Source organism: Hydra vulgaris, chromosome 11, assembly GCF_038396675.1.
Source record: "Hydra vulgaris chromosome 11, alternate assembly HydraT2T_AEP".
Classification (NCBI taxonomy): domain Eukaryota; kingdom Metazoa; phylum Cnidaria; class Hydrozoa; order Anthoathecata; family Hydridae; genus Hydra; species Hydra vulgaris.
This window is the reverse complement of record NC_088930.1, coordinates 16686515-16758603: the sequence shown is the minus strand read 5'-3', so window position 1 is coordinate 16758603 and position 72089 is coordinate 16686515. Positions and strand designations below refer to the sequence as shown.

The 72089-nt window shown below is 26.5% G+C and overlaps 1 protein-coding gene and 1 long non-coding RNA gene across 12 annotated transcripts in view; both read right to left on the bottom strand.

Moving 5' to 3' along the window:
* Window positions 1-14957: 14957 nt before the first annotated feature.
* On the bottom strand, window positions 14958-63856 carry LOC100205910 (R3H domain-containing protein 1). Of its 10 annotated transcripts, none has more exons than XM_065810284.1 (18): window positions 63677-63809; window positions 62854-62937; window positions 60619-60711; window positions 51877-52074; window positions 45630-45695; window positions 45354-45543; window positions 38533-38611; window positions 38083-38283; window positions 32761-32860; window positions 32498-32541; window positions 32306-32397; window positions 26292-26372; window positions 22732-22800; window positions 22584-22649; window positions 18638-18858; window positions 16731-17389; window positions 16497-16648; window positions 14958-16122 (listed from the first exon to the last, which is right to left on the bottom strand). In XM_065810284.1, the coding sequence occupies exons 4-18, from the start codon at window positions 52048-52050 to the stop codon at window positions 15794-15796; spliced, it is 2523 nt and encodes an 840-aa protein (XP_065666356.1). In that variant the 5' UTR covers window positions 52051-52074; window positions 60619-60711; window positions 62854-62937; window positions 63677-63809; the 3' UTR covers window positions 14958-15793. The 10 variants fall into 10 exon arrangements, with proteins under 10 accessions (XP_065666356.1, XP_065666360.1, XP_065666358.1 ...); XM_065810288.1 differs by having other exon boundaries at window positions 22614-22649; window positions 63677-63807; XM_065810286.1 differs by lacking the exon at window positions 60619-60711 and having other exon boundaries at window positions 63677-63815.
* Window positions 63857-71614: 7758 nt separating this feature from the next.
* Window positions 71615-72089, bottom strand: part of LOC136087471 (uncharacterized) — a 5743-nt gene continuing 5268 nt past the window's right edge. For both annotated transcript variants that reach the window (XR_010641812.1, XR_010641813.1), the window contains one exon: window positions 71615-72089. This exon is cut by the window's right edge and continues 87 nt beyond it. This is a non-coding gene — a long non-coding RNA (uncharacterized LOC136087471).

Below are 72089 nucleotides of genomic sequence, written 5' to 3'. Positions count from 1 at the left end.
AAATAAATACCTCCAGGAATACCAAGCATTTTAAAAACATACCTTAAGGAAGTAAATCCATCATTATAATTTAAAATAGAAGAATAAACAGCTATTTCAAGAATTTTTCTTGCAGTAAAAGTAGCTTTAGGGCATCGCTGCCATATGAAACCATTAAATGACTCATTGCAGTTTTGTATCATTCCATGTAAACACTTTCTTAGCATTTCAAGGTTTGACAATTCTAGAAAAATAGGTTTAATTTCCTCCATAATTGCAACTGGTAAGTTAATTTTTTGTTTATAACTTGTTTTACCTGTAACTTTATCTGATTGCCATTTGCACCAGCTGTTTTTCCCTTTTAAACAAAATTGATGACGAGTAACTTCATATGGAAAATTTGTACAATGGTAAAGTACAGCTATTACAGAATTTCTCATACACAGTAGGTAATTTTTGTTTTGTCTTATAGCCATTCCAACAAAGTTCTACATTGTGTTAATAGATTTATTGGTTAATCTTCTTTTTCCAGATATTTTTAAGCCGTCACTTAACAACCTAACTTTAAAATCTTTAACTTTTTGACGTAAACGAGAGCCTACTCTTTTCTGATAATGGCCAATACATTCTAGCGTTTCGATAATACAATCACCATATGGTTTACTTTTAACAACATTAGAAAATGAACTTGAGTTACCATCTCCAAGTTACTTAGTATATCTTAAATTCTATTTTTGTATTGACGAATTAAATATTTCTTGAGCTCCAGCAGCTTCCATTGACCCTGTTGAGCCAAAATGATTAACCTGGCAATTGTGGGTAGCTTTCCAAGATTCAAAATCAATAGGATTGTTTATTCTTATATGTACTTCACACTGCATGCAAAACTTAAATAAAGAAAAAACATCAATCACCTTTTTATTTTTATGTGAAAGACCAGCAACAACACCATTTAGGGAGGAGTATCCACGACATTGCCATGTTCCGTCTATTGATATGCCACAGTCAATAATTTCATCATCAGAAGCATTAGCATTTATTATTTCTCTTAATTCTGATACAGCAGCTTTCATACTCTGAGAACTAATTTCCTTATAAACTTTATGTAATTTACTGTTTGTAAGATCATTACTGTGATTTGTAAGAGGTGGAGGCATATTCATTATAGCAGTAAAAGTAGACATAACTTCGTTACCACGTCCAATTTCACAAAATGCCATAACAGCACGTAAATTTATTTTGTATGGGTTTGAACCAGGTTTTGAACTTTGATTTTTAGATGGAGATGAATAAAATATACTTTCAAAGTCACAGTTTGAACGTTGTATAATAATTCCAATAGAAATTCCCATATGTACAGATTTATTAGGCAAAACAGTTAGCTTGCTATTACACTCACTGCATGTAGAATACTGTTCAAATATATTTTAATAATTCTAAAGTTACATATAAAGAAAAAATTGTCGACTTCAGAATCACAATTCGTTTCAGCACTAAAGTTTTTTCTTATGCTTTGATACACTTGTTGTTTCTGATTTCCTGCAACAACCAATTGCTTCCTTTGCTTTCCTTGAATATCTATTTTCTTAATATTTTCTTTTTAAATTTCTAACTTTATTTCTTTTGTTTTCCATATTCAGATAGATAGTTTTTAGTTAAATTCAGACAGAAAGTTTTTACTTAAAATACATTATAATAATGAAACAGAGCACATTTTTAAATAATGATATATTTTGTAGAACAGTAGAAAATCATAATAGATCTAAGATAAGCATAATAGATCTAACACTAAGAAATACTTCAAAATTTCTAGTGGAAATCTTCAAGAAGTAATTAATGAAATAGTTGTTTACACCGTTGCTATGGCGTTGCTAAGGAGTTGGAAAGTGCATTGATCACAATAATTGTATATTTTGTTACTTTTAACGCACATAATAGTAAAAATTGATTATGGATTTTGTACTTTAATATTTAAAATAGCATAATTCAAACTAAAAAAATATAATTTTTGATTTTTAATAGGGGTGAGCCACCTTAAACAACCAAAATTTCAAACAAACTTTGGTAAATTTTGCATTTCTTTTCGCGGAGCTTTTTTATGGAACCAAATAATTTTAAAAAATTGAAGCGTAAAAAAAAAGTCGAAATTTCACCAGAATCAATCCTCTAAGTCGATATTCTTGCTTTGCTCCAAATCATATGATATCTTTAATTGTGTAAATAATGCTGTCTTTTACAGTGAGGTGTTCTTTAAGGTGGTAATAGGTGAGGTAGCCGATAGCATCACCCAAGGTCGTCCCAAAGAGATCTCAAAGGAAAGGGGGTAACATCTCTGTTTTTTGCCGGGTAAGGCCTACAAATTTTTTTTTCCGACTAAGATCCGAAAAAAAAACTAAAAATTATGTAGGAACACTAAACAGTGTGATTTCTGCCAAAATGTCGTAAAATTAGGTGCTTGCACAAAATGTTAAAATCCTATTGACCCATTTATAACGCATTTATAATAAGACTAAAAACACATAAACGCAATAAAACGCATTTATAATGAGACTAATATTAAATGATTTAAAGACCAACTATCATTACTGCATTGGAAAAACATAAACTTTGATAATAAAGCAAATAATATTCATGAAACTTTTCATCAAAACATTTTTTTCTATTTATGAAGTTAATTTCCCAATAGTAGAAAAAACAATAACAACTTAGAATATCAATACACTCTGGATTACTAAAGGTTTTAAAAAATCATCCAGAATAAAACAAAAGTTATATATTTTATAAATTTAAAAAAAACAAAAACAGCTCCAGGCGAAAATATTTATAAGAGTTACAAAAACCTATTTGAAAAAATTCGCAAAAACCTGAAGAAAAATTATTACTCCCAATTATTCAATACATTTAAAAACGACACAAAGTGCACGTGGCAAATAATGAAAGAAATTATTGGCAAAAAAAATCATGCTCCGGTTTCCTGCCACAAATGGTTAGAGTCGATAACAAAAGTTTGTATAAGCCAAAAAAATATTTCACTTATATAGGATCAACACTGTTTGAAAAAATCCCTTCGACCAAGTCTTTGTTTACTGATTATCTAGAACCCCTGGATAATTGCATTTGTTCAGATGAGCTATCTTCCGAATTAATATTTGATGAGTTTGAAAGAGCCTTCAAATCTGTTAACAAAAATAAAGCAATTGGAGTAGATCAAATTAATGGAAACGTGGTTATAGATTTGAACAACTTAAAGTTGTTCTTTTTAAAATCTTTAGGGCTTTGTCCATCAAGGAGTATTCCCTCAATAATTAAAAGTTGCAAAAATTATTCCTATTTTTAAAGAAGGGGACAAATCTGGAATCAGTAATTATCGTCCTATCTCTGTTCTCTCCACATTTTTGAAAATTCTAGAAAAAATTATGTTCAACAGAATATACAAATATTTTCATAATAATAATCTACTGTACATCAATCAATTTGGTTTCAAGAAAAATAACTCAACTGAACATGAACTTATCCAATTTGTACGTGAAATCTCAAAATCATTCGAAAAATCACAATATCACTAGGAATTTTTATTGACCTATGAAAGGCTTTTGGTCGATCACCATATTTTGATTTATAAACTCAAATACTACGGAATAACAAATAAAATTTTAAAATGGTTTAAAAGTTATCTATCTAACCGAAAACAATTTGTACTATTTAACAATGATTATCAATCCATTTTTTTAGTATAACCTGTAAAGTCTCACAAGGTTTACTTCTTGGACCTCACCTTTTTTTAATTTATATAATTGACTTAAATAAAAACTTAAATAAAGCTTTAAAACTAACGAGTATTAAGTATGCAGATGATTCAAACTTATTCCTTTCTAACTATGATATCGCTGAACTTTTTAAAACAGTAAACGAAGAACTCAGACATATATCTAATTGGTTCAAGTGTAATAAGTTAACCTTGAATACTAATAAAACAAAATCGGTTTTATTTCATTCAATTACAAAAAAGTGATTTCTCCAATCAAAATTACCTCAAATCTTTATCGATCAAAAGGAAATAAAAAGAGATTTTGTTACAAAATTTTAAGGTGTTTATCTTGATGAAAACATTACTTGGAATCACCATATTGATAATAAGTACAAAAATTTCTAAAAACACTGGGATCCTATATAAATTACGAATCTATCTCAATAAGGAAGTCTTAATCCAACTTTATTACTCATTTATACATAGTTATTTAATTATGCCAATATTGCTTGGGGAAGTACAAAAAAAATAAGTTGCAACGTCTTTATCTGCGTCAGATATGCGCAATCCGTATAATCAATTTTGCAAATCGCTTCTCTCATTCGAAGCATTATTTTATTCAAATGAGAGTTCTGAATATATACAAGTTAAATGTATTTAATATTTTATGTTTGTATATATATGGATAAATAACTTATCCCTAGCTAAAGATCTTTTCTCTTTTAAACCAATCAGTAAATATATTTTGAGAAATAATAACTTTTTAAATGAATCTTTTTGTCAAACAAACTTTAATTAATTTTGTATTACCTATCGAGCGCCACACCTTTGGAATATAATTGTTTTGTCGAATTTTAATTTTGAAGTACCTATTACTTTTTGCCTTTTTTTAAAAAAAACTGAAAAACCTCATTCTTTAATTAGATAATATATTGAGTTATTGTTAGTAGTAAAAGTTAAAAATATATTTTGGTCTACTTTTTTATTGTTTATATACATATTTATTGTTCTTATACTTTTTACTTTCTAATTTATATGTTGGTTTACTCTAGTAAAAAATTCTGATGAGAAGATTCTCTTGATCTTTCTTCAGACACAGATTATTTATGCAATTTCGTAAAAGTTTATTATTTATCTTGCGATCTTTTTTCAGATACCTTGTTTATGTTTGTTATATTTTCTATCATTGTAAGTTTATATTATTATTTTTATTATTGTTTATATAAAGCTGTACAACGATTATTTTGATCTGATCTGAAGTTCACGGCTCCTTTCTTCTTGAGACGCGAAAATATTTCCAGAGCTCGTTTCGAACCGGGATCTCCTGCTTATACAGCAAGTGCTCTAACCACTGCGCCACGGCCGTATTTATCGAATTTTAATTCGATAAATACGCAGCCGTATTTATCGAATTAAAATTCGATAAATACGGCTGCGTATAAGCTTTTTTGAAAAAAAAAAATTTGTTTTTATTTCAATATATATTATTCGATATTTTGCTGATCTATTATGATCAGCGTCATCAGGTATAATAAAAACAAAGAAACTCGTTATAATAAAAACAAACCGTTAAAAAGAATATAAAAAAGATATGATAAATTACAAACTAATTCTAATATAAAAAATACTCCTAGAATAAATGCTCCGAATCAAGTTGTTAAGCCTGCTATACTTAATTTAACTAATGTTATTTTGGATAAAGCAACAACTGGATTACTCAATCTAGGTCCAAAGTTTGTGCCATTACAGAGGAAAATCTCTTATATGGACATTATAACAAATATTGAAAAGTGCACTTTTGCGACTTGAAAAACAGGATAAATCAACACAGGCAGAATCTCTAAGACAAAACTGTTCTAAAATTTTGACAAATCTGTTAAAACTAAGATTAAAAGATAATTTAACTAAACAACAACGTATATCTATAAGAAAATTAAAGATGACTTCGGATATTAGAATTTATTTCTTTGATAAAGGCACAGGTTTTGCATTACTATACGAAAGGGATGCATGTCATTTGAAGAACAAGTTAAAAATAGCAGAAATATTGATCATGACCCAACACCCACACTTACTACTAAATTTCAAAAATAGTTGTGTAAATTAAGAAAAGAGGGTAAGTTAGACACAACTACGTATTTTAAAATGTATCCATCAGATTGCGTACCACCTAGAATATATGGAATGATTAAAGCGCACAAGCCCGAAAAAGATTACCCAATGCGTCCTGTTGTATCAACAATCAACACACCACCATATGGAACCTCCAAATACCTCGTTAATATCATTCAACCAACACTAAACAAAAACAAAAATAGACTTATTAATTCAAATAATTTTGTTAACGAAGCCAGACATTGGAAAAGAGATCCTTATGAAGTTCAAGTTTCCTTTGATATAGTTAATTTATATCCGTACATACCAATTAACGAAGCTATTCCAGTTATTATTGATATATTAAATAATGACATTGACGACTTAAAGACTCGAACAAAACTTTCGCTAGTAGATATACACAATTAATAGAACTTTCGTTGAGTGTTTACTATTTTTTATATAAAAACAAAATCCGAATAATACCTAATTCAGGTCCTATAGGTTTGCCCTTAATGGTTGTTATTGCGGAAGCGTTTCTACAAAATATAGAAAGAAAAGCACTTAATATAGCTACTTTTCAAACATGTAAACCAAAATCTTTCATGAGATATGTAGACGATTGCCACGCTCGCTTTAACTCAATAAAACAACAACAAATGTTTCTAAATATCCTAAACGAACAAAATCCTGCCTTACAATACACTGTTGAACTCGAAAACCACCAAAAACAACTTAATTTTCTAGATATTAATATTACGAACACTATGCATGGAGCTTATAAATTTCAAATACATCGAAAAGCAGCAATAACTAATAATCAACTTAAACCAAATTTAAATATTAACCCTAATATTATCAGTGGCGTATTTAAAGGTTTTTAAGCCGTGCAAAAAGAATATGTTTTCAAAAATACCTCCAACAGGAAATTGATTTTTTAATAAAAATATTTGTTGAAAACGGACATGACAAGAACAATTTAACTAATATCGCCAGAGACTATATTAAAATAGATTTAAAAAAATACCAATTATCAACTGACAACCAACAATTTATAAAGCTACCATGGATACCAATTGTTGGTCCCAAACTTAGAAAAGAATTTAAAAAACAAAGCATAAAAGTTATATTTACATCTCTCCAAATTTAAACAATATATTCTGTAACAATAAAACAAAACTTCCTCCAAATACAAACCCAGGCGTCTACCAAATAAAATGTTCATGCAACTCTATATACATTGGTGAAACCAAAAAGAAAGTTATATCAAGATGTATTGAGAAAAATGTTCTTAATAGGGATGATGGTGATAACGTCACAACAAAAGCTTGGGGGCCATTTTTTATTACATTATCTGACGTCAACATTTAATCCTATTTTGTATTTTCTCCAGCTCTTTTTAATGTTATCTTTTTAACGGTTTGTTTTTATTATATCGATTTTCTTTGTAGCGATTTTTATTATACCTGATGACGCCGATCACAATAGATCAGCGAAATATCGAATAATATATATTATACCTGATGACGCCGATCACAATAGATCAGCGAAGTATCGAATAATATATATTATACCTGATGACGCCGATCACAATAGATCAGCGAAATATCGAATAATATATATTAAAATAAAAACAAATATATTTTTTTCAAAAAAGTTTATACGCAGCCGCATTTATTGAATTTTAATAAGATTGTATTGTATAACAATAAAATGACTTTCAAAGATTATATATATATATATATATATATATATATATATATATATATATATATATATATATATATATATATATATATATATATATATATATATATATATATATATATATATATATATATATATATATATATATAAGAAAAATCAATGAGATTTAGCTTGTTTTTTTACGCTGTAAAGCTCTCTAAACGTTGACTATTTTTATGTTTTGAATTGGATTCATATCGGATGAACTTCTAAGTCATGAAAGATGGATGTATAAAAAAAAATCTTTTTATATAAAATATGTAAAACTATATATAAATTGATCATATAGGCAACTCATAGGCAACTCTGCGAACTCCATAATGTTCTAGCATAGTCACAAAAAATTTCTTGTGACTATGGTTCTGGCTTAGAAATTAATATGGTATGCAAAAATGTATCTTGCGCTTTTCTGATTTTTTTAAAATTATATTTATTAAAGTGCATTTAGTAGAATGCTTTGATCGAAATCCAAACTAAAAGACATTTAAACATTTGAAGGGACTTAAAAAACAGTATAATCTAGAATGCATTAGTTTTCAAGGAGCTTATTAATATTAGATAAAATAGAAATTTTTGTATAACAAGTGCATATTAGTATATAGTGTATATTAGTTAAGAACCAATTTTATAAATGAACACATTAAATTTCAAAATGTCACTAAATATTCCATTTAGAAAGGAGATATCAAATACTTTGAGAGAATTTAAAATTTAAAAAATTAAGAATAAACTTGGAAAACTAAACAAACTTGGAATGCTATTAAAGAAATAATTGGACAAAACAAATATAAAAATAATGTTCTGCCAAAAAAACTTTTAATTGACGGTGAAACAATATACGATAAAGCACTCATAGCTGAAGAACTAAACAGTTTCTTCATAAATGTTAGTTCTAATTTAGCGCAAAGTATACCTTTAACTTCTTCAACATTTGATTCTTATCTAACAAATTCTAATAAAAAAATGAATGAGTCAAAGCTAGATATACGCGAGTTGCGGACTGCATTACTAAGCTTAAAAAGTAACAAAAGTGCAGGATCGGATAAAGTTAGCGTTAATATATTAAAATTAGTCTATGATATAATTGAACCATCTTTGTTTCATATATTCAATCAGTCACTTAAATCAGGTAAAGTTCCGGATAAATTAAAAATTGCTAGAGTAACTCCAGTATTTAAGTCTGGAGATGAGTCAGAACCCTCTAATTACAGGCCTATATCTGTTTTATCTTGTTTCTCGAAATTGCTTGAACGTATAGTGTACAATAGGTTGTATAATCATTTAACTGAAAACAACATGTTATATAGTAAGCAATTTGGTTTCAAAAAGCAACACTCAACAGATCATGCAATAGTAGAGTTAGTTAATCACTTATCTAATGCTTTTAAAGAAGACTATTATACGTTAGGAGTTTTCATTGATCTGTCGAAAGCTTTTGATATGGTGAATCACTCCATTCTAATAAAAAAACTGGAATATTACGGAATAAAGGAGACAAAGTTACTCTGGTTTGAAAGTTACCATTCAAACAGAAAACAATATGTACAATTTGAAAATTTAGAAACGACCAAAAAAACTGTAAATTGCGGAGTCCCACAGGGTTCTATACTTGGACCCTTACTTTTTTTACTATACATAAATGATTTGTCTTCAACATCAAACCTATTAAATTTTATTTTATTCGCAGATGACTCAAATCTTTTTTATTCTCACAAAAATATTGAAACACTTTTTACAGTAGTAAATGAAGAATTAAAAATAGTAAATGAATGGTTTATATGCAACAAATTGTCTTTGAATGTTCAAAAAACTAAATTTTCTCTTTTCCACAAACCAAGCAAAACAAAGGAAATACCATTTATTCTTCCCAATCTTTTGATAAATAAAACTAACATCAAAAGGCAAATATCTGTAAATTTTTTAGGTGTGAACTTTGATGAAAAGCTATCTTGGAAAGTGCATATAAATTCTATAGAAAAAAAAATTTCAAAAAGCATTGGCATGATCTATAGAGTTAAGCCACTTTTAAATTTTAAGTCCTTAAAAAGTTTATATTTTTCCTTTATACATAGTTACTTAACTTACGGCAACATCATGTGGGCAAGTACTAATTACACTAAGCTAAAAAAACTTTATAACAAGCAAAAACATGCTGTTAGAATCATATTTGGATCTGGTAGAGCGGTTCCTTGTGAACCTCTTTTACGTGTAATTGGTGCCGTGAATATTTTCAAACTTAATATCCATCTTGTTCTACTGTTCATGTATAAAACAAAATATGGACTGTCCCGCAAAATATTTGAAACTTATTTTAAAGTAATACACCATAAATATGCTACAAGATTTTCCGCTAACAACTTTGTTATACCAAAATCTTATTCTAAACAAGTTTCTTATTCAATTCAGAATCGCGGACCACTTTTGTGGAAAAGATTTCCAAACATTGTTTCCGGAAAAAAAAAATCTCTTCATCAGTTTAAAACTGATTCAAAACAGTTTTTTTTAAACGCAGATTTTGACTTATATTATTATAAGTCTTTTTTTAAAAAATAGATCAGATATATATTTTAAAAACTGAAAAACAAGTTAATTATTCGTATTTTCGTAATTATTCGAAAGAAAAAAAAAAAAAAAAAAATCATTATCAAAAATCACATTTTCTCACTTTTTATTTTATTTTTTGTGCGTATTTATATATATAAAGTTATTATATATTCACTTTTACTTTTACCTAATCTAGTTATGATATTTTACTTTATCTTTTATATATTTTACTTATAATATATATAAAGTTTTATGTATTAACTCTTACCTTTACTCAATCTATTTATGATATTATGTATTAAACGATATTTTTCTTTATTTATTATATATCTTTTGTAAACATTCATTTAATTTTTCTTTTATGTTATATATTCTTGAAGCAACTTTGTAAAAATTATAAATTGTAACACGGTGCTTGGCGATAAGGCAAATTATGCCTTCTTCTTGCTCCGGCCATTAACTTAATTGTAAATTTATGGAAACTGTCAAATTTGTTAAACGGCAAAATAAAATAGAATAAAATAAAAAAAAAAGAATTAAAACCAATAAGAATGTTTGTTGGGATACTGTCTAGGCCTATTGTTTTTCTAGGTTTTACTTCAGATATAAAAAATGAAACTTCAAAATGGTTTGTTTGAGATAAAAGTAAACTTGATGATTTCATAGCTAATGTACGATGAGTTTAATTTTATGGGTTTAAGTTGAACAACATTTTTTAATAAGGTATTATATTATTTTGAGATGAGAATTGGTTCAGTTGTATAAATATATATATATATATATTTTTTTTTGTTGCTTAAACTGCTTGCTATTTAAATATTCTTTAAATAAAGTAGTTTTTTTTTTGGAAAATATTTTATAAACTAGTTGTCAGTTGTTAATATAAAATAGTAATAAAGGTTATATTTATCTGTATTGGGTTAAAACCTGCGAGTAAAACAACCATATTTTTTAATTTGAAAGAATTACTTGACTAACTTTATTCCTGAGTAACATATAAAGAAACAATAATATTTTAAAAACCACTTAATAAAAATACTTTTATTATTTAAATTGTCGGATCGTTATATATATATATATATATATATATATATATATATATATATATATATATATATATATATATATATATATATATATATATATATAAAATATAACTAAACATTTGAGATTTATACTGAGGGACTATTTGGAAAGCATACCGGGGTTATTTAGAAATTCTATCATTTTTCATTTTTAAAATTATTTTCTGATGGCAAGATAACTGCTGTTTACAAATTGCACAAAGAACTAGAACAATTATTTGTATGGTGTCCCAGAATAGCTGCTCAGAACAAAAAAACTAAAAATTATGTATAAAAACTAAACAGTGTGATCTCTGCTAAAATGTCGTAAAGTTAAGTACTTGCACGAAATGTATAAATCTTATTGACCCCTAAAATTGCTCAAATTGTCAGAGAATACAAAAGAAGCAATTGATGTGTCAGGAATGGCAAGGTATTTGCTGCAAAAGGCAGTTTATCTAGTGCAAAGCAAAGCACTTACTCATTCTGAAGCTTCAAAGAAATATAAAATTCCAGATCCCACTCTGAGTAGATATAGAATGATAAAAGGTCATAAAACAGCAGATAGTCCTAAGATGTTTTGTGTTGAGAAGGAACATAGTTTTGTTTACAAGTTAAAAATTTTCAGTGAGTGGGATTACCAGTGAGTGGGGATTTCCATTTGATTTATTAGATTTTAGAATTATGGTTCAAAGGTATTTGAATAGGACAAGTACATTTATCAAAAGATAGGCTTCCAGGAAAAGCTTGGGCGACAAGTTTTTAAAACGTAACAAACATATTTTTGTAAAATTTTTTATTTTTTTTTTATTTTAGGTGGCCTAAGAAGTCCTAACAGTCTTGTCACAGAGCACCGCGGAAGTGCATTTAACCGGGAAGTTTACGCCTCCTTCCTTACCGTGACGCGAAAATATGTCCAGAGATCGTTTCGAACCTGGATCTCTTGCTTATATAGCAAGCGCTCTAACCACTGCGCCACGGCCGCACTAAAATAGATATGCAACCATTATTGCCACAGATAGTAAAAAAAACTTCATCTAGTATAACTGATAACTTTTAAAATAATCTCGAAAAAAGTGTGACACATTTGTCATCTAACTGCGTCATCAACTATCAGACAAACTTGAGCAATGATTCTGGAGCCAAAAAATATATTTTTGAACAAGGCATCTATCTCGAAAGAATTTTAAACACTTCTAAAACATCAACAAGTTTAATCTTTACTGGCACTGCTAACAGCACTATTTTACCCATTCACGTTGTTTATAAATCAGAACAGTTGTGGGATACTTGGGTGGAAGGTTGACCTAATAAAGCTGTTTATAACAGAAGTAAAAGTGGATGGTTTAGTTAATACTTTGAAGATTAGTTTTTCAAAATAGTTATCCTTTTACCAAAATAGTCATCAATTTATCATCACAATTCTCTGTTAAAGTGCTAAATGCGTGTGAAGAGTATATCACATTTATTAGTCTTCCAACTAAAATTACTCATCTACTACAACCATTAGGTGTTGCTTTTTTTGCTCCATTAAAGCATTATTAGAGGTTGATACATACTGAGTTGAAAAAACATGATAGAAGGAAACAAGGAAACTTTACCATTTTAATTTTAACTAAACCTTTAATTGTCATATTTTTTCGGTTGTTTTAAATATACGTTGTTTCCATTAGATTTTTGTTTTTATTATATTAGCTGGAATTACATGAGTATAATATGAAAAATATTTGTAAAAAGAACTTCATGACAAAATTTAATATCATTCTTTATTAACTTCTTTAAAAATATTGATACTTTGATGAAAAACAACTCATATAGTTTTGCGTTTCCAAATTGCCCCGTGTCGGGGTTATTTGGAAAAGCGACGATAAATGACTTCACTCATTAATTATAAAGTATAATTTGTTAAACCTTAAACAACTGTAGCTCAAAATTAGTTCTATCCAAAATCACTGATTTTTGCTATTGTAATTTACCACAGGAAAAAAAAGTCGATTTTTGGAGCAAAAATCAAACTTTTATTTTAAATGCTAATTGATGCAAAATTTAATGCTCTTTTAAATGTTATATCGGTTTCTGGAGTTTTTATAAGCTAAAATAGTGTTTGGAGATTTTTTGATTGGCTAGTATGGTAATTTTGTCCATAGCAACACCTTTGCAACAGGTATTACTCCCTTTACCTTGCTTTCTATTCCTTAAAATAGGTAGGAAATTAATTGAAGTAGATGTCAGATATATCTACTTTGTTTTTCAGGTCTAGAAACCACCATCCAAAACATTAAACTTGTGTTATACGTTTAAAGTGGTTTGTTACTGTGGTTACTGTGTGTATTCAGCAAAGTGTGTTTTACTGATTGTTACTCTATATTATTGCTTTTTAGCATTGTTGTGCTACAAGCCTAAACTAATAATATAGGATATTATAATAATAATGGAATTTATGCTGCTGTGTTGCAATTCAATGATGTTAGTATTAGAATTGTTTTCAAAGTCCTCGGTATTCTTGGAAAGTGTACCCGAGAAAAATCGTTTTTTATAAGATATTAGTTTTGTTTTTTGTTAGAATGTCGTGAAAGAGTTTTGTAAAATTGAAAAACTGACGAAAAAGGCCTTTTCGGCAAGGATGAAAAAGAAAATTTTTATATACTCGCTGAATTTACATAAAAATTGTTAAGTGTTTTTTCTTTTTAAAAGTTTAGTTTTGACTTAGCCTTCAATTTCTAGAATTGTGGTTTTTGCGGAAAAGCAAAATTTCAGAAAATGATATCTCATCTAAAAATAAAGTTTAAAAATAGAAAAAAAATAGTCGAAATTTTCTCTTTTGACTAAATGATTCATTACACATTAAAGAATCATTTAGTCCATAAGTTTTTTTATGATTTTTAATTTTTCCTATTGACTTTTTTAAACAGCACCTTAGCCAAATTTATTCGTTAAAATTTAAAGATTTTCATTCAAATCTGAAGAAACACTTTAAAGTGATAATTAAACGGTTAAATGGAGCAAATCTATCAGCAGAACAAGTGTGCAAAGTTTCAAATTCATTTGAAAATTGTAACTTGAGAAATTTGGTTTCAAATTTTCTAGCTTTGCTTCTTATTTTTGGGTTTTGTTTCTGCCATTATAAATAAGTGATATTTTATTTTGATTTTCATTGGAAAAAACATAACTATCATCTACATCGTAACAAAAACCGAATTTTTTAAGAGAATCGTTACTTTAGATTTTTTCCTGTGGTACTCCCTTAAAACAAGTTATGTTGACTTATATTTCTTTCCAAATTTACGATTTGCCTCGATTTACGGTACTGTTAATTTTTAAAATCAAGCCGAATGTTGGTTATATTTTATTTGGTGCTAATATATTTTTTGATTAAAATTTTAACTATGATAATTTACAACATACGATGTTACCTTGAGTTAACATTGACAGTTGAGCCCAAACAATAAAATTTGTTATCTAACAATAACATACCTATCTATCGATAATATTAGATTAACAATGACAGTTAAAAAATTAAATTTTTCATCTATCAATAATATTAGATAACTAAATTAGATTTTCTTTTTAAATCAGTTTATAAATGCAATAAGATTAGTTAACACATAAAATGTTTTAATATTGATAAAAAAATTGGCGAAATGTTTCCTTAAAATTGATTCTAATACACTACCTAATAATATTTTATCGAAATATATTTGTAATAAAAATCAGGAACTCAAAACACAACTTCTTGATAGCTATACTATTTTTGAATTATGACAAAACAGTGACGAAAAAGGTGAAAATATAAATATCTATTTCTGAAAAACAAAAATAACCTCTTTTCACTTTGATTTCCATTTAGAAAGATGACAAATCGAGGTAAAAAAACATCAAATAAAAATAATAGAAAGTTACATTTCACATGACAGTTCTTCGAGCTCCATGTACAGTCAATATAAATAAAAAATTTAAAAAAAGTCTTATATTAAGAATGCAAGCGTACGTTAAAAAGATTTTTTTAAAAGCTTCGGTAAATAATTTTAAAAAGCATTAATAAATAGACCATTGTTTATGTTTTTCACTTTTCTGTACACCCTTTATATATATATATATATATTTGTATATACCGACCCATAGCATATTGAAAGCCTTAAAAGTCTTCTCAAGTTCACGCAAAGATTTCAAAAGTACTCTTATGTTTAAAAATTATTCCACTAAAAGAAACACCGATATATTTTTTATGAAGTTTATTTTGAGTGACAAAAAACAAATAACTTTTCGCAAAATAAAATGCAAAAGTTAGCTATAGGTCGGTTTATTTCTCCACCACGGAGAAATGGAAATTAGAAAACCTGACGTCACAACTAATTGAACGATGCATTACACTTCATAAGCTCAAAATTCATTTATAGAAGTGACGTCAAACAACTTTTTCTTTAAATTTATATAGTAATTATATTATGATATTTTAACAAGGTAGTTTATAGAAAAGCAGAGAGAGAAATAGACAATCCTTAAAGAGCCACTTTTGAAAAAAATTCACCTCAAGACTTTCTTTTTTTGTTTGTTTTACGACATCCAATTTTTTATAAAAGTATTAAAATAAAATTGTTGAAAAAAAATATTGACATTTTTATTTATTACTCACAGGGGACGGACTCCTATAATAATCCGTGACATTACCAGAAAAATGCGTTGGAGATTTTTGCGAAACTCGAAGCTTATAATATGGACTAGTGACAGTTTCTAGAGCTAGTTGCGCTTCAGCAGCCGATTTAAAAATCGCTAATATTGTCGGTCGTTGAGCAGACGATTGCTGCGAATTCGAGTTAGATTGCTGAGAGCTACTGCTCTTTATCTTTAGTATGCGAGCACCTGCATTTTTAATCTCGTCGAAAATAGCGTCGGCGTCTGAAGAAACTGTGTCAGGAAAATCAAAAATTTCCAAGATGTGATTGACAGCTATAAATAAAAATGATTAAAAAATTACGTTGAACAATCTTTTCAAATTTTTTTCATAATTAGAATCTTAATTAAATATCAAACATGGCAAAATTCCATAAAATATAAAGTGGTGACAGAATATTTTAAAATATTATTTGTCTGTTTATAAAAAAATCAATAATAACAAAATAACAATTTATCAACTTAATTTATAACAATATTAACATAATAATACTTTAATAACTTTACAATAAATTTTAAAATCAAGATGAAAATAAGAAAAATATAAAAAATAAATAAAAAGCACAAATTGTTTATTGCAGGTTATTTAAACACCACTTATTTTCATTTAAGTTTATATGAGTAAGCTGACAAAATTTGTAGATTCTTACTTTTTTGATCAACTTCACTACTATTTGAGTTGGGTCGACTTATACGAATCTGTTGACTATTATGGTTTTGAAATCTAGAAGAACGCACTTTTTTAGTATGAAGGCCAGCAGGTCGAATTTGATTGTAGGCAGGAGAGTGTAGAACAGGAAAACTAAATTAAAAACCAATGCTAATTAATAAACTATAAACTTTTATTTCAATAAAAATAATTTTTTTTTAAACTTAAAACGTACTGTTGACATTGTTGCATATATGTATATTTATTCGTGTTTTCCTCCTTTCGATAATAGTCTGGTTTTTTAAATGTTTGCCCTCTATGACTGCATGTTGTCTGGCCAATATGAACATTGTTGTATGATAAAGGAGTAAAAACTTGATTTCCAGGTAATGAAAGGTAAACAGGTTGCTTTCCTACCACCCCAGGTACAACTCTTGCAGGTTGATATACAGTTTGCCTATACGACTGTGGTAGAGGTTTTCCTAATGGTGATTGTGTAGTATTATATGTTTGCTGTTGAATTGGATGAACTGGAGGGGAAGGTGATTGAGAGGTTGCTTGGTTAAAGATTTCAGGAGTTTCTACAATTTGACCATATTGATTGACATAACCAGCATAAGCAGTTGGTTGCGTTGTGGGAAAATATTGTATTGTTGCTAGGTTACTAGGTTGCTGGTAAACTCCATTGGGATTAGTTTGGACTAAATAAAGTTGCCTGCCACCTACTGTAAATTGATGCGATGCACTTGATGGGTCAGGACTAGGTGGCGAAGAAACTTGCTGTGAAGGGTGTTTACCAGTTTCATCGTTTTCAATTGACATATTTGATAACTGATTAGCACAACTTTGATAAGAAACTTGTGAAAGTAAAGCACTTGGTGAATCTAGAAGTGGCTAAAAATGGCAAAAAACTATTAAAAAAACAGAATTTAAAATTATTTAAATAATATTTTTACTTTGAATGAAAAATAATGCTTTAATAATAATAGCATATGTAAGTTTGAAACAAACTCAACAATTTTGATGGGTCCTAGAGGAATGTAAGTGAAAACTACTTTTTTTAAAACTATGTTAAAACTGGGACTCAAAAGATGTATAACTATAAGCTAATTTTTGAAAATTGATTTTTATTCAAAACAAAAGTTATAAAAAATATATAACAATTTTTTTTTATCAAAAAACTGTTTAGTTAAAACTTTTCAACAAAATTTCCAATAAAACAACATTTTTTGGTATATCTTTATTCAACAAAAAAAAATTTTATTAAAAAAAAATTGCTTCGTTGAAAATTTTGTTGAAAAGATTTCTTTAATAAAAAGTTTTAATTGAACAGTTTTTTAATGAAAAAGTATATATTTTAAGTTATAAGTAAATATTTTAAGTTAGATTATAATTTTAAATAAAAGTCACTATTATTTAATAAAATTTCAAAACAAGCATTTTATTTAGCTTCTTTTAAGTTCCAGGTTGACATAATTTTTACTTTTACTAAGACCCATCCAATGTTGGACTTTAAAACCAACTCAAATATGAGTGTTGTCATATTTGACCTTTCATATACTCTCTTTTAGAAAAAAATTTTTGTCTAAAAGAAAAAGAACTCAATTGGAAGAACCAGCTAAAATATGACAACAGTATACCATACAAGGACAAATAAGAGATAATAACATAATAAAACGAAGTAGAGAATGAAATTAGGGGTGAAAAAATTTCAAGCATGATAAAAAAAGACAACCTAGTTTTAGTTTTAAGCAGGTTGTATATAATGCCCTTATCCTCCGGATCTATGAATACTTTTTTTACTTACCTAAATGAATACTTTTGTGCCAAAATAAAATTTTATCATAGTTCTACAAAAACATTCTGTTAAAACCTTCTATAAATTATAACATTCTAGAGACAAAGTGTAAACCAAAAAATTTCTTGGTTAACACTTTTTTTTTAAAACTAATTTTAAGAGATTCTAAAATTAGTTTTAAAAATAAAGTTTTTAATTAAAATAAAAAAACATTTAAAATTCAAAACTCAAATAGACCTAATCGTTCCAAATCAAATAATTAATTTACTGAACAAATTTATCTTATTCTCAAATCTCCTATTCTATTTAAACCATCAATTTAAGAGTAAATTTAAAAACTTTACTTGTGTTGGGGTGTAAACATATTGCGGAGTTGGCTGAGGGACAACATAGTAATGCTGAAGTCCATTCTGACTATTTGTTACATAAACTGGTACATAAGGGGGCTGAATAGAATGCTGCATGTAGACATTTGCTCCAGTATATGTGCTACTTGATGCTTGTTGTGGATACGCTCCTGTCTGGAATACTGCAGCTGACCCATCTCCATTAATCAACGGTTGAACTGAAAAAATATCTTTAATATATATTTCAAAAATAAACAAGTATAACTTTGATTTTTTTAAAATGCATATAATTGTGTTTATCAATGCATATTCTATTAACCTTATTTTTACAACAACTTTTAAATATCATATGTGTATGTATCTATATATATATTTTAATTACTTTTGACTTTCGTCCAACATTTGCGTGTTAGACGAAAGTCAAAACCATTAATTTAATTACAAATTGATCGTTTTTTAAAAAAACCACAAAAACACAAATTTAATTGACCAGAATGTTTTTAAAACATTCTGAATGTTTTTAATAATATAAACAATGTTTATATATATATATATATATATATATATATATATATATATATATATATATATATATATATATATCAGGGTGTTAACTAGGTATAAATTTGATACAGTGTTTTGACGAAATTAGGAACTTGTCAAAAAATTTCCCAAATATACCACCCTCTCCCCTGAGATTAAAATGTGTACCGGGAATGCGTGGGGTTTTTTCTTATATTCTTTTTTCTTCTACGCCACTTTATCACTGCATACATTAATTGGACAGCGCCAAACATAAAACAAAATACCGTCTGTAATATTTATTCAGATGAATATAAAATCAACACAAAATTAAATGTGATCTCACAATGACAAGGCAAATTAAGCTCCGATTTCCAAAGATATTTAGAACTATATATTTTTATATTATAAAATAATCAGTGTGTATTAATTATTAATTTTTAAAAATAATATACTTGATTTACTTTTAATGTTACTATACCGTTGCCGCTTTCACATTAAGAGTATTCTTTTGAATATATATTTTTTTCACTGGTGGGCATTAAAGGGCGATTTTAAAGTAATATAGTGATTTTTAAAGTAATATAGTGATTTTCTACTTCTAAATATTATCTAAATTCTGTTTGATGTCCTTTATGGAAAAACCCTTACACCATCATGTAATAAATTGTATCATTGAAAGAAATGTTTGAAAAATAGAAAAATAAAATGTTTTGAAAACAGTAAACACAAGCCTGTAAATTTCATATTTCACATTTATTGTGAGTTCAACTTTATAATTAATATTAACTTCCTTTATACATAAATTGCATATCGAAATCAAGTTACAATTACAAAGCCTCAGCAAAACAACAACAAATGTTGTTAAATTACAAAAGAATTACAAAAGATCGCAAGCGATTGCACACTATTGTGGCAATAAAAAATACATACTTTTACATGCATAGTCATAAAATGTTAGTATGATTATGGTTTCTTGAAATATTTAAATTTACTTTTAAGTTATAAATTCAAGCAAGCAGTGAATTTAATTTTCTTGTTTTTTAAATTTCTAGTAGCAGTTTGTTGTAATAAATATTTTTTTGTCATTAAAGGTATTTAATTTACACTTTAATATACGCAGGAGAAGATTGCATAAGATGAGCAGGTTCCTAAGATGGTATAACCACTTTTATGGGTAGACTAATGATTTTTTCGCAAACTTTTTTGGTTAATAATATTCATACAAGTTTGACAGTGTTATTTATTTTAATTTCTTGGTTGTATAGTTAATATTCTTTGATTGTTCTACTGTTAAAAAAATTTACCATGTATATATATATATATGTATATATATGTATATATATATATATATATATATATATATATATATATATATATATATATATATTTAATACTTATATTTTTACACTTTTAATGTTTGGGATCAACAAAAAAATGTTGATGTATATATATATATATATATATATATATATATATATATATATATATATATATATATATATATATATATATATATATATACATATATATATATATATATACACATATATATACACACACACACACATATATATACACATACATACACATTGCTGATGTGTATATATATCAGCAATTTTTTATTGACCTTAAACATTAAAAGTGTGTGAGGTCGACAAAAATTTACTGACCTCATTACATACATATATATATATATATATATATATATATATATATATATATATATATATATATATACATATACAGTATTGTGAAAAAGTTAAGAACCACTAAATAAAAAAAAATATTTTTATCAAATAAAGTTAATTAATTTTTGTTCTCAAGATAATAAAATGGTTTTTTTTTTCAAACATATTCAATGGAACTTGAGAAAAAAGAAGATTTTTTTTTTTTTGAAAATTAACTAATAGAACCTATAAAAATAAGGATTAAATATTATGTGTTAATCTTTTTTAATATTTTTCGTGTGAAAAAGTTAAGAACCACAAAGAATTTTTTGTGCTAAATACGGCAGAAACATCTTTTTTAAATTTATTTTTTACCTTTTTTGTTTAAATATTCTATTAATGACCTTACCAAAAAACCAATAAAAATATTAAAAAAGAATTTAATTTCAAACAAAAAAAAATTATTTATTTTGAAAAAATGAGCAGAAAAGCTATTACCTATGAAGATCGTGTAAAAGTGGTGCATTTTCACCAGGAAGGTAAAACTGCTTGTGAAATTGGAAAAATAATTAAGCGATCACATAGTTCAGTGGTGACAATCATCAAGAGATTCAAAGAGACGAAATCTTACGTTGATCGCCATCGTTCTGGAAGACCACGTTTGACAACACCCAATAATGATCGCCTTTTAATCAGGTTGGCAAAAAAAAATCGAACCACGCTGTCGCATGAATTAAAAAGGGAATGGAAGCTTTCAAATGGACATCAAGCATTGGCATCACTTATTCGTAGGAGACTAATAGCTAACAATATGCGACTTACCAAACAACATTTAAAAAAGCGAAAAGAATTTTGCCAAAGAATGGTCTAAAAAAAAATGGAGGATAGTAATGTTCAGTCATGAGATGAATATCAAGGTTGATAACCAAAATAACCAAATTATGATTCGCAGGCAGCCTTCAGAATAATATAATCTCGATTGTATTGTTCAAAGAACAAAACAAGGTAGCGGGTTGGTTGGAATACGGTGCTGCATGACATATTATGGTCTCGATATGTTTAAATTATTTGATGGTCGACTCAACTCTATTTATTAAGTCGATATTTTAAATAATAACTTGTTACCATCAATTGATGCACTTGAGCAAAGCGTTCCATTCATTTTTCAGCAAGACAATGCACCATGTCACAGGGCTAAAGTTGTCTCTCAATGGTTTGAAAGCAAAAATATTGAGTGTCTAACTTGGCCACCAAATAACCCAGATCTAAACTGCATTGAAAATCTTTGGAGTTGGCTTGATAAAGAGATTGCCAGGAAAGCACCAAGGAGCCTTGAGGAGTTGCGCAATATTTAATTAAAATTTATTCTTTTTTTACCAGAAAAATATATTCGATAAAATAAAAATTTAAAAATAAACTATGATTTGTTTTTTGGTGGTTCTTAGATTTTTCACAATACTGTATGTATGTATATATATATATATATATATATATATATATATATATATATATATATATATATATATATATATATATATATATATATATATATATAAATATATATATATATATATATATATATATGCTTCAGGTTTTTTAATACACATATTTTTAACACTATTTTTAATCAAAAATGTTGCTATATTATTATATACTAAAAACATAAGTACATATAAACACACACACATATATTAATATATATATATATACATTAATATATATTAATATACACACACACACATATATATAACCTGTTTGAGGATTAATAGCAATGGCTCCACCTGGTAAAGTTATGTTAGGTGCATTGTAGGATTCTCCTTAAAAAAAATAAAGAAGCTTTAAACTGTTTAATTTTAAATGCAATAACAATTTTTGTTGATCATATAATACAGCACTCACCGTTATGCATGTAGGCAGGACTAGCATAACTGAAGTGATCTGCTAGTGTACCATTTGAATTTTGATAACCTACAATAAATTTATAAAATAAAAAAAAATTTAACAGAATAACGAGTACTCAAAATAAGTAATATATTTTCTGCCATAATCCATCACTTGTTTCATTATATATTCTTATTGTACTTTATCCTGTTCAACAACATGGCAATGCAGAGAGGGGACAACAAGAAGCAATGATCAGCCATATAACTGATTTTTGATTGTTCACTTCAGCAAATTGTCATACAAACCACAAAGGATTGATTTTCAGTACTTATTTATAGCCTTAAATTTATTACAAGCAGATTTAGCAGTATTCAAAAAATTAAACAATTAAATAATACAAAATACTGCATAACCGTCATAGATTATCAAGATATTAATGATTCAACAAAATATAATACTTTATATTGCAACAATTAGGTGATACTGATAAAAAAGACAAGTATTTTTTACAGTTAAACTATTACAGCTAGAGAATTAAGTGTTATTAGTTGCTTTTTATGTTGTCAACATTTAACTTTTACATTATTTAAAAACTTTTGCTGTTGCTTATTGACACTGTAATGTATGTATGTATGTATGTATGTATGTATGTATGTATGTATGTATGTATGTATGTATGTATGTATGTATGTATGTATGTACGTATGTATGCATGTCTGTATGTATATCAGCCCTTAGAATTAGGGTTGGCATTCATCAATGTCGACCTAAAATGCATTTGAAAAAATGAGGTTTTTTAATTTAAAAACTGAAAAACCTTGTTTCTATGCTTTATGGTAACCCCTGTGTGTCAAATTTTTTTTTGCCAACCTGGTGCTGATATCTAATAGTTTAAGGTCAGCAATTTATCAGCAACCTTAAACTATTAGAGGTCACCATTTTTCCTAATTCTGAGGGCTGGTATATACATACATACATATATATATATATACCAATTTATTTTTTGATTTATATTTTATATATATATCAGGCCTTGTTTTAAAGCGTTACACATAGAGAGATTTATAAACGCCTTGAGCAGTTTTACGTAAGCAGAACAAAATTTTGGTTAAGCGACTTTTTATCACTTTTTAAATTATTCTATAAACGGTAAGAAAAAGAAGTAATTAATTAAAAAAAAAATCACATCAACTTTTGAATGACATTCATATATAAATATATATATATTTATTATATAAATATTTGTTACAAACGTTTGAATGACAATTATGTTTGATATAAGCCCTATTTACTAATGAAAAAAACTCAAAACTCATTTTGTTTTTATTTCATTGTAATGATTTTTTTAAGCTTGAAGCAAAGATAATAAAAACATAATTTAATTCTGATAAAAAATATATGATTTAATTTAAAACTAATTTAATAGAAATATACAATTTATTCTAATTAAAAAAAATAATTTAATTTTGATTTAAAAAATATATTTAAGTTTATTAAAATTGAAGTTAATGCTTGGGTTCAACTTAACTATCAAATTTATTTAAAAATATTAATAAATATTATTCAATATTGAAATTTTATTTGTTCTTTAAAAAAAAATCTCATTTTTATAGCAATTGTTTTTTCGGTTTTCCTCTTAATCATTTTTTTAATTTAAAATTCAATTTTAAAAAAACTTTAGATTTTTATTTATTACTCGCTAATTTTTTTAAAATAAAAAATCACTTGTAGTTGCAAAGCCGCAATTAGAAATTTAAGAAATAATTATTTTGAAAATTCAGAAATTTAACATATTTTAATTCATTTATGCAAATGTCGAGAAAAGAAAGAAATTTGTTAATATCAAGCATTATTAAAAATGCAATATTAAATTTAATTATTGAATATCAAAAAAAAAAGTAAAAGAAAATAAATATTCTTATAGTAATAATAGAAAAGCTGTTAAATAACATTTAACTTGTTTTACGGTAATTAAAATTAATGCAGTAATTTAAAAAAGTTGAAATGTCTTTAATTAAAAAATGTCTTTAAAAAAAAAGAAAAAAAAAGAGAATTTTATGACATGAAATTTAAGTTAAGCAATAAGCATTTTTTATTTAAAACAAGGCCTGTATGTATGTATATAGGTATGTATGTATGTATGTATGTATGTATGTGTGTATGTATGTATGTATGTATGTATGTATGTATGTATGTATGTATGTATGTGTGTATATGTGTGTGTGTATGTATGTATGTATGTATATGTGTATGTATGTATGTGTGTGTATTTGTGTGTGTATGTATGTATGTGTGTGTATATATATATATATATATATATATATATATATATATACATATACTCATATATATATATACTCATATATATATTAGGGTGTCCCAAATAATAAAATTTTTGAAAAATACATACTGCCACCCCCATAATGTGTTCTATACGATAAAAAAACACTGCTTTTAAAATTTTTTTGAATTAAAATATTTTTAAGGGTCCCCCAAGACCTTTGAACAAGTTCCTAAATTTAACCTTATAACGTTTTTTAACAATTTAACATCTAGGTCTTGCTTAATAACTAGGCAGTGCATTGATAAATCAATTTGTTCTAATTTTAATGTATATAAACTACTTTATTGTAAATATTCATAATGTTAACACTAGAAACCACGGTTGCTCGATAAAGCTCTTAAGTCAATTAGAATTTGGAAAAAAAGGATTTTATTTTACAGGTGTAAAAATATACAAAACCTTTCAACTTCAATTTGATCAGTTGACAATTACAGCTTGTTCAAAACTGTAATTGTAATTCAAAAACTCATTAAAACTCATTATAAAATATAAACTTTAATTAACTTTTTTATTATTAATAAAAATTCTTTCTTTTTATAATGTTAATTTCTAATATTTAAATATTTCTTTAAAGGTTAATATCTTTTTAAATAACTTTTCTTTTCTTCAATATTTTACTTTTTTTGTTAATTTTTTGTTGACTTTACCAGGATGTTTATGGAAAGCATTATTTAATATTAATAAGCCTGTCCTGCATAAATATTCATGAATAATAAAAATAATTAAATTATCAAAAAAAAAATTTCTTAAAAGTGTATCATGTTGGTCTCAAATGAAGCGAAATCATTTTAAAATTTAAAAATGATAACTATATTATTTTAAAAAAATGTTTGATTTAACAGCATTAAAAATGAAGTTTTTAACTAAAAAAGAAAAAATGGCATCTAATAAGTTTTTTCTACAATATTTTTTTTCAGTGGAGAACACATTAAGGGGATGACAGCATATATTTTTCAAAAATGTTGTTTTTTGGGACACCCTAATATATATATATATATATATATATATATATATATATATATATATATATATATATATATAATGTTAATTAAATAAAAAATATTCTATGTTGACGACTAATTAGTAACTTGACACCTTGCTTTGATACATAAAAGTTACATAAAAGCACCTGCTCACATAATTTCTTAACAAGATGTTTCAGAGAAATCATGAACTAAACTTACTAAGAAATAAAATAAACTTCATTGTAAAAATTCTAAAAACAACTAACCATAAGGTACTTGATACAGTTGTAAATGAGAAACATTTTTTCTATCTTGAACGCGCTTCGTTGAACTAGTTTTTGTATTTCCTTAAAAAAAGATACTTTAAAACATTTTAAGTGTTAGCCAAACCTATAAATATATCATGACGTTAGAATAATAGGGTTATATCTCCATTTTTTAACATTAAGATTATGTTAATAAAATATATGCTTTTATGTTATTTATATTTTATAATTAATCTTACATTATTAATTTTATAACTTTTAAAATTGCTTGTTTACAAATTAATTGTTAATTCCATTTTTATTAAATAAAGTTAAAATTAACAATGAAAAAAAAATAAACATCTATTTTAAAATATTATATAAATAATAATAAGTTTAATATACTATATATACATATATATATATATATATATATATATATATATATATATATATATATATATATATATGTATATATATAATATATATATGTATATATATAATATATATATGTATATATATAATATATATACTAAAATTATATAATTTTGAACATAAAAACAATATAAAGTAAAAAAAAAAAAAATTATAAAAATTATGAGATAGAACGTTATTATTCTTCTCTACCAATATGCTATTTTGTCTTATACCAATTTATATTACTAAATAAATAATAAATAATGTGTTTAAAAGCAATTAGTTTAACAAATCAGATATTTTGATCTTTTATTTTAACGAATTCAACAAATTTTCATTTAGAAATATTTTTTTTTTAGTTTAGAAATTTAAGAGAGTATAACAAATTTTGTTAAGTTCTCTTAACATTACAAAAAAGAGATAGAACCCTATTATTCTAACGCCACAATGTCTAATTTATTATCTGATCTATTTCATATCTAAAAAATCTGTATGCTTTATAAGAATGCAAACATAACTTATTTAAGAAATAATAAGTATATATTGCAAATCATAATTGCAATATTTTTCTTAAGTGTTGATGAATAAAAGTTTTATGGCGCCATAATTTTTGTCAATTATTATTGAGAAGTTAAGCTCAAGAGCATCTTGAAAAAACTCAAATAAATTTAACCAATGAATTGTTATGAACTAGAACTTTTTTCCCTTTCAAGATTTCAAGAATGCAGTTGACAAAGGACATAAAAAGAATGCAGTTAACTAAGGACATAAAAAGAATGCAGTTAACTAAGGACATAAAAAGAATGCAGTTAACAAAGGACATAAAAAGAATGCAGTTAACTAAGGACATAAAAAGAATGCAGTTGAAAAAAGAACATAAAAAGAATGCAGTTGACAAAGGACATAAAAAGAATGCAGTTGAAAAAAGACATAAAAAACTGCAAATAGTAAGAGTTAGGAAAAAATAAAAACAGGAGAATTCCAAAGTTCAAGAACTTTAGAATTCTCCTGTTTTCCTTTGTTTGTTATTTTATTTTTAAACTTTTATCTGACTCAAAAAAAATTGAGACAAAACTTTTTTAAGCATAAAGAAACAGTTACAGTAAAATGTATAAAAAAACAAACAAAAAAAAACAACAAAAAAATCTAAAATTTATTTCCTTTATATTCATCAGCACTTTGGTGGTGTAGAGGTAGAGTGCTTATTTCATAAGCGAGAGGTTATGAAATGAGCACTAGTTTGATAACCAGCATGACCCTGGTAGTAATGTGCTCAACTTGTTTCTCTGCGCAGCAGCCTTGTTCCTCAAAATTTGTGTTTTCGAGTTTAAAAATTGAGAGAGGGTTATAACCATAATTAAGTAGCCTCCTCACCTGTATTGACCTTCTCAACCTTGGGGAGGTGAATTTACATTAAAAATAAAAAATCTTAATATAGCTTTAAGCTGCTGGCTTTCTCAATTTTTTTGAAATTACAAATTTTTTTTGATATTTTTTGTATGGGTAATGACTAAAAAAGGTTAAAAATTGAACTTCAAAAGTATTTAAATTTAGAATATATAAATTCAATTCTTAAGGAAAACTTTTTAGAAATCCAGAAAAACTTTGAGTAAAAAAAAATGTTTGGATATGTCTGGAAAAAGATAATCTCTATAAAAAATGAGTCAAGCAAGATTAGGTTTTGGTTGGCCGAACATAAGATGCTTTTGAGTAGTGACTAAAGTAGTATTTGTATGAAAATTGCATTTTTAGCCAGTTTACTAACTTAACAGATAAACTTACAACAAGATAAAGACTCAAGCATGGCAGGTTTAACAATATTTGCAATGCCATTTTGGACTTAGTATAAAAGAAAAAGGACCTCATTAGAATAACCAGCCAAAACATGACAACAGTATACAAAAACAAATAAGAGATTTACAAAGGCAATGAATGTAATCAGGATTAGAAAAAGGACAACTTTAATACTGCAGTTAGAAAGGAATAATTCAATAATTGAATAACTTTCTCAGATACAAAGTGAGTTTATGGAAAAAACCAGCATGTCAGACTTTATTGAAAGCCTTAAACGACCATAAAGCATTAGCTCTTACCTCAATGTTTCCATATTGCATAATAGAAAAATTGGTTTTTAATAGTAAACAAGCCAGCAGTTTTGATTCTCAAGCTTTAGAGTCAAAAGGGTCAAAGGTGAAGTAGCCAAGCTATTAATAACAATATTGGCTAAGGAAGAAAGAGAAAAGGCTTTATCAATTAGGTAAGAAACATCACCAAAGAGTGGTCTTGAGAAGAAAGAGATTAAAAAAAGAAAAAAGGAAAGGTCTGAATAGATACTAAACAAAAGCACATAAAAGCACAATAAATAGGCAAATTTATACACAAGTATTTGCCCAGCCCAAGCATGTGATTATTGGAGTCTTTGTGAATTAAAAAATAATAACTGTCAACACTGAGATCCCAAGAAAAATCATGATTTATGTGAATTGTGCATCAGAATATGTACTATTTAGGATATAATATTTAGCAATAAATTCCTATAAATAAAAGAAAACCAATTAAGTAAGCAAATAACAATTAAAACTTGTAACTCAACTAATCACAGTGACAGAGCTGAAAAATGCTAAAAGAACCTAATGGAGTCATTGTGTCTGATAGGGTTAAACATGAACATGGCAATATGATTCAAGAAATCAAGATATCCGACAGTTTTGTATCAAGTGACAAAAAAAATATTTATATATAAAAAATGAAACTTATTATTTTTATTATTATTATTATTAGCTAATAAAACTTCTATAAAAACTTGTCCACATTTTAGGTGTAATATAACAAAAAATTATTTTATTAAACACTACTGTACCAACATTGCACCAAAAGCAAAAAACTAAATATTCCATATCATAAAATCTAAAATTACTCTATATCAATTACTTGCATAAAAAATATAATTTAAGAGGTAAGTTTAGTGGGACAAAAAATAAAATAATACTTGACATAATAAAATCAAGCAATAAATTAATTGCAATATTATCACTAATTTCTATAAGATTTTAATTTTTTTTTAATGTTACAATTAGATATACTATCGACATTAGGCAATTATATCTTTTTTCTGATACAACTAAGTAAATAGGGTTTAGTGAGATACAACTCCTGTTAGATTGCTATTAAAATTTTTGACTGGTAACTGGGCATACGCTCACTGGTTACTACCAGTGAGCAGGTTTAGCATTATCAAATAACGGCTACACATTATTTGATAAATTTAAAATTCATTTTACTCATTTGATAAGTTTAAATTCATCAATCATAATGTAAAAATTTAAGAATATTAGCTTAGCATGTGAATAAAAATTTGAAGATCTTTTTGTTAAAAATTTCAAAAGCTACGATTTCTTTATCACCAGCAGGATTTTTGAAAATATTCAGCATAACATTTTGAAATTTATTCATGTTTTTGATTCAGATTACACACTTAGGGGTCTTCAAAAAGCATACGAAAGCGTATGGGAGGGAGGGGGGGGGGAAGGGTTCAATTTAAAAGTACGTACTTCGATTTTCTAATTTATCACAATTAACCAGCTAATCAATAGAAAAGTTACATTCTGACTAAAGATTCTAGTTTGCCAACATAAAAAGATGTATGGTATATGAAGTAGAGGGTATAGTTTTCCTCTATGCACACACATGTATGGGCGCCCTCAGAATTTTTTGATGTTCCAGATAGGACACTTTCACACATCGTGCAAACTCATAACTTAAGTTTGTTTATACCTATGCCAAATGAGGAGGCCTTGCAAAATATCGGGATGGCAGAGGCCTGTGAACAAAAAGCCTTAAAACGCTTACCCTCCCGACCCCCAAAATGAGAGGGGTGTAAATTTTGCATGGTTATAACTTTTAGATTTGGAAAAAAATTTAGATGGCCTCCGCCATCCAAATTTTTTGCAAGGCCACCTCATTTGGCATATTAACAAACTTAAGTTTGCACGTTGTGTGAAAGTGTTCTATCATCAAAAATCAAAACATCAAAAAATCCTGAGGGGGCCCATGCACACATGCCCGCCCTTATATACTGGCCCTGAGTAAGACCTGAGGGCCGTGGTTGATGGGACGGAGTCACCCCAAAAAAAACGTGTCAATGGCGTCTCAAAGACCGCTAGGTTTTGCTAAAATAAAAAGCTTCTTAAAATAGCAAAAGGGCACAAAATTTGCTGTTGCTCCCTCCCACTGGGTTTTACCCTTTGTTTTCAATATTACTGATCTCACCTTAGACTCGTTTTTTACTTACTAAAGAGGGGTGCCTGAAAAAAACGTCCACCTTAAGTATAGTTTATTTACATTTGATTCGTTAAAAAAAACAAAAAAAGTTTTTCCTAGATTTCACCGAGAATCGAACCTGGATCTCCGTGGACTATTGCCGCCGCATAAACCTTTCGCCCAAATACACACTTACATTAGAGAATTTTAAATTTATTTAAATTATTATTTGCATTTATACTTAAAGACGTTTTTAAAATGCGAAAGCAAAAAGCTTTTGGGTAGTATAAAGTATCTAAGGTACCTTCCGTCTTTTTTTTTTTTAATTAAACTTTTTAATTAAGAAAAAAAAAAAAAGGTGGGATGGGGGGGTTATTTAAGGGGGGGGGGGGGGGTATTTTAGAAAAGTAAGTAATTTTAAGGGGGGGTGGGGACATAAAAGTACGCATGGCAACAGGGGGAGGGGGGTCAAATTTCAAAATTTTTGGCGTACGTACTTTATGGACGACCCCTTATTATTCCTTAATGATTATTTATATTTTTCTATGTACAATCTATATCATAACCATATCATAATATAACTTTTATCTCTGTAAATCAGAACTTCTCCCAACTTATTTATTCATTTGTCTCTTAGACAGAACTCTTTTGATGTATATTTAGCGCGCAAGTACATGTGCATATTTCCAACTTAAGTGCTATCAGAATGTGCTTTCATGACTGCTGGGCATGCAGTTAATCAACAACATGCATCTTTGGCACCCAAAACAGTGGACATGATAGTATTTTTAACCTGTAATTAGGACTTGTGTAACCTGCACACTTTAAGTAAAATAAAATTTTGATTTAAGTGAAACAACTCTAAATAAATGACACCATTGGGAAAAAAGTTCTTATTGAATGTTTATATAAAAAACTTTTATAAAATATTGTTTTTTTAATGGGTATCCGGGTGCTGGCCTATTCAACCAACAGCTACCTAGGCAGGCCTTTTAACAATTTTTGACAGACCCAATTATATAAACAACTCATTTCTAAATAGAGATGGGAAGTCCTAGAACAAAAGCATATGACTAAAAACCTAAGCAAAAAACAGACCCGTAAATAATATTTTATTTTGACTATTTAAACACGCCTTTTAGCATTTTAAAAACGCAATGAATAAAAAAGATTTTGAATTATATGTTAGAATTAAATAATATTGAAATTTATCTTTACTAATGGATTTTATATTACCAAAACACTTAAATAAAGTAACAAATTACTAATAATGATTTTAAAATCTAGAGTCCTATTAGACTTTTCACCTCTGATTTGGATTCTCAATAAAAACCACCTAATATTTTTTTTAAACTTACCAAAAACTGCAGCAACTGCAGCAATAGCAGCTTCTTTTTCTGATTGAACTGACTCTCCAGTTTGATAAGATTCATTAGACTGATTCGATAACCTAAAACATTAAAACATATGAAAATAAAATTTTTTTATGTCTGTTATCTTTAAATGCACTTCATAATAGATAATTCATGAAATGTTCAAATTATCAATACCTTTCTTCTGTACTTGACGCATCTTCGGGAGAGTCAGCAGAATTCTGAAAAAAAAAAATTTGTACTGAAACTTTTGAATAATTGCTAGCTAACCAGTTATGTGCCCATTTGTATGCTATGTCAATATGACAGCATATAAATAGGCACAAATGAGCACATTTTAGAATGTAAAAATCATAAAATTATGTGCAACACAGGAGGAATCTGTCTCTACTTGAAACATATAAATGCCAGCCGACACTAACCCTAACAGTAATAACAACCTCTTCAGATGCTGATCTTATAAGAATTGCTCGAGGTGTGATTGACAGCTCTTCATCCGTGTATTCATGACTGCAATACGTCTGAAAGCGTTTTTCCGGGCTAAAATAAAAAAAAAAAAATTACTTTAAGTCAAGACAAACATAGAATGGAAGAGACCCACACAAATCATTAATGGTTTGTAAAAGTTATTAAAAAAAGAATAATAAAAAACCCCAAATTTTTTTCTCCCTTACTATAACTATAATCCATAAACAGTAATCTTGAATAAAATCAGGAATAAAAATTAATAAAAAGAAATTTTCAGCTCTTTTCTTAAAAAAAATTAAGAATTTTTTAAATTTTTTATTGTAATTACAACCCTTCTTTAACTAAACACTGCAAAAACATTTATCTTGTAGCCAAAATTTTTTTTATTAACAGTCAAGTGAAACTGCAAATGGTCATGAGACAAGTGCATCTACAATGCATTTAAAACATCTAAATGAGAAAGAGCATTATTAGAAGAACCAGCTTAAACATAACAACAATATTCTATACAAGGTAGAGAATAGAATCAGGAGTAAAAAAAATGGCAAGCACAATAGTGCGGTAGTGGTGTAGTGGTAGGGCGCTTGCTTCATAAGCGAGAGGTTATGAGTTCGACTCCCACCACGTCCCTGGTAGTACCGCGCTCAATTTGTTTCTCCGTGCAGCAGCACAAGTTGTTCGTCAAGGTTCGTGTTTCAGAGTTATAGAGTTGGGAGAGGGTTTTAACCACAAGTAGCCTCCTCATTTGTAGTGGCCTTCTTGGCCTTGGGGAGGTGAAATACAAAAAAAAAAAAAAAAAAAAAATAAATAAAAAGGGGCAACCTCAGCAGACACAAACTTTGCAATGGATTGGATATATGGTTTTCCACGAGGGTCAGTAGTAAAGGCTAAAATGGCTCTATTTACTGATGACATAACTATGTACTCCAGTTTTAACAAAGAGTTGACACTTTTTATTTGCCATAGCAAATAAAAGGTAACATGGCTGGTGAGTTTTAACCAAAAAAAAACTCAATTGTTTACTGCTAATCATTATAGCAACACTTATACTAAGTTCCTTTATTTTTCTAAAAAATAAAGGAGCTTTATTTTGTTAAACAGTTCAATAATTAATTTGTTAAACAGTTTATAAAAGTTTAAATATAAATAGTTTACAAAGAGTTTTTTTTAAAAAAAAAAAAAAGTATAAATAGTTTAAAAGCTTTAAAAAGATTTCTTAACAACATTTTTGTAAGACTGTGACAGAAATATTGTTAGGGCCACAAGCTGCAAAGTGAGAAAAATTGGATCAAGAGTTAAAATCATGTACCAGAATGGAAAATTTAAAAATCCGTCCGGAGCCGGATTTACCGGAACTGTCAATAAAATTGACAATTCCAGAAGAAGAATTATATTTATTTTATTCTTTACCTTCAGATATATATTTATTTTTAGATATATATACTTATAACCTATAATATATATATGAAGAGCTAATTTTCAAAACGCGGTATGAGCAATTTTATTTTTATGTGCCAACTAAAATTAAAAAATTTACTTAACTTAAAAAATAACACATAACTAATATTAAAAAATAATTATGTTAAAAAAAACAACAACTAATTAATTATAAATAAACTAAAAAATATTTACGAAGTGCGTAATACATTAATTATGTTTTTAATTAGATAATATATAAAGAGGCTTATAAAATCAAAATTGTTCCATACCCCATTTTGAAAATAAGTTCTTCATATATATATAACCAATTTCATTAGTTTGATTCTTGTTTCATTTAAAAATAATGATGCTTTTAAATAATGATTTTATGTATTGAAGGTTTTAAACTGCATAATATTTATATTTAAAATTATTTCTTTATTTTCTTCTTTTCCATTTAGGTTAAAACTGAAATATTCACTGTAGTCCTATATTTTTTTAACTATTTAAAATTTAACATTCAAAAATGAGGCTATTCTCAGAGGCAGGTAACATTTTTGATGAAAAAAGAGCTAACTTGTTGCTCAAAACTGGACAGCAACTCTTTTTCTACCACAATATTATAAAACTTTCAGAAACCCTTACATAATTATTGAAAATAAAATTACATTGTAGTTGTTTATAAATTTGTACTTTTTACTTATAGTTCTTCATTGCCCTGTAGGACAATGATTTTTGGATTTAACTTACAGTCTGTCACATGACTTTAGAAATAAAAGGCAAAAATAAATACCCGCATTTCAGCCTGAAATATTTTATTTCCAGCCGGAACCAGAATGAACAAAAAACCACAAATTCTGGCCGGAATTCGGGCTGGAACAACCCTGTACATACCTAATTAAGAAAAAGAACTATAAAAAAAAACTAACTTTTTAAATTACATTTTACTGTTGAAGTAATGAGCTTGCTACTTGATCACATCTTTTTGTTCACATTACTTATTTTTTCAATTATGGCTAATCAGGGTGACCACAAAAATTTTTTTTAAAAGAGGCTATTAGAAGATTTTAAAGGAGATTTTGCATTCAATTTAGAGGGTTTTTTTCTCAAAACTACAAAAACTTTAATTATATTTTTTAAAATAGGTTTAAAGTCTGTGTTTCCACACTTTTCAGGTTCGGACAGGGGTCAGAAATGCCATTTTTTATGTTAGATGACATGGATTTGCTAAAGTTGATTTTTCACAACCCAATCCCTTTCAGTTGTTAACCAGTTTTGCAGATCAGGAATTTTTTAACATTATACTACCATTAAGAAATGAATATAAAGGAGTGAAAGAGGAGATTTTTCAATTTTTTAGAGAAAAATAGAGGATTTTTCTCTAAAAAATTTAAAAAAAAAAAAAGAAGACTAATAAGATCTTTTGCCACCCTGCTATTCTACAGTACTGATAAACTCATTAGTATCATACTTTAACAGAACTAGAAAGAAAAAATAGAAAAATGATTTTATAGCATTTTATGATAATTTAATAAAAATCTGTCTAAATATAAAAAATATTTTTTGCACAAATATTTCTTTTTTTTTTAAACTTATTTAAAAAAAAAAAAGAAAAGTTTTTTTGAAGACTTTTTTAAAAAGACAACCAACTCAATAAAATTAAGTTTGTTACTTTTTTAAGTTTATTATTATAGGTGACTGAATAACGGCATCTTTTGAACTGTTCAAATATTAATTTTAAAAACTGCTTTGAAAGGTAACTTGAAAAACAGAATATACTATACTAAAAATAAATTTACTGCATATTTAAAAAAAAAAATACACACACAAGCAAGGCAAGGGGCTATTTAAGCAATCATGACTTGGGATGGGTTAAAGCCATTAATTGATCTTACAAAAAGTAATTTGATCAATTAATTAATATTTAATTGAAAGTAATTTGAAGCAAAAGTGATCACTAATTTTAATATTCCTGGGTAAAAATTTTTATGAAAAAAGGTTTTAGCATGATTTAAAATGTTGTCAATACAAAATAACCTGGTTAGACAAATAATACTTTTGGTTATTTGTCAGTCAGGTTAGGCAAAGCTAATTTCAAAATTAACACGTGTACTTTTCACACCACCAGTATTATCAAAAAGTGTTTGTCTTTTAAGTTTGTTTATTTGTATACGCTTTTTAAGTGGATTAAAGAAGTAATGAGCTTTTAATTACCTCATTTCTATTTTATTTTTTATTTTTTTATATAACAATAAGTATTTTTATCCTGTATTTGTATTACCTAGATTAACATCTGTTTTAAACAAATATCTAAAAATAGTTGTGAGAGTCTTATGAAAGAACTTTACAATTTTTGCTGCAGTAAATTTGTTGTTTTTTATGCAAAAAATTTTATGATCTAGCATATTTGAGTTAATTTACCCATTGGCACACTAGATTACTATAGAATTAGGCAGGGGAAGTATTCTTCAGATTAAACTTTGTTTAATGTGAAGAATACTTGTACAAATGATCATAAGACATAATTTATGTGAACAGTGGTGAAACAGAAAAAATCAATAAAGAAAACATCTATTTGTTGAATTATGTTGATGATTTTTTGAATGGCTTTTCCATAGCAATAGCTGGACTAACCAGCTCAGCATGATCAAGGGGTGCATCCAGGTTAATAATAAGTTATAATTGTAGTAGTTATATTTAATTCAAATAATTATATAAATTTATCATTTTTATTCTTTGAAAGATATAGAATAAATGTAAGTTAATTTAAATAAATTAACTTACATTTATTCTATAATAATAATCTTAAATAAATTAAGTTCATTCAATTCAAGTTAATTTTATTTTGAATAATGTCTGTATTCTCTATTAATTTATGAAATGCTGGATCTGTCACTATTTTTTTATATTGGTAAAAAGTATATTTCTTAATTATTATTCTCAATTATCTGCAAGCATAATTAATTACTATTTATGCTTGCAGATTTAACTAGCAGTTTAAAAGCTGACTATGATAAAAAAAAATAGGAGATTAAGGAAGAACTAGACATAATCTACAAATCATCTGGAGCATGAGTATATGAGTGTGGGGTGATTCTTGCTTAATTGGAATTTAACCAATTGTTAGCTCACACTTGATTAAATTCAAGTGTGAGCTATGATGACCTAATCATGTTCAATGATTCTAATAAATATCTTTAGGAAAACTTCATTGTTTCTAGCAGCTGGTTGACTCTCCAATAATAAAGCAGAGATCAAACATGTTTGCTGTGTAAAAAATTAAAATTTAGTTTATTCAAAGTTTCCAACCTTTTTTCAGAAATTTAAAATTATAACAAGTAGCTTCGTCATTGTCACTTGGTGGTTACTTTTACCATACCTTTCTGAAACTCATGTTTCTCAGTTGATTGAAGAGGGAGCCCTATAATATTCAAAACTATATACATCAAGAGCTTATTTTTAAAATACGGTATGAGCAACTTTGATTTTATGGCTGTGAATATTATTTAAATAAACAATTAAAAAAAATTAGCTTTAAGAAGCATAAAATGTTTTAAAAAGTAGAGATTTAAAAGTGGATGATAGGGTGTGAAATGTTCTTCATATATCTAGCATTGCTAGAGTTCATTTACAGGTTAACAGTTTTAGTAGTTACTGTATACTGATGCCACCTAAAATATATGCACAAAAAAAAAATCTAATGTACTAAAGTAATTTTTTTTTTTTCATAATTTGCACTAGAAGCTTGGACGAATAAATAATTGCAAGAGTTATTTTCAATACATTAATATATTTATAAATATACTATGTATATGGAAAACTTAAAAATCAAAATATTAGTTAAGTAGTAAACTTTTGGAAAAATATTGACTTACATTCTTGATGAGGGCGTCTTACTAATAACAACACATTTGCCTGTTGAATCTATATTATGATCAAGTCCAAAGTATGCAGCTACCCTGTGTACAAGCATGCGATGGTAAGAAGTCATTGGAGGATATCGGAAATGGGTTCGAGGAACATCATTGATAAATTCTGTAAATTCTTTTTCCAGCTTTAGTAGCATCAATCTATCTCTATTTAAAAGAAAAAAATTTAATAATTTTTCCATTTTTAAAAAACACACTATTAAAAAACATTTTAAAATAAAAAAAACATTTTAAAAGAAACTAGTTATCAATGTTATTTTCTAAACCTGCGGACAGCAGTTTTTGATAGGGAGTTGATAACAAATAATCAAATAAAAAATACTTTCTTTTTTGTTTTCTGTTTTACAGTAAATATATTATTGAAAAAATGAAAATTATCCACAATATATTCCAAACCTTGGGTTTTCCCTAAGCGTTTTAACCATAAATTCATGTAAATCCACACCAGTTGAGTCTTTGTAATCGAGTGAATTTTCTAAAAACATATAATATAAGTAAATAAATATAATATATCAAAAAAGAAAACAACAACAAACAAAATTAAAACATTTACTTAAATAACAAAAATTAAGTTTAATATTAGTAAACTTAATAGTGATCTTATAGTAAATGCCATCATTTTAAAATATGCCTGGGATATAGATCTTTTTTTTTAATTTGAACAAGTTGAATAGCATGGTCTGTAACTTTTTTTGATTTGAATGAGTTGAATAGCATGGTCTGTAACTTTTTTCTGTTTTGATTTTAATAATGCTTAACATCTTAACTAGTTACAAAAAAAAAAGAGAAAAAAATGCAGACATGTATGTGTACATTTGATATTCATTTTTCACATCAGACATCAGATGCTAAAAAAAATTTGATTGCAACTTTGTTTCTAAACAACCTTTTTTCCCCAAAAAAAAAGCTATAGAGGAAGGAAAGGGGGAGGGGGGATTTACAGTCAAATACTATTATTACATGACTAAATTATGTGGACTTTAAGCTTCTCCAGAACAAAAAAAAAATGTCAAAACAAAATGTTACAAAACCTTTTAGTTAACAACTAGAGTTGTTAACTAGAAGGTTTTGTAAACTTCTTTTAAAAAAATTTCTTTTGAAGGAATATTATAAGGAATTTTTTTTTTGTACCAAATTAAATAAAACATTTAAAACTGTTGACCAAATCAACTGTATTAATTAAAGATTTATATTAAAAAGGCAAGAAGTAACTGAAAAACTGCTTGCCTTCATGCTCAAAGCAAATATGTCAATGTGCCTTATAAATCACTAATCATTCATTCAATTTATTTAAAACTTAAAGCAAGATGTCTCAACAGCAAAAAATATATATTTCAATTCCAAAAAAGAAAAGATCATACTTTTTATCGCAAACTTGAGGTGTTAAAAATCAGTTAAATATTTTTTCTTAATGAAAAGTTCATAACAAAATCTATGTATGCGTTGCTTTCTATTTGATGGTAAAGTTCATGTTGCTTACCTTCCCATTTTTCCAAATCAGCTTTAGCCTCTGTCTAAATTTTGAAACTAAAATGCAGGTCTATACGTATTTTTAAAAATTATTTTGAAAGCACTAATAACTTATGAACACCCATCAAAATGTGAACGACAATTTCTGATTTGTATTAATAAATTTTTATTAACTTCACTTCAATTTTTCAAATATGGGAGAATCAAATTTCAATGTGCATACTAAAAGTTTTATAATTTTATATCTTTTTATAATTTTTATATTATAATTTTTTAACTTTAATAATTATATCTTGTAGAATAGTTTTGAACTGTCTATATTTTTAGTAAGCAAAATATTTAGCTTATTTGAAAGTTGGCTTTTTGTCTAATGATAAATAGTGCATAACAAAATTTATAATATATTCTTCACATTTGATGATAACGGAGAGGACATTATTTTTTGAATTTTACTGTATACTCTCTGAGATACACAAATCAAAAAGCAGTTGTGGCGCAGTGGTTAGAGTTCTGGCTTTGAAACCAAGAGAGTCCAAGTTCTATGACTGCTCTGACCATTTAAGCAACACTGGTTTTGCAGAGAAAAAAAACAAAAAAAGAAAAACAAGCATTTTACTGTAATTTTGATACATGAGAATATAAAAAGTAAAATGAAGGGGCTTTTTCTTGTCTTTAAGGTAATAGACAACTTCAAGCCAGCACTACATAAATACACACACACCATAGATATGTGTATAAATGATCAAAGAATCATTTAACATCTTTTTATTTATATAACAATTATTAACATTTTTTTTTAAAAAGTTTTGCTTAACAGTTTATTGAATGTTTCCAGTTAATATTAAGGATTATTTGTGTTTAATTATTTTTCAAGCCAATGCAATGTAAAACAATCAAAAAGAAGTATAAGATAAGACTTGCCATGACCTATTTTACTGTTCACTCTTTGGTTGAAAGTATTATTTTCATTGGTTGAAAAGTATTATTAAAAAAAAAAAAGATTAGCTGTTCATATTGGCATTCTTTTGACACAACATCTCTATTTTAATCAAAACAACATTATTTTTTATTAACAACAGTAGCCTAGTGGTAAGACACTAAGCTCTTAATCTAGAGTTTCAAAGTTTAAAGCCATCACACACCTCTAGAAATACTGTAATTAACTTGCTTATCTGTGCAGTAGCCTTGTTTATCAAGGTTAATTTTTCAGAGATTGACAAAGACAGATCTCAGGGTTTACAGAGTTGCAAATAAAACAAAGTAATAAAAAAATATTCTTTCGTAAAAGAAAACTGAAAAACAAATGAAATATTTTTCAATAAAACAACTATTATTTTAAGGAAATAATAAAGAAAGTTAGTGTTTTCCAAATATGTACAGGGCGTTAGTCAGCCTTGAGGGGGCCCATTATATGCGGTTTTCCTAAATGCTAATAAAATTGCAATTCCCAATTTTAAGCCAACAAAAAAATCCCATTCTCAGACTAAACTTTGTCAAATAATATATATTATTGAATAATATATATCGAAACTATTGACAAGCAACCACTCTAGATATTTTAAAATATTTGATAAAGGTCAATATTATGGCCTTCTAGTTTTTTATTTCTTTGTTATTTTATAACAACTGAATTAGGTAGACTTTTTACTTGTTTTAATTTATTGATAAAAAGATTGTTGAATAAAATATTAGGGTGTTTAGAGTAAGACTTGTTAGGCTCAGACTAAAATCGTTTTTTAAGCAATTGTTTTGTTTTCATTGTCATTCAAAAACATTTTCTGATCCCAGTACCATTTCCTGACTAAGTTTTTTGAAAAGATATCTGTGAAATATAAATTATAAACAATTATATATGATTAAAAACACAATTGTTTTTTTTATTTTAATAACAATTTAATTATTAAAATAAAAAAGAAATCTAAATAAAATATAAATACTTTAGATTTCTTTACTTCACTGCTAGCCTATTTATAACTTTAATGTTCTTAATTTTAAAATGTAAATGCTTAAATTTGAATTTAAAATATAAAAGTAATAATTTAAAACAAGCTCGCTTTACAACTGCTGTTTTTAAAAACATTTCCTTTGATAAAACAATTTTTTACATAATGGGGTTTAAGGTAGAATTTGAGGACTCCCAAATCTTTTTTTTTTTTTTAAACAGGCAAAACCTGGTATGTAAAAATAATTTGTTAACCAAAAAACCAAAACTTGATTTACATTTAAAGTCAACTGAAACCTTTTTTCGATTTATATTAATTTCATAAATTTTTTCGATTAGCGTTGCTTGTGTAGAAAGGCTGTTTTTAAAAGTAAAAATTTGCATACGCAACTATAAAGTTGAAAAAAAGAAAAAGTGCCTATTTAGACAATGTTTTATTTATTTATTTTTTCTTTTTTTGAAATATTTTATTAGAGAATTTATAAAATTGTATCCTTTTTAAACATAAATATATGTTTTTTGAAAGACCTTTTCATCAAGGGAAGTTTATAAAATGTTTCAAATTAAATAAAAACTATTAAATATTTAAACTTTTTATTCATAAATGTATTCCTATTTTTAACATCAGAGCTCCAAATTTGTTTCCAAATTCCTATTTTTAATATCAGGGCTCCAAAAGTGTATCGCGATTGCTTTTTGCACCTTCGCAATTAGTTTTTTTGTGTGGAAACCAATAATATACTACTTCTAATATAAAGTTAAAATTAGTGTGATTTACTTAATGGATAAAATACATCATAGTAAATTTACCTACAAGCTAAAGCAAAACAACCAGTTACTACAGTTAAGTTACTCAACTATTAAATATACTAAATATGCTTAAAGACATTTACTTGCAAAAGTTAGCCACAGAAACTTTTATCTGGTGTTGTTAACACATAATAAGCTTCTAATTAATTTATTTTTAACAAGTAATTTTGAGAATAGAATATGAAAAATGCAATATAACTTTCTTAAATTACAAACGCAATACAATTTTATAACAGAACGCAATATAATTTTCTTAAATTATTTATTGCGATCTTAGGCGCATTTGCCATAGGGCAAAACTAGGCAGCTGCCTAGAGGGGCCAACCATAAAGGGATGCTCATTTTTTTACTTTCTTTGAAAAATTTAATCAGGCATTTTTTTATTTTGTTTTTTAATCACATAATCAAAATTAATTTTGAATTTATTTGAATTTTTAAGGTCCATAATTTATGATTAGTTTAAAATATACAACAAAGATTTGAAGCAATGATAGCTATAAGTTAAAAAGAAAAACATTGCGCAAGGATCGATTCTTGGTCTACTCCTGTTTTTAATTTATATAGATGACTTCGGCAATGCATCTTTAAAACTGAATTCAGTCATGTTTGCAGATGACACTAATCTATTCATTATTAACAATGATATCAAAAAACTACATGCGAATATGAATGCTGAACAAAATAAAGTAAACAATTGGTTAACAAGGGCTAACAAATTCTTGCTTAATGCAGAGAAAATAAATATATACTATCTCATAAAAAAATACAAGAAAATCTTCTTATCAAGTTGCCTGACTTATTCCTAAATGATAAACTAACTAAAAAGCAATCCAATATAAGATTCTCTAAAAATATTTTTGATGAAAAGTTATTCTGGCTTCCTCATAAAATACATTTAGCCAAAAAAAACCAAACTCCTAGGTTTGATTATACATCAAGTTCGCTTATACATCAATACACCAAGTCTTGTTTTAATCTTTTTTGGGATAATTTATAGCTTTATTTGCTATGCAAACATTTCATGTGCAAGTACTCAAACATCAAAGCTTAAGAAATTTTGTAGTTTACAAAAACATCCTTTTAGAACCATTTACTTTAAAGATAGACTCAAACTAACCCCTTAATGAAAAATATGAAAATAAATGTATATGAAACAAATATCTACCAGCATCTAATTTTCATGTATCGTTACATTAACAATATCTCTCCTCCAAGCTTTTATAACAAATTTGGAATAAAAAAAAAAAAATATATCATCTCATAGCAAATATGACGAACACATATAAACTGCCTTGGATAATTAATAAATATTTAGAATATAGCATTTCATATTGAGGGCCAAACGTAGAGAATACCTTTCAAAAAAGATTCAAGAATATGGTAAATTTGTTACATTCGTTCAAGTTAATTACAAAAAAAAATTTTAAAACTTAAGAAACATTTTTGGTTTAAGTTATAATAATTGTTGTTAAATCCGTTCTTGTGTTGTTTTTACATTTTGTTTGTTGCATAATAATTTTACTAGCGCATTATGCCTTTTATTACAATATTTTATTGAAATTTTATTACGTATATATTATAACATATTACAATATTCTTTTGAAATTATGTTAAAGGGACTCTACAAAAAAATTGTGATGACATGGTTATGCTCGTCTTCTTTAGGCCCCTGACTGTTTTAATTATACTTTTATTTTATATTATGAAATTGTGAAAGTTATATTTTATGTTAAAACTGAGAAAACTCACATTATAAAACTTTATTTTTGTTACGTTGCTTAATAGAAAGTACTGGTTTCTATTGTTACTTATACAGTGTATTTTCTTATTAAATCAATAAATTAACAACAACAACAACAACAACAACAACAAAATCAGTTATTGGTTTTTACTATAGATATTTTGTAGATTGTTTTAACTTCTATAACAAATTATCAGACGATTTTTAATATGCCTAAGGGCGCCACAAATGCAAAACAAATTGTGATATCAAAATTAAACATTTTGTATAAATACAAAATTTGTATTCTGGAATTTATTTTAAAAAGAAATATATTTGTACAAGAGAACGTTAGTCTTTTAAATTTTTTTTTTTTTTAACATAATTTTGAATTTAAAATTTTATATTTTAAAAAAACTTGAAAGAATTTAAAAGGGTTTTGTTAATTTTTAACACTTAAAAATTATTTTTTGCTAATTTTTAACACTTGCTTAAAAAATAACAATAAAAACTTATTACTGTTACTTTGGTTAATTTATTGATTTAATAAGTAATAATAATCTAACATAGGGGAGAGTGGGGTGCTGGCAAACAGTGGGTATGCAAGTTAAAGACACCAGTTATTCGAAATTGATCATTTTTTATTGCTTATCATTTGCTTCATCTATTCAGTCACAAACCCTCAACATGCAACTATACATTGTATAATAATAGAAACCAGTGTTTTCTACTAAGCATTGTAACAACAATAAAGTTAAAACAAGAGTTTTATGAGATATTATTTATATATGAGAGATATGTTTAGGGTTTCAAAAAAAATTTTTTTTTGCAATTAGATTTTTTTTGCATTAGTTTGAGCCTTGAACATTAAAGATTATTTTAAGAGTATTTATGATTGCTATATTTTTAAATAGATAAAGATACAGCAAAATTCACTTATGATTGAGAAATACTAATTTAACTGTTTTTTTGTACCAAAAGTAAAAACTCCATTGGCCTTAATGGTGCTGGGAAGCCATGCTGAAAAACAACACCAAAAAAATTGCTTTATAAAATGTATTCCTAGCTAACACCCTGATGTATTACTCTCAAAAGCATTTCAACAATCAAAGCTACAAGGTTTGAGGCAAACTGCATACTACATGCAAATGAGATTTTCAAAACAACCTATTATTTAAATAATTTTATATTTTCTTTTTTTTGACTTGATTTTCATTTAGTCATTATCTTAAACTGATTGTTATAAATTAGACAAAAACTAGATAAGATAAAAACCTCTGTTAAGAGAAGATGCAGTTGAAGAAGGGGATGCACTGTATTCTACACTGGTTTGTTTAGAGGGAGTTGAAATATGCTTAACAGAAACATTGGATTGTTTGTCTTCAACATCAGTACCATTTGAAGTAGTATAATTAGTATCTTGATATTTATTTATTGGTAAATCCTCATTAATACCATCCTCAGGCTAAATTAAGACAACTCATTTAATTAAAAAATATGAACAAAATCATTATATACGCATGTAAGGGTTAAAAAAAAAAAAGAGCTTACTTTATTATTTAATGAAGATGCATTTGTAACTGTAGCACTTTTATTTTGAAGCTTTGGTGGATGTTTCTAGAAACAAAATATTACTTAATAACATCTAATATCTTTGAACACAAAACTTTTTTTTTTTGTAAAACTAATTACCTGCAAAATCAATTCAAAGATATAAAAATATATGTTTAATACAACTTGATAATTTTTTTTAAATAAAGTCTTTTAATGGAGTCATAAAACTCTTTGATGTTATAAAAACTGAATAGGCACTTCAACAAAAAAAAATTATTTATTTTTTAATAGAAAAGTTGCAAAGAAAAATGAAACTTTCTTTTTAATAATAAGATTTAAGACTATGTTAATTGTTTTCATTCACTACAAAATTGTCACCATTAGCTCTTCACATTAAAATAAAAATAAAAAATTTGAAATCCTATAAATTGAGTAAAACCTTAAATATAATTAATTAAAGCTAAAAATTCATTTTTCTTTGCAGCTTTTCTATTAAAAAATGTTTCATTGTTCAAATATAGTGACAATTTTGTCACATACTGTATGTATGTATGTATGTATGTATGTATGTATGTATGTATGTATGTATGTATGTATGTATGTATGTATGTATGTATACATATATATAATTTTGGACGCACTCGAAATATATGAAATTCCTGTTTAAGGTCATAAAAAAATCCTTGAAGTAGAAAAAGTGTCTAATAGTATAGTGTATATATATGAGTGTGTATATATATATGCATACATATTTTAGCTAGCATATATTTTCAAGAAAGTGCTCGATGAATTAAAGTAAATTAAAATAAATTAAGTTAAAATATAGCTATATTTATATATTTTTTATAAATAAAACTATGTATGTGAATAAAATATTTTATATTTGAATACTTGTATTAAGTTTAATGCAAAAACTAAACTATGTATACATATTTTTTTCTTATCACCCAGTCCTGCATAATAATTCAAAACATAAATAACCAATAACTATAACATTTTAATTTTACTTTCAATATATAAAATTTTTATTAATTTTTGAATCTGAACTTTTATGACGCAAGAATATATATTTATAATTGGAGAAAAAAGAAGCTAAGTCACTTTTTCATTGTTTCAAGGAAAATAAAAATAAAAACTAATTGGGAAAGTATTTTTTGAATATCTTTGAATAACTTAATATTTGTAAATAAAGATGATAAACAATCTTTATAAATGATATTATTGATTATAAAATAATAATAAAGATATATTCCAAAATATGTTATTAGATTTTTTTTGTTTTGTATTAAAACTTTTTTGAAACTCAGAAAAACTAAATAAATAAAAAAATCTGGAATTCCAGATATAAAAATATCTTTGAATAATGCCCCCCAAAAAACTTGACAGTCAGGAGACAATTGTAAAAAATGCTACACTAGATAGACAAGAGATATTTAAATAAAATTAATTAACTTAAAAAAAGAAAAGAAATCTCTAAAAATTTCAACTGTAAAAGAAAATTTTAATAAATTACGTTTATGATTACACAAAGAATAATTAACTTTGAAACTTTAATTTTTTATACTTTTATAAAATTAAGCGACATTTTTCAAGCCTTCTTAGGAAACACCAGCAGTTTTTTTTCTTGTTTATTCACACATAAGTTTTTTATTTTAGACAACTTGGTCATGGCTGTGTGCAAGTTTTATTATATTAATTACAATGTATTGAAGCATTTCAATACTTAGTGGAAAAAACAAAGTTTCAAAAAAAAAACTGACAAAATAGGTAATTAAAATAAATTTAAATAGAAAAAAGTAAAAACGTAATAATTTACAGAATTTTCGTACTGTTTTTATTTCTGTTTCTTTACGGTGGTTTTTATTTTCAGCAACAAATTTGGATAAGGCTAAGTATAAAAAAAAAAAATTAAGACATTAAAAAGAATGACTTTCCTGCATGTTATTTGTTTTTTTAAAAGAGGAAAGCAAAAATATAAATTGCTATCTGTTAAAATATATTTGTATAATTCTAATGTATCATTTATATATTGTCTCTATATGAATAGGTATATGTAATGCATGCATATATGTTTATGTATACACTCATATGTTGGTTTTTTATCATATTATATCAGGTTGTTGTCATGCATGCATGTATACGTATCTACCTCATATTTTACTTTCTACATCACCTTTTTAATTAATTAATAATATGCCCATGGTTCAAATCCCACCACTATTCAACTTTTCTTTGTTTTTCTTTTAAATCCCGTTGCTCACATATTTGCTTTGTAACCATTTATCTTTTTTTTTTTTGTATATAAAAAATCTTTCTTTTCTATGTTTTTGAATGATAGGCATCTCTTCACAATCAAATTTCTTATACCATTTAAGCCTCGCACTGTATTTTCTATGTTTATATGTGTGTGCACATATATACATAGCTTTTAAGCTTCAATTACACCACGGCCTCTGCACATTTTTCACATAGCCTTAATTGTTTCATATCACCTTTCTATTCCTGTACATTTTTTATCACTAATCTTTTAGTATTTTGTAATTTTGGATACCTTTTGCTTTTAACATTCAGCTGAGTGTGCTTAGTTTTACCCGCCTTTCTCCAATTGGTCTACTATGTTATTGGTGAAATATTAATAAATCTTAGCTTGAATTTTGTGCTTTTATACTGGACATCTATCTAACACCTTTTAATAGCTTTTAGCTAACTCTTACTCTAATATAGTCTTTTAGTCTTCTATCCTTGAGGCTACTACGGCTGTATGTGTTCCACTAAAGTAACTTGTTTTCGAGTTCAGTTGTGAATGATAAATGTTAATGTAACAACTATACGTATTGCAAAAAAAATCTTTTAAAATACCAAATTTAATAACAACCACCCTAAAAAAACAAAAATAAAAACAGTACGCAAATTATTTAAATTATTAATTTTTTCAATTAAAATTATTTTTAATTTCATATTTTGTTAGTTTTTTTACTTAGTTTTTTTTTGCTCAGTATCAAAATGCTTAATATAATAAAACTTGTTAATGGCCGTGACCAAGTTGTCTAAATAAAAAACTTTTTTGTGGACAAATAAGACGAAAAACCGCATACGTCTCCTGGGAAGGCATGTTTTTTTTAATACAAAGTAACAAACTATTTTGTTTTAATTGTTTAATAAGGAAACAAAATATTATTCAATTTATCAAAGGCATAACTTCTTATACAATGTTTTATTTCAACAAGATTCTAATAAAACAAATGCTAGTTGATTTATTTAATAAATGAAAAAATCAATCTATTTTTAAAACATTTATGCTTTGTTCAGTTAACAAAGTTTAAAAAAAAAAAGTTAACAAGTTTTAAAAAAAAAAAAAAATTTAAACAACATTTTTTGTATCAAGATAATTTAGAACAAAACTACAGCGGAGAAAATAGAATTAGCCTCACCATGTGCTGATCCAATATTTTGTAAATCTGTGAACAAGTTTGTGCGGTACAACTTTTGTATCCACACACATATAATTACTGTTACAAACAACAACTTTTTAGATTATAATATAGCATAATTAAATTGCGGAACATTTGATAAAACCATAAAATGTATAATACTTGATATTTGCGGTAACAAATAGAATTAGCCTCATCAATAATTATTTTCAGTTTACTTGTATATTTTGATCTGGTGATACGCATTTGTGAGTTAGTTTTTTATTATTATTTGTAAGTTAAACAAAGACTGTGAAATCAGTGCTCATAAAGTTTTTAACATTTGGTTTTTGATACCTTTATTTGAAATGGGACGTGGTAAGCGTTTAACAAATGAAGAATTAGCAGTAATCAAAGCATACAAAGATACAGGCTTATCTAATCGGGAAATTGCAAAGAAAATTAAAAGATCTCCAAAAGTGGTTAACAATTACTTCAAGATTGGCGTTAATTATGGAGCCTATAAGGGAAGTGGTGGTAAACGTAAAATTGATAATCGTACTAAACGAGTTATTGTACGTCGTGCTGCTGCTCAGCACATGACTGCATCTCAAATTCGTGCTGATTTACAATTACCTGTATCTGTTCAACGTGTGAGACAAATCTTACATGAAGATCCAAACACAGTTTGGAAAAAGCGTAAACCAAAACCAAAACTTACTGCTCGTCATAAAAAAGTTAGATTACAATTTGCGAAAGAACACATGTCTTGGCAAGAAGAGTGGCATCAAGTTCTCTTCAGTGATGAAAAAAAGTTCAATCTAGATGGTCCTGATGGCTATCAATATTACTGGCACGATCTTCGAAAAGAGAAAGAAACTCGGATGAGTCGTAACTTTGGGGGTGGAAATGTTATGGTTTGGGGGGCTTTTTCCTTTGCTGGAAAACTTCCACTGGCATGGATTTCAACAAAAATGAATTCACAGGACTACATTGACTTATTAGAAATAAGTTTACTTGAACATGGTGAGGAATTGATGGGTGAAACTTTCACTTTCCAACAAGATAATGCTACTATCCATAATTCAAAGCTTACAAAAGCTTGGTTTAGAGAAAAAAATATTCACGTAATGGAATGGCCCGCACGTAGTCCAGACCTTAACCCAATTGAAAATCTATGGGGAATACTTTCTAGAAAGGTTTATGAAAATGGTAAGCAATTTGAATGCACTTTGGAGCTGAAAACTCGTATCAGAGAAGCTTGGAATGAAATATCTATAGAAACTATCCAAAATCTTGTGACTAGTATGTCAAACCGCATATTTGAAGTCATTAAAAATTCAGGAAGCTATACTAAATACTAAATGAGCGAAAAAACAAAATATTTTCTTTATTTTTTGTATATAACGCTAATGAGGCTAATTCTATTTTCTCCACAAATTGAATATTTTTAATTTTTTTTCCATTTGGAATTAATTAAGCATACCAATTTATAAACTTTTTAGTTGTAGTAGAAGTAACAAGAAATAAAGTAGATTTCATAATTGTTTACCTGCAATTTTTGTTAAATTAGAACAAAAAATAAAGGTGAGGCTAATTCTATTTTCTCCGCTGTATTTGAACAAGGATATTTTAAGTAACAGCTCTACATCAATTTTTAACCTTGTCTAAAAGAAAAAAGGCATCGTTAGAAGAACCAAGTATGACAAGAGTATTCAATAAAAAGACAAATAAAAGATCTGTTTTAAAACCCATAATTTAAAATTACAGGTAATTCCCAATAACTTGAAGCTACAAGTGACCAAGGAAAATTGATCGACTTATATGCTCAACAAAAGCAAATTCAATCAAGTTGAACTTTGGCTGATATGAGAAATTAATTTGAGTTAAGGCGATTTTTCTTAATTTAATGCTAAAGTATATACATTAAATTTACATCATTATTCTAATGTTTCAATAAAAGAAGTTATGGATTGTATTTACGCATACAGTCAAAAGATAACATTCAGCGACACAATGACTTCTTTATTACTTGGTAATAAAATTGCGTCTAAAAGGTGGTCTTATTTAGAAATTCATTAAACTATAAAATAATTGTTTTGTAACAGTTTATCATGATTTACTTTTTAACAGTTTTAATTTACCATTATTTTATGTCTGATACAATCTATTCTATAAAGATCTAAATACAAAAAAAAAAAAAAAAAATAAAGAAACTACAAAGCTACAGTTATTTATGTTTTATAAAAAATGACTTCTTTTTTAAAAAAATTTAGTTATTTAAGTTATGCCGGAGAAATTAGCTGAAAGGGGACAAATAAAACAGCTAAACGGGGACAAATAAAACAGAGATAATAAAAGTTCAAGATAACAAAATTTCCACCAACTAAGAATTAACTGTATCATAAAAATTTGTGTCATAAAAATTTTTAACTTCTTACTTTCGAGGGAGACATAATATAATAAGACCAAGAGTCTAAATTATAGAACAAGTTCCTAATATTATAAAACTAACATAAAAATCAATATTTACATAATCAATATTTTAACAAATAAATTCTTAATACTTTTGAACTATTTTTTCTTTCTTAAATATATATTTTTTTAATGCTTTGGAAAAGAAAAACTATTTTTGAAATTTTCATATTATCTATTAAAAATTTATAAAGAAATATTTTTTTGTATAATTTTGCTTCATTTGAGACATAATAATAAGCCTATGGAAAGCCATTGAAAATATTAAATTAATTCATTATAAATTTTATATTATGTTATTTTTTAAAAATCTAACAACTTATAAAAAACAGTAAGATAAATTCAAGTAATTAAAATACCTCAGAAGTAGTCATTGGTCTTGGTGAATTCACCTTTGATGCATTTAAGTAATTATTTGTAGGTTGAAGTGACTTGAACTTTGGCAAACAAGTATTGTCTAGTATAACTTGATTCTCATTTTCTAATTGATTCAATTTTGAAGTAAATACTGGCGCTTGAGCAAAAGTAGCCATTGACTTCTGTTTGGAAATTTCAATCTAAAATAGATATTTATAGCCTCTTTAGAATTGTTTAGTTTCCAAAGTAAAATAGCGCTCTAGTATGTATGTATGTATGTATGTATGTATATATATATATATATATATATATATATATATATATATATATATATATATATATATATATAAAGCATTTAGATTAATTATTATTTAGATTACATGTAACTTATTATTTAGATACACACATCAACTGAATATCAAAGTAAAACATGAAAACGAGTGCCTCTGCAATAAATAAAGGTTTGAGGCAGCAATAGTTTTTTCATAAATCTTCGTTTTCTCTTATTTTTTGAAAATGTAAAGTGCACATTTAAAGAAGTTAAGCACACAAAATATATTATGAAATTGTGACTCCAGATATATTATCTGTTATAAAATTATATACATATTATATATATATATATATATATATATATATATATATATATATATATATATATATATATATATATATATATATATATATATATATATATATATATATATAAAGCATTTAGATTAATTATTATTTAGATTACATGTAACTTATTATTTAGATACACACATCAACTGAATATCAAAGTAAAACATGAAAACGAGTGCCTCTGCAATAAATAAAGGTTTGAGGCAGCAATAGTTTTTTCATAAATCTTCGTTTTCTCTTATTTTTTGAAAATGTAAAGTGCACATTTAAAGAAGTTAAGCACACAAAATATATTATGAAATTGTGACTCCAGATATATTATCTGTTATAAAATTATATACATATTATATATATATATATATATATATATATATATATATATATATATATATATATATATATATATATATATATATACATCATTTAAAAAAATATATATAACGCTGAAACTTATATTTTTTAAATGGTATACATTACTAATGTATACCATTTTTTATTTACAAAATATTTATATAGGTTAGAATTAAATGAATGATAGAATTAAATGAAATTGAAGATCGCTAGTTTTATTATTAAAAAAAATAAAAGACAAAACATATACAAGTTTCCGTGAGTGATCTTTTAGGAAATGCCTATATATAATATAATATAATATAATATAATATAATATATATATATATATATACATATATATATTAGTGATGTGCCATCGGCTAATGCCGATTGTGGCTAATAATAAGTTTAATGTATTTATTTAAGCGTATTATAATAATATTAAGGATTTAAATTACTTATTTAACATGTATTCATTCATCAGAAGTGATTCAACCTACTAGCCTATGCTATTGGTAACCAGAAACCAATTAATCGGCTTAACTATTGGCCAATTAATTGGTTGATTAATCTGCATTGGCCGATGCATCAGTATTGGCTATCAAGCCAAACCAAACTGGTGCTTAGGCACACCTTATATATGCAAGTTGCATAACTAATATTAGGATATTACCTTTATATACATACATTAAACCCTATAAATCAGCCTTTGCCGATGGCACATCACTAATATATATATATATATATATATATATATATATATATATATATATTATATATATATATATATATATATATATATATATATATATATATGTTATGATATAAATATATATATATATATATATATATATATATATATATATATATATATATATATATATATATCATAACATATGTACATAATAAATTGTAATACCAACAATGATTTTATTTATAAAACGTGCAGATAATAAATGACTTAAAAATCAGAATTGAAAGTTTTCTGATTTAGAAAAGATCTAGTTACCAAGGAGTTCTTTAAAATAAAGACTAAGATGGAGAAAGCAGGGTTCCAACTTTACTTTTTCTGTAATTTTTAACATCACTAATAACAATATACTGAAAGAAGCCATAATATATAAATTTATTCATTTTTAAAGCAACAAAAATAAATTGGATGATTGCATTAATTACAAAGCTGGTAACTTAAAACAAGATCTCACTTTGTGTTTCCTTATTAAAAAATACATGCACGCAATTAAGATTTTAATGATCTAAAGCTCTTAAATGATTTAATTCTGAAACGCCAGAAAACATTTGATGCTTTCGCAAAATATAAAGGCATGCAATTTTTTGCTCACATCTTCCAACTAGTAGTCGAAGAGTTGAATAATTATGAAACAAAATAACTTTTTTATATAGAGTTTTTCTAGAGCTTATTTTCTTTATATACACCAATACCTCAGTAAATATAATTGTACACAAAAAATTGTTAATGAACAAATAAAAGGTATTTATTTTAATACTTTTTGTTGCAAAAAAATTGTCTGGATTGGATTATATGCCAGCATTTACAAACTTTAACTGTGCAAAATATATTTAGACAGCACAAACCTAAGTATGAAAGGATAGTAATCTCTCTCTCTCTCTCTCTCTCTCTCTCTCTCTCTCTCTCTCTCTCTCTCTCTCTCTCTCTATATATATATATATATATATATATATATATATATATATATATATATATATATATATATATATATATATATATATATATTTACACACACAAACTAGTTTTGATAACTTTATTTTTAGATTTAAAAAAATAAGTCTTACAAATCATTTTATTTATTAAAAATAGATGCTGATATAATTTTTATTATAAAACATTTGGTTTATGTAAAAAATACAGGTGTTAGGTATTAGTAAAATTCTTGTTCCTTTATTGATAATTAAAGATAACATAAATGAATAACAGATTGTAACAGGAAAAACCCAGGTTTTCTCAAAGAGAACAAAAACTTGAAAAAATCCATACATTTATTTTACATTTTCACTATATTATCATTTAATTGTATTTTCATAATATCATCTCTCTGTTTTATTGCATTTTTCACAAGCAAAGTAATAAATCTAGTTTTTAATTAAGTTGCTTTTATTATATTCGGGTGGGAAATGTTGATAAAATTGTTTGCTTTTAATTTTAAATAATATACAGTTTATTAAAAATTAGTAAATAATATTCAGTTAATCCAAAAAAAAATTTTTTAAGATATGTAAGATTTATTAATTTTTATATGTGAAACAAATTTAAATTGAATGCTTATGGTACAATTGAAAATATTGCCTTTAAAAACCTGTTACATCATGAATAATTAATGAACAGCATTTTTGAACATATCTAGAAGCTTTCAAAGAAGAAACATGCCTCAAGAGTTAAAACTATATTCCTTTTAAAGTTATTTTAAATATAAATTACAAGGAAATTTATTGTTTTTTTAAGTTTAAACAAACAAAAGATATATTTTTTAAATAGTAATATTGTCACTAAACAAATTTAAAACATAAAATATATTTATACAAAACTGTAGCATAATTAGCATAATTAACTTCTTTAGGCATTTTTAAGAATATATATTTTTTTAAGAATGGTGGGCTCAAAATAAAAAATACCTTTTGACTGTCATCTAAAAACTGCCCAATACAGGATGTCAAATCTGGTGAAGAGATTTTTAATTGCATGACTGGGTTCAAAATAAACAAAAACAACAACTTCAAACCAATAAAACAATGTTTTGGAAAACAGCTAAGTCTCAAACCTGCTTGCTCACATGTTTTTTGTTTTTTTATATCAACACATGTATTGCAAAAAAAAAAGTTTTTTTAAAGGTTAATTTCCTTCACTTCTCTCCCTCCCTTTTCTAGTATTTTTATTAACAACTTTAAACTATTAACTCTAATATAAAAATAACCAATCATGAAGCATTAATCAACCAATCACCAGCCAATCATTAAACACACAATTGAAAAAAATAAGTGTTCCAAATATGCATATGTTTCTTTTAAGAAAAAAACCATCTTAGTGCCTTAACAGGAAACAAACAGCCACTTTTGGTTTTTCTTTTTAAGCTTTGTATATAAATAAAAAACAACATTAAGAAGGAGTGCAAAAACAGATGTTAATCTAGAAAAAATATTGCACCTGTTCACAATGTTTAATGGTTTTAAAAACTTCTAATTAATTAATATTTTATTCATTATAACAACAAGAAAAGATTATAAACTTGCTTTATACAAAAAAAAAAAAAAAAAATTAAAATAAATAAATAAACATTTGGATACCAAGCAGGCAAGTTTACAATTTAAAGGAGCCAAAACTTTTTAAAAGAAAGCAAATATTGATATATAATACACAATTTGTAATTGAGAAATATTGCTGATTTTTTTCTCCATGTTTTTAGTATATAATAAATAATACATTGGAATTAGTTTAGCTACATCGACTGTCCAATTTAGTGTATGTAAGTGTAGTTTAGTGCAGTTTAGTGTTAATTAGACATAGCATTATATTAAAAAAAAAAAATTTTTTTAATTTTAAAATAATTACTTTGATTAAAATAATTTAATCTAATTAAATTAGGATAAATAACATTAGAAATTTTACATTATAACATTTTACATCAGTATTACATTATAAACTTCAGTTATATTTGCAAATTTGAGGGCTTTAAACATTCTTATTAAAAAAATATATTTTAGAACAAGTCTTTCTAAAAGTATGCCAGTTTGATTAAACTGGAAGTTTGAAATGCTGCAATAAGCATTCCATTAGCTATTCCAGTACTGACATTTTTATGCAATTCTTCTAATACAAAATACAAAAGCATCATTTTCATTTTGGTCATTACTTAACAGGTGTTCAAGTTTTTACACTAAATTTAAAAGCCTGTTAATCCTTTATTTTTTAAGAAAATTTTGATTCAGTAAGGAGTTTTAAAAAATAGGATAAATTCCAATCAAACGTTAATTTTTTATTTTTAATAATACTATTTTTAAAAAATCAATTTTTTTTAAACATCTTTGATAAAGCCCTGTATTGTTCCTTTACCAAGCTTAAAGAGACATTTTATTTTCAGATGAAGTTGATGGAGTAATATTTAGCTTCATAATATAAATACACTTTATAAGTGTTTTTTGCATTTTCTTTTATATCCTTAAATTAAATTTTGTTTTCTTTTTAAAAAAATGATTGAAATAATTAGTTACATAAAAAAAGTAACTAATTGGTAAATAATTAGTTTTTGATAACATTTTTTTAAATACTGTAAAAGTAAAACTTTTTATTATTTTTATTATTTAAACTTTGATTGCTATTAAAAACTTTTATGTATATATTTAATACAGCAAATTTTATATTCAGGTTGATCTCATAAAACAACAACAAAAATTCTTATAAGCTTTTTCAATTCATATTGCTTTTAAAAATTGTTCAAAATTTAATAAATAACAACATAATAATTGATTATTTTTAAGTAGTAGTAATTTGGCATCCGAGGTGCAGTGGTTAGAGACACCTAATATTGCCAAATGTAACAAGAAGTAGTAACAAATCAGCAGAAAATAGTAGGAAAGTTCAAGCTTTATATCGTAGATGATAATATTGATAAAGATCCTAGTTTGTATACATTAGCATACTTTTCTCTTCCCTTTTTTGAATCGAACTAGAAATTCAAGCAACTATAATGCTATAAAACGTTATGGATTGTTTTAATTCAGTCTCTACATCTTCTGATTTTCCAAAAGAAACTTTTAAATTAACATTAGTTTTCACATCTTTATAAGTAACTAATGACACAAAAACTAGTTGAAATAATTTAACGCTTGTTAAAAAACAACAAGTGAATAAATTTCCTAACAAAACATACAAACATCTCCCACTTTTGACAAAGCATGATTCTGATTTTAACAAGGAGATAAAAAGAAAGCCAAACAAAAAGTTTTTTTTAAACTCATACTTTTTTAAAAATCTTACTTCAACTAGCACAATATCTTTGTTACTTGAATAGTAATTATCATTACCGTTGATCACTAAGTGGGCTAGAGAAGTGGGGTAGAGTGATATAACTTTCATCATCAATTATCCATTCACAATCACTGTAGTTTCAAAAATGTATAGCACATTTTGTTCTAGCTGCTTTCATTTGAGTTTCTGTTTAACCATAAATGGTTTGCATCACCTACCAATGTATATGTATGTGTGTGTGTGTGTATATATATATATATATATATATATATATATATATATATATATATATATATATATATATATATATATATGTATATGTATATGTATATGTATATGTATATGTATATGTATATGTATATGTATATATATATATATATGTATGTGTGTATATATATATATATATATGTATGTGTGTGTATATATATATATATATATATATATATATATATATATATATATATATATATATATATATATATATATATATATATATATATATATATATATATATATATATATATATATATATATATATATATATATATATATATATATATATATGTATACACACACACACACACACACACACACACACACACACACACACACACACACACACACAGCAACCGCAAAAAGTATTGCAACAAATTGCAGATTTTGTTTTTTTAGTTAAAAATTGGAGCCCTAAATAGGACCTTTAAAATTTATAGGTTTCAGTAACTAGTCATGTTCCCCTGAGCTTTTATTACTTCTTTCAGACGATTTTGCATCAATGAAGCAAGCCTATTGCATACATCTTCGCTAATTTCCATGCACCAAGTCAATTTGAGAGATTCAGTTAATTTTTTCACCATCGTGGCACTGTACCTTGTTTTTCATTGTTTTCCTTAAGTTTTCAAGTGGGTTGAGATTAGAGCTGTTTCCTGGCCATTCTAGAACATTTATTTTGTGTTCATTAAGTCAATCTTTGACTTTTTTGAATGTGTGGCAAAGAGCTGAGTCGTGTTGGAAAATTGTTGTTCCATGGAACCGCATAAATGGCAGAAGATTGTCATCAAGGACTTGAATATAACTCTAACTGCAGAAAAACACCCTCAAACCAAAACACCAGGGGAGTGTTTCATAGTCTTTTAGGCTGTAGGCGTGTAGGCTGAGTTGTAGCGGTTGCTGCCTATGGGGCGATGCACACTCATTCAACGACTTGAAAAAGTTGTAAACTTTGACTCATTGCTAAACAATACTTTTTTTCAATTGACAACATCCCAAAATCAAATTGTTTCTTCCTTATGTGGCTGTGATGAGAGGTTTTTTGGGACAACGGCACAAAGGCAATCCAAGCTTTTTTAGCAGCCTATGCTGCATTGTACTAATGGAGACATTTCCAAAAAATAAAAGGATTATTAACTACTGCACATTTTACAATTTTATCTGCACTCCTAGTCATTTTCCTTGGCTTTCCAGGTGTTTTTTCACTGATGGGGGTCTTGCGTTCAGGATCTGCCAAACACTGTTTCAGCCAAATTTTGAAGATAGACAAATTTTGAAGATAGATGGGGGTCTTGCGTTCAGGATCTGCCAAACACTGTTTCAGCCAAATTTTAAAGATAGACATCTTTCAAAAATGCAAAAAATACGCTATTTTGCTGAAAGGAGTGATGCCACATGGATGAAGACTCCAATATACTGAATTGAAACAGTTTAGTATGCATTAATATATAGAGGAATTACTTCTCATTATAATAAAAAATGGTTGGTTTCAATAAAATGAGTGTAAATATTTTAAATTAATTTTTTCCTTCAGAGATTATAATTACGAATTTTTTAGCACTTGTCGCAATACTTTTTGCGGGTACTATGTGTGTGTGTGTGTGAGTGTGTGTGTGTGTGTCTGTGTGTGTGTGTGTGTGTGTGTGTGTGTGTGTGTGTGTGTGTGTGTGTACACACATATATACATATATACATTATTTTATAATTGCATAAACATTAATTTTTGGTAAATTGACAAAAACAAACTGTTTTAAAAATAGTTTTTTTAAAATAGTCATTTTTTAATTATTTCATGTTCTGATTAGTAAGTCAAGTTTAGTAAGTCAAGATTAGTAAGTCAAGATTAGTAAGTTAAAAAAAGGTTTTTTTAACAATTCTTTGTAAAAACAGAAACAAAAAAAATCAAGCAATTAAATCACTCTGCTGCAACAGGAAAATTTTATTCAACTTATTCGTAATTTAAAGTAATTTTAAAGTATAATCTTTTAAAAGATTTTTAGGAAGTCATGGAAAAATAGTTTCAAAAGTTAAAGTTCATCATAAAAAATACATGCCTAAATAAAAAAAAAAATTTTAATATAACATTTTTGTTAATTTACAAAGAATGCGTTTATTTTAAACAATCATTAAAATCAATTTTTTATTTTATTTTAAGCCTTTGCATAAAATAAAAACTTTAGAAAAGATCAACCATTAAAAGTTATTCATAACGTAAAAATTTTTTTATTGCATTAAATTGTTAAAACATCAAAATAGCTGTGGTCAAATTGTAAAGAAAAGAAAGTATATGTGTGGTCAGTTACATAGTGCAATCGCATGCCATTCCTGCCCAAGCCTGATATATATATATATATATATATATATATATATATATATATATATATATATATATATATATATACACACATACATATATATACATGCACACACAAATATATCTAAATATATACAATGTGAGTTACTGTTACTGCTTAAAAATACAATAAACATAAAATACAAAAACTATATTTCATACATTGCAAAAGTTACTGAATTACTACTCCAGTAACATTAAAATCATGTATTCAACTATTTGATACCATTTTCTTTAGCAAATACAAGTAGTGTCCTACAAGGGAAATAATGAATAGTGTTACTTAATAGACTAATTTGGTTCTTAAAATGTAAATGGTATAAAAAAAAACAAAAAACGATTAAAATGTGTATGACACAAAAAACTATATTTGAACTAACAAACTATTTGCAAAATACAAGAGATTTAAGAAGAAACCAATTTTATTTATTTATTTCTCTTTCTGTCAGGAAAGCACAAAGATTGGAGAAAATTTTAAAGCATTGATGTTAAAGGAAAAAACTAAATTAATAAAAGTTTTGGAGCATGAAGTAAATGTTAAAGTGAAATCATGCAATGGCCAAATGAAGTCACACAAGCAGCCCTTGGAATTAGGGTCGGCATTCGGCAATGTCGACCTAACTGCCAACCTAAAAGTGTTGGAGATTGGCAAAAAATTGCTAACATTCTATGTTTTATGGTAGGACCTTTGTATTAAATTTTTCTTGCCAACCTGATGCCGACCTTTAAAAAATTGAGGTCGGGAAATTATTGCTGACCTCATTTTTCCTAATTTCGAAGGTTGCACAAGATTGATTGATGGAAATAAACTTACTTGAGCAACAACCATGGTAAAAGTCAAAAAGTGATGACTTTGTCAAGACTAGAAAATATAGTTGTGTAATCAGCAATTTATAGGTAAAATTATCAAGAAAATCATTGACATATATAAGGATGGAGCCTACAAAAGTTACCAGAAATGAAAAAGAGTGTTGTCCATCTTTAATGCTGCAGTTAGAAAAGAATCAATAATTAAAAAATTTCACAGATCCAATTGTCAGAATAAGTTGTTAGACAAAGGTATTAGAAGTTTCTTAATTGAAGACTCAGAGATCTTGCTTATATTAGCAAGTAGACTGGGCAATAGTTAGTGGGATCAGAGCAATCCTTAGAGCTTTAAAAATTAGAACTCAGAATTAGGACTCAGAGATCTTGCTTATATTAGCAAGTAAACTGGGCAATAATTAGTGGGATTAGAGCAATCCTTAGAGCTTTAAAAATTAGAAGAATAAATGCTGTTTTCCATTAGACAGGAAACAAGAGTTAGTTAAGCATTTGTTAGATATTTTGGAGGGTATTAATAACTGTGACAGTATTATTGTCAGGACCACAAGATGAGTTCAAGTAAGAACTTTAGGGACATTTTAGGGTAGTTTCTAACAATGAGTGATGTCTAAATATGGATAACTTTATTAGGTGATGTCTAAAAATGAATTAACCTGTTAATTCCTTTTTAGTTTTTTATTTATCAGAAAAAGTGTGGTCATTTGGTTCAATAGATGAATTAGAGAGCAAGTTCTGTGCAAATAGTTCTGCCTTATTCTTAACAGAGGTAATAATGCAACTATTTGAGTCACATGCTTGCAACTATTTGAGTCACATTCTTGACACAAAAACATATGGGTAGAGCCTAAAAAAACCAGTATTTATCATCTTTGGTAGAAAGCAATGGGAAAATTTTTAAAAATTAATAAATGTCCCCTCCCATGTATTAAGTACCTGAGAGTAAGTTTGTTAAATTTTTTCATATAATTTTTTTTAAAATAAAAATTCTGAACGAAATTTTCCTATTTTACAGCTACTCTGCTTTGACTCAATTGCAACTTACCTATCTCAATCACAAACTATGGTTAATTTACAGCCAACTATAGCCTATGACTTTATAAATTCCTGAAAAATAACATAGATAAAAAGCTTCAAGACTTGTATAGTTTTGATGAATGCTTTAGTTTGAGGCTCAACAGCAATACTTGTCACTATTACAAGGTCTTAAATCTGAGCTACAAGAAGATCATAGAATTCTCCAAGAAGATTTATAACTAAATTAGCTTAAACACTTTTTTTTTATCTTAAAATAAAATTATATATATATATATATATATATATATATATATATATATATATATATATATATATATATATATATATAAAGTGGATTTATATCAGAGATAAGATCTATGAATACACCAGTCTCACACAAACTTAAATTATACTAATTATCACAAAGGATGGCTACTGATCAGAACCTTTTTCTACTATAAGTAAATTGCTCTGATGTACTCTATCTAATTAGATGTAAAAACACTGGTAGAAGTAAATAATCACAAAATATATCAGTTAAACATTTTAAATGCGTACCAGTCTTCCCTATAAATTTAAAAACTCCTTAAAACCTAATTCATGCTCAACATTTCATCCAAACTCAAAACAACAAGAATGTATCTAAAAAAATAATTGAGTGCATTACAAACTGTATTATTTATGTAATCAGTTAGTTTACAAACATATTAAAACTAATTGATTATTAGTCTTTAAAATTTTAATTTTTCCATGGATTTATATACTATTAAAATATAACTTTGTAAAATAATTAAAGACTATAAAAATAAAAATTAAAAAAAAAAAATATTATGGTAAGGTATGAATATGAAAAGAAAAAAGTACACACAGGAAAAACATGCAGAATGCATTAAAAAGTAAATGATAAACAATTATATTTATTTTAAAAAAAGTCAATTATAAATGGAAAGCATTTAAATAATACCCAAAACAAAATACCTGTAGGTTTTACATATGACTTGCAACATTACTGCATAATTTCCTCTATGCACCAATATCATTAATTTATATAAGCAACAGCTTAAGTTGTTACAAATCTATTGTTAAACAACATCAACTATGCATATATCAAATAATGCAACATTTTTTTTTAAAAATTGCTTTAGACATTTTCTTAATATTTTTTCGTACTTTTGTACTTTAAATATATTCCAGACATTAAATATATCATTTAAATTCTTAAAACTATTAACAACTTGAACAAATTTTCAATTTTAATACTTTAATAAAGCATAAATAGTGCATAAAGTCTTTATGCACTAAAAGATTTGAATTTTAGTTATTTAGTCAATTATTCTCTAAAAACATTGCTTGTTTTAGATAGAATATGGAGGAAACGTACCTGTAAGGCATTTAGCGAAATTACATTTGATGAAGATAAGTAGAATATTATAACCTTAAAGTGAATTTTGGTCTTACATCCATGAGCACAGCCGGTGTGGTGTTTAGTTTAGTTACGGAATTCTTCGAAAATCGAGTTCAGGCAAGAGAGGCAATGGTCATTATTCAAAACAAGTTACTTAGAGAGCTCCGACTAATTATAAGCAAGTTCAATGTAAAATATTATTCCATAATCCGCACTCTTAATATATTTGTTTCAATATTATTTATATAATTATACATTTCGATTAATTTTATTTACTGCTAATTAAAATAAAATACAAGTAATAAAACTAAATTTCATTATATGCCCTAGAATTAGTATTTGTAAAAGTAAACCTATAAAATAGTATTTTTAATCTAATTTTAATTTCGCATAAATAATAAACGTAATACTACTTAACTTAAATGCTATAACATACGAAAGGTGTTTCCCTCTTTTCTATAAGAAATTTTAAAATATATATTATCCGCGATTGATTCAGTTTTTTTTATTTATTCTTATTTTTTAAATTATTTTCAAGTGTTTTAGTTATGTAAGCTCCGTGAACAGTATATCAAATAAAGGCGTATGTTGATTAGAGTGTCATAAAATTACATTATTTTTTAAAAAATTTGAATATGCATCTATTCTTTGTTTTTTCTTTTTGCAAAGAAAAAAAATTTCTGACCTCAATTTCAGCCAAAGTGCATTTACTATATTTACCTTTTTGCCGTTTATAAAGTATTCGCAAATTTCGCATTTGTAAAATATATAAATGGCTGGGGCAAGAAGAAGACATACGTTTACCTTGTTGCCAATCCACTAATACTTCGTAATATATATTTACATATAAATATAATCATGCACGTTTATGTCATTATACATCATACATAAAAAAAAAAAAAAAAAAAATAGAAAGTTTAATAAAAAGCGAAATTTAATTTAAATAATAAATGAACACAAAGGAAAACAAAAAAGAAACATTAAAATTTTATAAAATATGATTTTAGTTTGTCAAATTTAAGAAAATAGTTTTAAGAAAGATAAAGTTAAGAGTAAATTAAAATAAAAATAAAATTATTGTCGATACAGATTCGATTCCATTCTCTTTCATCATAGGAGTAGTTATTATTTGAATATCTTATAAAATTTTTGTGTTGAATTTTTTTAATATTTTTAAACTTTAAAAAACACTATGCAATAGTTATAATAGTATATGCTATTCTTATTAAATGAACAAACAAAAGTTGAATATTAAAAAAAATTAAATTTAACAAAAGAGGTTAGAATTTTAAGATTATTACTCGACTAAATTTACTTTTAGTCGATTAGTAGGAAATTCATAGTCGATTAAATCGACTGTTCGATTTTTCAGTCGACTAATTTCGAATTTCGACTAATCGACTAAATCAAAGTCGGTAACAACACTAATATTTTATTTTTCGAAAGATTTTTACGGCTTTGTTTTTTTGGTGCTGCACCAAGTAATTTTAGATAACAATGAAATAAAAGTTACTATAGGAGTTGTATTTCAAGCATATTTGGTTTTTGTCTTATAAATTATGTCGATATTTTTAAAATTGTATTTTTAATTTAATTTATATAATTTTATTTACTTTTTAAACTTAGAAACTTAATTGAATTCACTCATTCATTCACTCATTCACTATAAGCGATTCATTCATGCGACTATATACATATAAAGCGATTAGAACTTATCAATAGGCATTCTTAAAATATACTAATAAGCTGTTGCTACAGGCTACCAGCTGGAAGAAACTCCGGCGATTTTATACTAAAAAACATGGTAAAGAAAACCAATCTTGAAAAGTAAAAAATTACTTGATCGGGGATGTCAAATAAACTCCTTTGATTATTATGAAAATCAAAGTTCGAGAAAATTTTTAACGGTTTATTTGAAACTGGAACAATGTCTTTAATTAATCGACCGACTAGAATCTCAAGTCACTCATCATCATTTATTGATAAAATTTTGACAAGCGATTTTTTTAATAAGTTGCTAAAAATCGATGTATTCGATCACTTCCCAATATTTTTTGTAATATATTAAATTTACACATATTTTCCCCATATGTGTAAATTTAAAAAAAGAAAAGCACGGAAAGGTTTTAATAAAAAAAAAACGGGTCATCAACAATAATTTGAATTTTTTCAGAGAACAATTATCACTTATAGATTGGGACTATATTAACTTTAATGATAATATTAAAATAATCAATGACAATTTTTTCAAAACCTTTTACCAAATGTATGATTCTAATTTTCCTTTAAGTGAAATAGTTTTAAACGATAAAGAAATATTATCTTCCAAAACATTACCATCATATTATAAAAGATCTCGAAAAAATCGTCAAAAATTAAGCAGAAGCTATACATTGAATGCCTAAAATCGAAATCAGAAAAACACAAACCAAAATTAAAAAACTTATAAAAACTTATTTGAAAAGCTTCACAAAAATGCAAAAAAAAATTACTACTCAAACTTGTTTAATAAATATAAGCACAACTTAAAACGCGTCTGGCAAATCAAGAAGGAGGTTTCTGGAAAGCTTAAACCAAATACAAATTCACTCCCAAATTTTATACAAATTGACAACAAATTAACAAACGACTCAAATAATATTGCATTTGAATTGAACAAGTTTTCCACCACTATCGGGACAAAATAAGGCAATAGTATTTTGAAACACTACCAACCTCTAATCTAAACTTTACTGAGTTTGAGGTTGCTTTTAAGCTTTTAAAAAGAAATAAAGCTACTGGGTATGATGATGTTATATATACCCAAAGCTACTGGGTATGATGATATTATATATACCCAAAGCTACTGGGTATGATACAAATATTGTTATTGATTCCTACGATGTTATAAAAGATATTCTTTATAAAATCTTCAGAGCATCCATTGCACAAGGGTCTTTTCTAGATAATCTAAAAATAGCAAAAGCAACACCAATCTTTAGGACAGGGGATCGTACAAATATAACACATTACCTATTTCAGTTCTTCCAGTTCTTTTTTTAAATTTTAAAAAGAATAATATATAACAGAATCTACTTATATCTTATTGAAAATAAAATACTATACAAAAAACCAGTTTGGTTTTAAAAAACTAATTCAACCGAGCTCAAAGCAAGACTCTTTTAAAGACTCTTGTTTTACACTAGGAGTGTTTATTGATTTGTCTTGAGCATTTGATACCGTCAATCATCAAATTCTGTTAAAAAAATCTTACTAACCGTAAACATTTATGTTCAATAAAGATTCTATATCTCATCTATTAATGAATATAAAGTGCGGTGTTTCACAAGGATCCATACTTGGTCCATTTATCTTTTTTAATATACATAAATAAATTTTGCAGATGACACAAATTTGTTTTTGTCTCATAAAGATTATTATCATAAAGATTATTTTGGTTCATAAAGATTATATATTAATATGCTTTTTACTATTATGACAAACGAATTAGAAAAAAATTTTTATTTGGTTTAAACAAAATAGATTGTCTCTAAATATAGAAAAAACTAAATGGACATTTTTATCCACTTTCAAAAAAACAGAAACTGCCCCATATCGTGCCAGACCTTTTAATTGATAACATAATAATAAAAAGAGAAAAAATTACAATGTTTCTTGGAGTATATATTGATGAAAATCTTAAAAAAATCATATTGATAAGACCTCTAATAAAATTGCTAAATGCATCGAAATTCTCTATAAAGCAATAAATATATTAAGGAATAACCAGTAAACACAATTATATTATTCATTTATACATTGTCATATTAACTACGCAAATATCATATGGGGAATTTTCTCTACATTTAAACATGAAGCATAATATATTAAAGACATTTAGTGGATATACATTAAATGCATTTCAACTAAATGACTTTAATGTATTATGCTTCATGTTTAAATGTAGAGATAATTTGTCGTCAAATGTATTAAAAGTTCTTAAATTATAAAGTAAACACAAATATATTTTTTTTTAGGTTTATAATATATATTATAATAACAATCGAATAGAAATCGAACAACCTTATTGCCTCTTTTTGCCATAAAAGCAAAGACCAATTTTTTGTTTCTTGTCGTATTCATTATCTCTGGAACAAAATAGTCTTATCAAATTTTGAATTTTCAACCAAACTGATTTTTGCTTCATTCAAACCGAAACTTGAAAAAATTTTATTTTTAATTGAAAATATCTTGATTTATTTTTAACCTTTTTTTTGTTGTTGTTTTTTTTGTTTTGCATATTATTTGGTTTTACATTTTTTCTTGGTTTTTTAATTTTTTTACATAAAAGTGTATTATTATTTCACAACAGGCATTGTATATTTTTCAAAAATTAACCATATATAGTAAAGGGCTTCATTACAAGTCGTCATGATCTTCAAGAAGTCCTGTCATTACTAATGTAAAGATTGTAAAATGTACCTGGTTATTGTAACATTTTTAAACGGCAAAATATATTTAAAAAAAAAGTCTTATGTAAAAAAAACTTAAAAAAAAAAAAAACCGAAATTTTTTTAATAAAGTTTAAAAAATATTTTTTATCTTTATTAAGAAAAAAAAACATTGTTAAACTATTAGACTTTCCAAATAAAAACAAAGTTTTAACATGAGCGAAAAAACTCAAGGTTACAGGGATATTCATCAACGGAGATTATGCGAGATTATGGGAAGATGTTTAAAGATTTCGCAAATAAGGTAAATACGCTATTATTAAATATGTCAAAATATTTGTTAAAGAATTTTGTTAATAAAGAAATCGGCGAGCTGTAAAGCCGCAATCTTTGTAAATAAAAAGGTTATTAAAATAACATTGGGGCTGTCCATTAATTAAGTCAACAAATTTTTGACGATTTTTACCTCCTCCTCCCCCTTGTCAACAACTTGTCAAACTTTCAAAGACCCCCCTATAAAATTACGTCAACATTTAGTTAAACCCCCCCCCCCCCCTCAAGAAAATAAAAATTATTTTAAGTAGTAGTTACATTAGTAGTTTACAACTTCAAGAAAAATTGCTTTAATTTTCTAACATATTTTTACAAACAAATCCAAATCTTAAATCGTAGCCTCTACATCTTCCCACGGAGATGCCAAATGCCCCTCAATTGTTATTATTGACATAGGGTCTGATTGAATAATTTCTTGGGGAACCAAAACACCAGACAAGTCAACATTTTCTTCATCTAGCCATTCTACACTTAACATCTCTCCATAAGCAATAACTGCCATGAGTTCTCTCTGTCTTTTGGTAGCCACTCGCATTGGACGAATTCTTTGTTGTTGGGGTACATGTAGTATTTGACTGGACATACATTTTTGGTGTTGTTGAATGTGTTTCTTTAATATGGCTTGCGAAGCAATATAAACGTGACAGATTTTACAGTTCCGTTCAAACAATGACAACTGAATAGATGGACAATATATATCATATTGAAGAATTTTTAAAGCTTTTGCTGATCGAGGTAGTATATTTTCAACTTTGATAGACTGACTACAGAAAAGAGATGGAAATTTATGTAAGTTTATATCAGATATATCTGATGCTTTAAGACCCTCATTAGTTTGACTGACTGGAATTGGTGGGGGATAAGTCTATCAGCAATAATTTCAAAATATGAGCTTCTAATCGGTTGACAACAAGTTAAATCACAGCATTTGATAATTTGTAGAAAATAATGACTTGTTCTTACATGGTTTTGGAGCCAGACTTGATCTTTGATTATTAAATTTTCAACTTCAAGCTCAGACTTTTCAGGCATAATATACTCTGCCACTGTTGGAAAATTATCTATACTTACTTGCTTCCATACTTCTGACAATGTTTGCCCAGCATATTTGTTCTACCTTGTGTGTCAAGGTGGCTTCCAAAATGTTCATGCGACAAAATTAGTCCGGACAGTTCTTGACTAAGAGGAGCCATTCGTCTTCTACTCGATTAAACGCACTTCTACCAGGCACACTTTTTGGTACAAACATTACATCAATGTTTTGCTTTACAATATGATGGTCAGCAACATCAATAACTTTTTGATATCTTGGATTTTCATCAGGTCCACCATCCACAGACATAATAAGAATCGGTTTGACCAACTTGCTGCTTGAATCTTTTGTAACAATGTCGAACTCCTCCAATTCAAGAAGCCTTTTATAATCTAGTCCATGACTATAAGCTGGTAATGAGCAATGCTTGCCTGATCTGATGGCTATGTAAGTTGGGCCTGAATATGATACAGCTTCCGGTTTACCTAAGCCGTCTTTTTGGATTTCAATGCCAGCATAAACAGATGGTATGAGTTTGTGTCTAAATGCTACAACCCAGTTGTGATCAGGCAATGTAACGCGGTATTCGACGTGCATTAAAAGTGGAGCTTGCTTGTTAGCTGCTGTCAATCCTATGGGGACTTTGGCTTTTATCATCTTGACTGATGAAGCATACTACTTTAGGTCCCAACAAAGAGGCCACTTCCTCTAGGTGATTCAAAGTAGCTTATTTGAAAACTAAGCTACTTTGAATCACCTAGTTTATTTAACTTATTTGAAAACCGTTAATATTTTAATTGTTCTATCAATTCATCAAGATTTCTAACACTACGATACACATCACTTTGTCTTTTTCCACGAGCAGCAGACCCATGCAATGCAATGTCAACATTGATTTTTAAAAGTAGCGGCTGATCTTTTTCAATTTTTGGTCGCCCAGCTGTCTGTAGGATCTTTACTTTACTGCTGATGTCAGGATTTTTAGCACAAATTTCCGCTAAAGTTTCTTTTTTCTTTTTTCGAAATATTTTTTGCTTTTCTTGTTCATATTTAATTCTTTTGAGTTTTTTTTCAAGCTTATCAATTTTAGATTTCTTTTCTTTTAGTTCCTTTTCCTGATCAGAACTTATAACACCACATTCTTTTCGTTTATACAAGCCAATCAAACCGCTCTTGAAGATGCTTATCTGACTCTGTAATTCATCTTGTGCTTTTGCTTTGTATTTTACAGATTTTTCATTACAAGTAGTACTAGATGGACCAGCCTCAAAATCAATTTCTATGTGGTCTTGTTGAATGCTTTGTTTTGTGATTCACAACTTGTAACATTTTTATATTTGTTGCTACTTTTTTAGGAAGGACACTTCCAGTCTTCATTGAACAGCCTGCCCAAAAGGTCAACAATGTTGCCTTATATTACTGTGCTGAGGTGGAATAACTGTTCAACAACAAATCTATTTTTTTGGCAAATCGTCCTCTTTTTTCAATTTATTCCAAACTTCAGTAACCACTCTGACAGTCTTGCTTACGCGTGTTGGGAAATAACTTTATATATATGCTTCATACAACGACTTGTGAAAGTTTGGTTTGTCCATTGTAAATCTAAAAAAATATAATAATTCAAAAATTGATTTAGATTTGATTTAATTTAAATCTAAATCAATTGGTAATAAATTTGTTAACACAAAAAAACATATAGACCTAGGCCTGTTTAACAATTATTTAATGGTTTTAAACATTCTACACTGTAAAAAAAAAAAAAAGGGTTTTTTAAATAGCTCTAAAAGGTTTTTTACTTTGTCCGAGGGTGGAACCCTTTAAAGGTTTTCTAGAAAACCCTTTTTAAAAACCTTTAATCCGAAACTGGAAAACCCTTTTTTAACTTGTACTTTCGTTTTTAATTTGAATTATAAATTATTCAATAATTTTTTATATTACGCAATAACGATTTCAAGCACGTATAAAGTTGGTTCAGTACCAATACTTAGGATAGATTGAATATACACTTTAGTTGAAACATTTAATTTATACATAATATTGCTTATATGCAAATGTTTAGATTCTTTAATTCCTCTGTAATTTTGCACGCAATATGAAAACTCAATAAAGAAAATTCTGTAATAATGTTTAAAATTTTATAACATCAAAGTAATATACAGTAAAGTTTACATTAAATGAAAAAAACATTACAATAATCAGAGACAGGTCAATAAATGTTGTACAAAAACAAACAAGTTGTACAAAACGAAACAAATTGGAAAATAACGTTAAAACTATTATGTAAAACTATTATGAGTTATCATACAAATTTTCTGCTTCAAATTTAACTATTACAACTATTATATTATATTAGTGACAAAAAAACATAAATAAATTATAAAGATTAACAACAAAAACATACAAAAAATAAAAGTCATAAATATCAGTGCAAAAGGCGGTTGCCCTATTTGCTGACAACATTTGGCACTTTTCCTTTACCACCAAGAAGAAATATTATAAAAAATTGACATGTATTGATCAATCCTTTTGGGAATTCAATGCTGAATATCCAAAATGCTGCAAACCATGCTTGAAAAGTCTCGGAAAAAGTGCA

Bases quoted from the DNA above. Each gene is read 5' to 3' on its own strand.
- LOC100205910 (XM_065810281.1), bottom strand. From the start codon at position 55,552: ATGCAATTAAAAATCTCTTCACCAGATTTGACATCCTGTATTGGGCAG. The intron at 32,861-38,082 runs GTAAGTCAATAT...TTTTTATTTTAG, and splicing joins AAGACGCCCTCATCAAGAAT to CCCGGAAAAACGCTTTCAGA. The intron at 32,398-32,497 runs GTATTGATAATT...TTAATGTTTTAG, and splicing joins GCGTCAAGTACAGAAGAAAG to GTTATCGAATCAGTCTAATG.